Consider the following 72,089-nt stretch of genomic DNA (forward strand, 5'->3'; position numbering starts at 1 on the left):
GCACATACGTTCTCCCAGACATAATCAGTAACATATTAGTGAGGAGAATCATTATTTATATGTTTCGACATAAACAAAAGTATTTTTTATAAACTTTTTGAATAAAAAACTTGTTTATGATTGAAAATGTGCAATAAGTATGCGGAATGTATGTGATTGTGCAGAGTGCGTAGGTCCGAACGATGAACTTAGCTTGAAAGCTTCCTCTGCACAATGGATTTCCTCTGTAGTTACGCGCATATGCCTATTTACATAAGGATAACCATTAACAAAGCTTTCACTATGCAGGGAGCATAACCTTTAATAGATTGATCAACAAAGTATTTAGCGTAGAAGAAGTTGATTCTGATGGAGTGTGGAAACTGCACTTGGTCTACAAGTGGTGTTCGTTGACATTTATGCTTAGGAAAATTTTTTCCTATGGTTAGATTTCAACATGTAGAGAGGTTTCATTGGGGAAATAGAAAGCTTAATAAACATTAAATAATAAGTATTACTATTTTCTTTTAAATAACCAACAATAATTTATTGCAATAAGGACTTTAATTAACATTAAATAAGAAACATCACTATTTATTTAAAAAAAAAAGAGAAACTATTCATCATTAATAAGGTTCAATTTCGTAAAACTCACTTCTATTATGTGTTGATGGATCATTGATAAAATTGTTCATTTTTTCGATTATAATGTTATGTGCTAAGAATATGGGCATATGATATCACCATTAATAACAAGTGCATCATTTCTGGTGTGTTGGTAGTGCATCATTTTCCCATATTGCCAGCAAAAAACATTATGATCGAGTAGGGCCTCTTGGTAATTGTAGGGCTTATCTTCGGAGTGTCCTAGTGTAATTGGATCATAGAAAATCAGTAAACAATATAAGTTCTTCTTTGTTGTAGCTCTTCCTTTAACTTTTACCAGAATTAATAGCATGGATTTATCTATTCCTGTTGTGATTGTTGCGCTACTTTCCCTGTTGCAATTGCATACTTTACTATTCTATTGATTTCATGTAAGGAAACAGAAGCTTGGACAATACTCCAAGCTCTTAAATGCAATTTGCAAAGGGAAAATGCTACACGATTCATAGACAACACATTTCTTTTTTCCTTTCAGCATGTGATTCGGGAATAACATCTGATGTTTTCCTTCAATTCAATTGTGATTTTTATAACAATTTTGGTAATTTTTTCTTATTCCAATACATATTGCATCAAATTTCTTACTTTCACTTCCACTGGTTGTGCATAGTCAATATTGCATCGAAAGTGTTTCAAGAATTAAAACTCTAGGCTAGATAACAATGAGAACAATTAAAATATTATTCGGGAATAACGACAGTTGTTTTCTTTCAATTCAATTTTCATTATTATAACAATTATGATAATCCCTTCATATTCAGATACAGATTGCATCAAATTGTTTACTTTCACTTCCCCTAGTTGTGTGTTGTCAATATTGCATCAAAGGCATTGGGGCGATTAAAAATATAGATAATAGTGTATCCAGATAATGATCAAGATTATTAAAAATCTAAATAACGTTTATCTAGATAACAATCTATCTAAGGACGGACTATGATATAGCTATAATGATTTTTTCCCTTTTAGAATCACTTGGGTTTTTCCTCGTTGATCCATGGTTGCTCTATTTAGTGACATAGAAGCCTTACAACACCTATCTAGAAAATCAATTGCATAGAGCTTTGAATCAATGTAAAATAGAGGATTTTCATAGGACACTGAAGCATAGATGAACACACTTTCAGTTTTCAATTGTGCCTAAATTGCATCTCTAAATATCATATTAAAAGCTCCAAATGCTAAAAATAAAGCAAAAAAAGCTATTACATATTGGAGATGTCACTCAGTTTCAATTAAAAATTGAAGATGTATTTTGCAATATATCATAAATCTGGAAAATAGCCAATGGTCAAACAACCATTGTTTTTTCTCTTCACAAAGTAAAAGTTATTTGCATGAGATTTTACTAATAGTTTTATGGAGACGCGGCTCCTTTATGCACTAGGAAAACCATTTATTTGGTTAATTTTTAAAATCTTTCTCATTTACAACTTTTGCAGGTATATCTATATGGAAGATTGGTTGCACAGAACGAATTAATTGATGAAATTTTACACTGTGAGCCAATACAGAGCTAAGAAAAAGGTTTTCATTGTCCATAATGAAGAATGTACGAAAGGAGTATGTTTAGGAGAATGAAAGTGCAAAAGCAATTTGACACAATCTTTATCGGAATATGAAGAAATTGTCATAATTGTTATGATAATGAAAATTTAATTCAAACAAAACAATCAACATTATCCCAAATCACAATATAATCATCCTCATCATTATCTAGATATATTGTTATCTAGCCTAGATTTTTAATCGTTGTAACACCTTCGATGCTATATTAACGTCGCACAGCCAACAAAAATGGCAGTAAGAAATTTGATGCAATGTCTATCCAGCTACGAAAGGATTACCATAATTGCTATAATAATCACAAATTGAAAGAAAAGAGTCGGTGTTATTCCCAAATCATGTGACAACAACAACAAAAACAAAAGGTGTTGTCTACAAATCGTGTATCATTTTCTCTTTGCAAATTTCATTTAAGAGCTTGGAGTATTGTCCAATATTCTATTTCGTTACATAAAATCGAAAAAATAGAGCAGATTGTAATTGTAGAAAGGAAAAGTAGTGCAATAATCGCACCAGGAATAGATAAAGCTATGTTATTAATTCAGGGAAAATTTAAATAATAACTACAACAAAGAAGAACTTATATTTTTTACCGATTTGTTATGATCCCATGGCACCTAGAAACTCTAAAGAGAAACCCTACTATTACCAGGAGGCCCTACTTGATCATAATGTTTTGTCTTGGAAATATGGACAAATGATGCACTGTCAATACACCAGAAATGATGCACTTGTTATTATTGGTGATATCATATGCCCATATTCTCATCATATAATATTATAATCGACAAAATGAACAATTTTATCGATGATCCATCAGCACGTAATGGAAGTAAGTTTTACGAAATTGAACTTTATTATTGATGAATAATTTTTATGTTATTTAAAACGAAATAGTGATGTTTCTTATTGAATGTTTTTTAAAGCCCTTATTGCAATAAATTAATGTTTCTTATTTAGTAATACTTCTTATTTAATGTTTATTAGGCTTTTTGTATCCCCAACGAAACCCCTATGCATGCAGAAATCTATCTGCGGGAAACTTTCTGCCTAAGAACAAATGTCAGTGAATGGTAAGAGGAGAACATAGTTTACCTTCTTCCTACTCAGGAGGAAGCCACTTCATATTGTCAAATGATAAGTTGGGTTTAGCAGGTAGGTATAGAATATGGTTCTTAATGATAGTTCCTTTAGTAATGGTCATGCTACCAGCTTGACACCCAATGAACACATTAGCACTGGTGAGCCTTGGTATTCCCAATATGAGAGGGTGTCCTTCTAGCCTATATTCAGGATTAGGGACCAAAAAATCTACTGAATACTCCCAGGAATCCACAGAGATGGTAATATCATCCAAGGAACCTTCTGGCTTTATCATGGAGCTATCAGCTAACTCCAACATGGTTGGGTTTGGTTTTAATGTGTTTATTCCAAGGATGGCACATGTTTCAAGTGTTATGATGTTTATAGATATGGATCCCTTCAGTGACCAGAATTATCCAAGATATTTTACTTTTGTGATGTTAGCATAATTTCATATAAAAGAGCATAAAACGACCACATGTGCATGTTCTAAACAAGATGAAACATAAAGATAACCATCAAATAGGAGAACACACACACACTGATAACGGATTTCACCCAATGTGGGTTACGTATCTGGGCCCCAGTGTCAAGAGTTGGGAGGTTGCTTCATGAATGTTGCAAATGATGATTATGTACATGGCATATTCTTTGTCATAAAAGGATAAAAACCCTCAACCAGAGTGGCATGTCTCTCCATGAGACGTTCTCCCTATAGGAACTCTCACTCAAATGGGAATTCCTTCAACATGACAAGATAATAAAATTCACATGATGTGGCATACAAGTATCCCTCAACACAATAGTAATCAGGGATCTCAACAACAAGAACGTCACCTAAGCAAATTAGAAGAAAAAAACATGGCATAACTGCATCATATACCTCCACTTTCGTAGATGGCCAAAAAATGCAAAGCTCAACTGTTGAAACAGACACCACTACTGAATTCATGGTGTGAAATTGTGTCAAACGACTATAAATTTTTGCCCCTTTTTGACACTGTCAAATTATGGACCCTCGGGCATCTTGAAGATTCCCCCAAAGATTCCTTCCTAAATATGGCCAAAAAATATGTTGCTTGGATGAAGATTCTGAGCACACCCTTGTGCTCCCTATGAAATTTTGTGGAAAATGACTATAAAGTTGACATCATTTGGTCTCTGTCAAAATCTGCCTCCAAGGGAATCTTTTAGATTCCATAAGATTCTCCAAAGATTCCTTGTTGCTAGACACCTGCATTTCTACTACTCAAATGGGGAACAGACTACACAGTTGGACTCCTGGTGAGAAAACGTGCAAAAATGACTATCAACTTGTCAAAATTTGACATTGGCATATATGGCCCTCTAAGGGAATCTTTTAGGCATATCAGCATATTCCCCCAGGCTCATGGTTCTACTGCGTCTAGATGCTCAGGGTTTCACATCTGGTTCCACTGGTTGGAACTCTTCTCCTCTGCCTTCCTTGTCATTGAATGATTTGAGAGGTTCATATATAGTTTAATGGGTGGATAAGCCAACCCAGGGTCGTTGGCCCGTTGGTAGGTTGGGGGATTAATTAGAAAGTGAGTCAGGTTCAAAACCCACCCACTCCCATATTGGCTTGCGGTCACTATTTGCATTGATGTTTTATGTGAATTGGAATGTTCCACGGTTCATATGCATTGTCGGTCATATATACATTAGCCAACATTTAAGTTTTGTTTCACATAACATGTCGTTCAACGATGGCAGTTTTTGGATTAACGTTTAACAGTTACAACAAACATTGGCATATGTTTTAACACTCAACGGTCTAACGATTATGTTGCAACAATGCATTAACACTTATTGTGGTGTAAAATGGTTGTGGAACCACCTGGGTAGCGGGTCGGCCCAACCGAGTCAGGCGAGTTCAAGCCCCGCCGGTTCTGACGAATGTTTAATATAATGTGACGGTCATGGGCAGAGTCCCAAGTCTCCTGTAGGCCCCAACCCAAATGTGTTTTTTTTTGTTTTATATATAATAAAAATGTGATGGAGGTGGTGGGGGTTATGGCTTGCCCCCCAATTTAATATTTTTTTTGTTTTTTTAAAACAAAAAGGCTGACCTTTTAATCCACCTAGAAATAAGGGTGACAGGGTTAATTAACTAGGCGACAAATTCACCCGTTTTGGTGGTTGGATTCCATGCGCCAAGTCACTACTAACTTGTTGCCTCTTTAGGCTTTCCACTTGGCTAAGTTTGTCCAAAAATTTGAATGCAAATATATGGATCATGTGAACTTGGATTTGAGTGTCATTCACACCATTGGAATCAGGACGGCGAGCACTACAACTTGGTCCTGGTTTCACGTCAATCTAATGACTTTGATTATTGAGCTATTTTGAAGCCATTTTTGAATTTGGGCGTGTCTGGAGCCACCTAGATCATTCCTCCCCGGTGAGGAGTTTTTGGTCCTCCAAAATCATGAATATAATTTGCAACTTTTGTGTACATTGTCTACACCACAAGTTTCTTGACAGGTCACACTTCCTTCTCCTTCACTCTTGTCCTTCGGAGCCATAAGTGATGAACCGACACCTGCATTCTCTAGAAACCTATAGTACATATTTTCAAATTACATGCTTAATTACATGACCAATCATGACCCAAGAATCCTCATACTTGCCACGAGTTTATAACACACACTTTGTGGTCAAGTTTTCATCAAAATAGAAATCAATACCCCAGCTATCAACAAAAGGAAAAAAACATCATCATTGCTTTAATAAGTGATGGAAAACACATCATCACTTTTACATTTATATCACAAAACATGATTTAAAAAATGAGGCCATGACAAGCTACCACATCTATAAAAACCATCTCTCACTCATGAAAGTGAATGGGTCAACTCCTTGTGGCAAATTTGCTTTTCGAACAACTTTTCAACTGGTTTATGCACGGGAGCTTTGTCCTTGAGACACTACTCTAGATGGAGCCTCTAACATGTGGTTCTTTGATGTACACCTCTATTGCAATGACTACAAAAATTCTTCTTCCTCCATACTTGCTTAATGCTCTTTCCCTGGTGTGGAGAAGGCCTTTCATGCCTCATCCTCTTTCTTGCTGCCACTCTCTTCTAGCACTCAGCAAATGCATGGTTATGTAAACTACAAAAACTACATGTTTTTCTACACCATGATTTTTGTTCATCATTAACAATATTCTTGTAATCAAAATGAACTCTAGAATACTGAGACTGTTTAGACCTCTCTTAACTATCTCTGGTGCAACCCAAGCGATGAGAGATTGTCTTAGCTCCTCCTCTGCAATGTTCATTGTCATGGGAGAATTGTGATGAGTTCCCATCGTTCTCTTTTCTCGATGGTTTCAACAATGTCTTGGAAGATTTTTCTGCTTTCAAGCACTCTCCTTTAGTATATCCCAACCCTGCAAATCAAGGTATTTGTACCACTTCCAATGACTAACTCATGCCTTGGCCATTAACACCAAGTCCTCCTCCTTTATACCCCATCTTGGTAAGGAGCCTTGTGCCAATTCCTGATATGGGTACCTCAACATTTCCAACAGAAGTAGTGTCATTGAAAATGAAATTGAATAATGATCAACATTGTTTACCTCAACTGTTGATTCTGAAATAGGTGATGATGGCTTCTCTAAGCCTTCATGGTGCTTCAATTCTTCCAAGGCCTCTTTTATGGCTCGTAACTAAAGTTGCAGTCTCTACTTCTCCTCTTTTTATTCTCGTAGAAGTCTCCTCAATTCAACATTCCCTGCTTGAAGGCTTTGGTTGATCTCCTCATTTGAGTGATGAGAATATGATGAAGACGAAGAATGTTCACTCGAGACAGTAGATAGAGCATCATCCTCTGCTCTTTCTTTCTCCCATTCCTCTCTTGCCATTTTCTTCTCATAAGCTTCATACATTATATCCACCATTTTTTACATCCTAAGGAAGGCCTTGTACACATCTTTGTCATCCTCCATTTTCTTTATTATTGCACGTTCAATCCTTCACACTCACAATTCACATCAGCGAGAACATTGCTCTGATACCAAACTTGATTTTTATCTCTTCAGCTACCACAATTATCCAAGATCTTTTACTTCTGTTATGTTAGTATAATTGCATATAAAAGAGCATAAAACGACCACATGTGCATGTTGTAAAGAAGATGAAACATAACAATAACAAGTACAAGTACACACACACATTGATAATGGAGTTCACCCAATGTGGGTTACGTCTGTAAGCCTTGGTGTCAAGAGTCAGGAGGCCACGTCATTAATGTTGCAAATGACGATGATGTACATGGAATATTCTTTGTCATTACAAAGATATATACCCTCAACCAAAGTGGCATCTCTCTCCATGAGACATTCTCAGGAACTCTCACTCATATGGGAAAATTCCCTCAACAAGAGTGGTAGGTCTCTCCACAAAATGTTCTCCATATAAAAACTCTCACTCAAATGGGAATTCCTTCACCATGACAATCTAATAAAATCTCACATGATTTGGTATACAAGTACCCCTCAACATAATAGTAATCAGGGATCTCAACATCAAAGACATCATCTCAGCAAATCAGAAGAAAAAAACATGGTATAACTGCATCATATACCTCCACTTTCAGGGATGTCCACAAATTTCAAATCTCAGCTACTAAAATGGAAACCACCACTAAATTCGTGGTGTGAAATTGTGTCAAACGACTATAAACGTTGCCCCTTTCTAACACCATCAAATTTTGGACCCTCGGGCATCTTGAAGATTCCCCAAAAGATTCCTTAATGGAGATGGCCAAAAAATATGCTGCTCGGATGAAGATTCTGAGCACACCACTGTGCTCCATGTAAAATTTTGTGAAAAATGACTATAAAGTCGACATCATTCGGTCTCGGTCAAAATCTGCCTCCAATGGAATCTTTTAGATTCCACAAGATTCTCCAAAGATTTATTGTTGTTGGACAACTGCATTTCTATTGCTCAAATGGGGAAACAGGATGCATGGTTGGACTCCTGGTGAGAAAACGTGCAAAAATGACTATCAACTTATCAAAATATGACACTTGCATCTCTGGCCCTCTAAGGGAATCTTTTAGGCATCTCGTCATATTCCCCCGGGCTCATGGTTCCGCTGTGTCTAGATGCTTAGGGTTTCGCAATTGTTCCACTATTTGTAACTCTACTCCTCTGCCTTCCTTTCCTTAGAATGATTTGAGAGGTTCATATATAGTTTAGTGGGCGGATAAACCAACCCAAGGTCGTTGGCTCGTTGGTAGGTTGGTAGATTAATTGGAAAGTGGGTCGGGTTCAAAACCCGTCCACCACCATATTGGATTATAGTTATTGTTTACATTGGAGTTTTATGTGAATTGGAATGTTCCACGCTTCATATGCTCTGGCGGTCATATATAAATTATCCAACGGTTAAGTTTTGTTTCACATAACATGCAATTCAATGACAACAGTTTTTGGATTAAAGTTTGGAAGTTACAAAAAACGTTGGCATATGTTTTAACACTCGGAGGTATAACGATTATGTTGCAACAATGCATTAACACTTATTGCGGTGTAAAATAGTTTCGGAACTACTTGGGTGGAGGGCCGGCTCCACTGGGTTGAGCAGGTTCAAGCCCCACTAGTTCTGACAGATGTGTAATATAATGCGACGGTCATGGGCAGGGTCCCAGGTCTCCCACGGGCCTCGACCCAACTTTGTTTTTATATATATATAATAAAAATGCGATGGGTGTGGAAGGGGTTATGGCACGCCCCCCAATTTTATATTTACACACACACGCATATATATATAAACAAAGAGGTTATTTTTAATCCACCGAAAAATTAGGGTCACTAGGAAAATTAACTAGGCGAAAAATTTTCCCATTCCAATTGCCGGATTCTGTGCGCCTTATCTCTATTAGATTGTTGCCTCATTTGGCGTGCCACTTTTCCAAGTTTGACCAAAACCCTTACCGTGAATATCTGGAGCATAAAAACTCAGATTTGAGTTTCTTTTGCATCGTTAGAATCAGGACGGTGAGCACTACGACCTCGTACTGGTTTCATGTCAATCCAATGACTTTGATTTTTGAGCTATTTTGAAGCCACTTCTAAATCTAAGCATGTCTAGATCCTCCTAGATCAAGCAACTCCTAAGTCCACTAAAGTATTTGGAAAGTTAGAACCTTGAAACTAAATGATAACCACGAGGTTTCCAAGATCATTGTATTTGATGGGTATCTTCCTTTCTAAAATAAGGTCAGAAAGTTTTCCAATGACATGGACTATAGGAGACTGTAGGAGGGTATTTTTATTTTCTTCCAGGTTTCTTGACACATAGATCTTTGATAGTTTTAGCATAAATAGGTATGTCTCTAATAGCTTGGAGAAGAGGAATTTAAATACACAGTTTTATAACTCCCCTATGAGATAAAATTTAGGATATATGGATGGTCTTACTATGGAAAATGTCTCTAGAAACAGAGGAGCAACATCTATACTTTTATTGGGTTCTTGATTCTTTGTCAGTTTACTAGGTGATTTTGTTTTAGTGATAACCATGAAAGAAGGGGGGTTTTTTTTACTGATGTTGCTCTTTGGAAGAATTTCCATCTTCTAATTTCTCTAAGTTCCTTGGGGAGTCTTCTGGAAAAATGGTTTGCCCATATCCTAAGTGGATTTCATTACATTCTAAGGAGGGAGGATAGTAGTCGAAAGTGTCAAGGATTTCTAGACACTACACATTCCTATTGTTTAGACTTGGATTTGGCTACGCAAGCAACTGAGGACGTAACGGATGTGAAGCATTTGGGGGTAATTGAAATGGTGGTTGTAAAGGTTGTAGTGATAGTTGTGATTGAGGCATCTTACCTAATGATTGATTGATAGGTCCATAGGGGCACTGCAAGTTTTGGGACCACATTAGCCCCTGAGTAGGTTGCTTTGACTATTGTGAGGGATATGAATTAGTTTCTGAATTATGCCATGGGGGTGAAGAATATTGTTGGTTCGACCGAGAAGGTTCAGGAAATGGCTGACTTAACCAAGGTGATGGGGGATATGGTTGAGGCTGACAGGTGGTATTGGAATGTTGTTGACCCTACCAAGTTAGTCCAGGAAACTATTGTTGACTATATTTTCCAATAAAAAACATGGAAGGGTCCTTAACTGTACCTGTAGGATGGTTTTTCCACTATCATCATTGTGCCATGAAATATGCGGGTTCTGATTCTTCTTCAACTTCCTTAAATACAACATTCAATCTAGGAAGAGAGGGACAACGATTAGTCGATTGTTCTTTGGTACAAATAGCATAGATCTCAATTGTATCCAATAGGAATTATTTACATACATGCTTCCATCGGCAACGAGGGAAGAAAATTTCCAATTCTTGTTTTGATTTAGCCTACTTCCGCTTTACCTACGAGACGTCCAGTTGTGTAGTTAGTATGCTTAATATATCAGTTTTAAATTTTTGTAATAGATTACCACTTTTTGCACATGTGACTCCTCCACCTGTAGTTATACTAATTCTACTGAGTGGATCATGATTTCCAAGATTAGCCTATGTGCTCCCATACGAACACCTGATACATAGTTTCACAATATCATCATATTCTTCTTTGGAAATATTACCCTACCCCATTAGGTTAAGTGTTTCTATTCATTCGTCCTTCATTCCCCTAATTAAGGTAGTTTTCAATACTTCTTTAGGTAGAGTGGTGTATGGCGAGCTCTGCAGGTTATATTGGAACCTCTTTATATATTCTTCTAAGGTCTCATATTCCTTAAATGTTTGGGAACTTTCAAGGTGTCATTCTGGGAACTGTTCAAGTACCTTTGCAACAACAAGGACAGCTCCAGCAGCAGTAAGGGCAACCTTTGTTGCAGCAAGGGTAATCCATGCAACAACAAGGGAAACCTTTGTTGCAACAAGGGCCATCCATGTAGCAACAAGGCCAAATGATGACGCAGCAAGGACAACTGCAACAACCGCAGGGGCAACCCTCGCAACAGTTGTAGCAAACCATGCAGCTGCAAATGCAGTATGCATCGCAATCCTCCCAGCCTATTCCTTCACAAGGTCAACCTCTACACTCGTAGGGACAACCTTTACAGTCGCAAGGTCAGCCCTTGCAACAATAAGGTCAACCGAGGCAGCAACAACCCTTATACTCATATCAACAAGGTCAACCCTTGCAAGGGCAAGGGCAAGGTCAAGTCTTGCAGCAGCAGGCACAAAATCCTTATGTCCAAGGGCAGTGGGTTCAGCCTCCTTTTGTCCAAGTATAGCAAATCCAAAATCCTTATGTCCAAGGGAAACAAGTGCAGAATCCTTATGTCCAAGGGAAACAAGTGCTGAATCCTTATGTCCAAGGGAAGCAGGTCCAAAACCCTTATGCTTAGGGACATTAGGTGCAGAATGCATATGTCCAAGGCTATCAGGCTCAATAGCCTTTTAGTCCGTATGTTGCTTATCAACAACCTCTGGCTGGACAGTTTCAAGGATTTCAAGATTAGAATCCTCCCTACGGGCAAGGAAACCTACAGTAGGGGCAAAATCAAATGCCATATGGACAAAATCCTCCAATATGGGGACAAAATCCTTACCAGCAGGGATGGGCCCCCTTATTGACCTCAAATTCCTTTCAATACCCAATTTCTATTCTTGGCTACGCTAGAACTACCAGATGTGTCTAGACTCACGAATGACCCGATTCTTCATTCACCATACTAGCCTCTAGGTCTGTCCAAGATTCTGAGCAATTTTCAGAAGTTTGAAGGAAAAGCGAAAGAGGATCCTCAAGCCCACATGATGACATATCATCTCTGGTGTTCCTCTAATTCCTACGTTGAAGATTCCATTCATCTTTGACTTTTCCAATGAACTCTCACAAGTGCTGTAGTCAAATGGTCTATTGAGCTACCTCGAAATACCTATCATGACTTTAACACTCTCGCCATGGCCTTTCTCACACATTTCCAGCTATCGGTTCGCTATGAAACTGGCACCCATCTGCTAATTTCACTCAAACAAGACACTGTGACCGACATCTCCGATCACATCCATGAATGGAGACGTAGGCACTGTCTGATTAAGTTTGAAATCACTGATCAGTTGTTGACCGAGTGGTTCACCAAATCATTTGTCAACAAAATTGTTGAGGACATTACTATGGGTGTATGCATCACTAAGGAACAAGTTATAACAAGTTCCCAGTATCTAGACCTTGTCTATTCACAATAAGGCACATTATATGATGTGTTACTCGATGCGCCCATACCATCATTTGATCTACTGACATCTAAGTCTCTGGCTACACCTCCTGTTGATGGATTAATTGGTTCATTGACTTAGCCCCCTACAAAATATTCTTCCAAATAGAAGTCAGTCTCCAACACTGCTCCAATAATTCCTCTCGCAATTCATCTGGCCCTGGTAAAACCTCATAGGTTCACGTTGTCCAGTCTACCACAACAGATAAATCCTTTAAAGGTAAAAAAAAGGCAAAGGCAAGGGTAAAGTCGATGTCCCAAAACAGAGTCCTCCTAAGGCATCTGCTGGTGATGCTTCCCAATGGAAACCCAAGTATCCATGCCTCATATGTGAGGAGGATCACTATACTAAGGATTTTCCCAGACGGTTCAAAGTTAGTCGTTTTCTCAAAGGGACCCTAGTTGTCCTGAAAGAGCCCTTTCCATCCCAATAGATTCAAATGGTAGACCAGCCTCAGTCATCTGCTTCCTTAGGTTCACAAGTGTTCATGATGAGTACCCCGATCAATGTGGCTACCAGGTCAAAAGATTATCAAACTCCTATCCCATCAGTAGGGAAAGAGAAAGAAGGTACCCCTTCTTCTTCCACCTCATCCAATTCTAGTCCTCTCCATACATAGCGACCTAATCCTGATTCCGCCATTCGACCACCTTCTCAAGGTGTGCTTCGAAAGTCCTCGTACAATCCTAACACTCGAGCCACTCAACATTATAACATTGTTGAGGATTTGGCTCAAGTGCCATCAACTATGTCTATTCTCAAGGTCCTTCAAAGCTCTCCTTCTCAGTGGAAATCATTACTATCAGCTATGGGGGGTATTGATCTAGCTGACTCTAATCTCATATGTTTTGACCTCAAAAACCACGTTCTACATTTACCTCATCAAATTGCCTTTCTCATTCAGGTGATCATAAATGAGAAAACCATTCATAGGACTGTCATAGATGAAGGTGCTTCTACCTGCATCATTTCTATCACTTTTTGGAAGGCAATTGGTTCTCCTACTCTAAACCATTCCCCTAACACTTTGGAAGCTTTTGACGAGCGTGATTCACGACCCTTCAATGTCCTTCCAAACCTTGCCATTACTTTGGAGGGAAATACGGTACACGTTGAAGTAGAGATCATTGACGCTAATCTTAACTACAATATTCTACTCGGACGAAGTTGGACCCATGACATGCATGCTATATCCACCTCCCTTTTCTGTGTGATTTATTTTCCTCATCAAGGGAAGATAGTCACAGTCGACCAACTATCCTTCTTTGCCTCTTCCTCCTCGGATGGCAATGTTTTGTATGTCAAGCACACCAGTGCTCCTTATGAGAGTGTGGGGGCGGGATGTTTTAAAGATCCTGCCTTGATGGACATCTTTCCGTTCCCACCTCCTCATGCTACCTCTACCAACATGATTTCTGTCAAGTTTGATCCTTGGGTCATTCCTTCGCCGGATCTTGTTGATACATGGGGCGAGGTTATGATGTTAAGTCTCGCTGAAATTGATTACATGGAAATTGTTTTGGCTTCACCTTTGGTATCCTCTGATCATCTTGTTTCAAGAACATATCTCGATGCATATTCTCATCCCCCGTGTCTTGGTTCTGACTCGGCGATCATGTCTATGTGTCTTGAGAAGTTCTCTTCTCCACTGCCTATTGACATGTTAGTTTCTCTGGATATTGTCAAGATCTTTCAATTGAAGGCACCTTTATCTCTTCATAGATTTAGGTTTTTTCTCCCTCCCTGATTTTTTCTTGATTGTCCATTATTGCAATGGGGTTGCCATCTTATGACTCGTAACCCTCCCTCGCCTAAGGGCCATGGGGGCACAGCCTTATATGAGTTCTACTCTATTATTTGGCCAAGTCGATGCTTACTCGTCATGTCAACAATAAAACTCTAGTTTTCATCTATGTTGATTAATTACCCGAGTCTGAGCATGGACTCTCTCAAAAATTACTATGCTTAGGTCATCTTGCATGGCTACTTTTGTACAATATTGTGTTATTCATTTTTGTATAGTGTGGTTTGGTGTGTTGTTTTGCAAGCAGCTTTCCTGCTTATTATATTTCTGCCTACTTTGCATATGTCAGTGTCTCCTCACATCGATTTCGCTGATGGTGCTTGTCGTAATACCTGAAATCTATCATCTGCGGCATGGGCCATTTATGACCTCCATGGTGAGTTGATTGATCTTCATGATATTTGTCTAGGTCGAACAACTAATAACATCATTGAGTATAGCACAGTTGTCGAATTGTTGTCAAAATATATCGCTCTTGGCATCCGAGAATTGGTTTTAAACCTTGATTTACAACATGTCATCCTTCAACTCAACAGGAAATATTCCGTCAGAAACCCTCAGATACTGAGAATGTATCTACGTATTTGTCTACTAAAAATAAATTTTGATTACATTACATATCATCATGTTCCTAGACACATGAATACATTAACAAAAGCATTAGCTAATTATGTGTTGGGTAGACATTTGTGAAACATGTAAAAACTCATAATACAAAACATTTTTATCATAGTAAGCAAGGAAGTATAGCATATATATATATATATATATATATATTATATATATATATATATATATATATATATATATATATATATATATATATATGTCGATAATGTTTTTCATACATCAAAACCCCAAAAAAATAATATGTGTGTTCAAAATACATCGATGGCTCGCAGGCCTTATACATCTGTGGCTCACAGGCCTAAAAAATGTGGAATGCTAGACCTATGCACTAAACAGCATGATGCTCATGGTAGCATGTAACTACTCGAACTACGCGAGTCAGTAGTCGGTGAATCTGATTGAATACCCCCACTGTATGCCTCTGATACTGGCGTGGGACATCACCCATCTGGGCATACTCTGGGATCCCATGGGTCAATCCCTCAAGATTCCACGTGATCTCCTCCTCATTTTCGCTTCCCTCCTGATAAGGAGCGATCACGAACTGCCAAGCAACGCGCCTAGAAATCGGGGAGTTATGGTCCAACATCTGCATTCATAAAATAAAAATGTCATGAACGCATATATCTCAAAAACAATAAAAAACATCAAATTAAAATTGTTTGTTTTTACCTCCATCATCATAATCCTCCCCCTCTAGGAGCGGAATATCTGGATCACCGCGGAGCCAATCCTCCACTACGATCAGTTGTCGTTGTAGCCATGACAAAAAGGTTAGCTTATAAGACATCTACTAGCCCTTGGTAATCCTGGGCATCAACGTACTCCAACGTACCATCCGTGGGTCTCGTGGCAATGGATGTTCCACCTCAGCCAGTTGGTAGTGGAACAATGGAACCCGCTCCAGGAAAAAGGTCACTTGGACATACCCATAGCAAAACTGATTTAGGTTTCCCACCTTAGCTTTTGATAGATGGTGTTTCATGTTGACCTTCATAGCTTCCACCCAGTTAAATATAGTGGGAGCCTTGGAGTCGATAGCATACTAAAACTTTGACTTGTTGGTCTCATGCTGTGCTTGGGCCCCAGCCACTCTGTTTATGGTCAACAGTAACACTCTCAGCACAAGATCCCGAACAGTCATAATCTCGATCTTGCCACTTTTTTATTTGAGTGCTTCTGGGCAATGTTCTGCAAGTAGCATGGTCACACTTGCCCCAATCGGCCTTGATCCATATAGATTGACTGGTTCCCCTCTCCGGGACAGTCCTGTGATGAAATAAATGTTTGAAGTTTCTAACTCCAGCTCTTGGTCACCAATCATGAAAATTTAACGATTCACGTCCGAGAGAATGATTAGATACCGTAACAATTCGGGTTGACTTGGTGTGAGGAATAATTTTAGGAGCCCACAGTTCCTCAAACCATCCAAGCAATTTGGGTCAGCCATTTCTTGAGTGTCAATATCCTCATGCTCGTGTTCCTTCCTATCCACCATTTTTCACAAATTTTTCCCTCCAAAAACCATATACTCAAGTCAATAAACATATTTGGCCAAAGAAATTTGGATTCAAACAAACAAATTGGGCAAAAACATGAAAAAAAATTGTTCACGGCACCGGCGCGGCTATTTTAAAAATAGTTGCACCGATGGCGTGGTTGACAGTTTTTGCAACCCCTGATCAGCGTGAGGACGAAATTTTTTTGACAAAACCTTCTTATGAAATCCAAAAAATGGCTAAAAACAAGTGAAATAAGTATGAAAATGGAGCTTAAGGTCCTGACTCTTACCTGTAACTGACATCTCAGCGAATGGCCTCCCAGATATCCCACAATCTGCTCCAGAAAAATTAGGGCACAAGTGGGTAAAAAGCTCTTCACATAAAGGTAAAATGGTAAATGGTAAAAAATAATTACTTTTTCCTCCTTTGATTCATTTTTCCACGAATATTAGGGTTTTTAAGTATTTTTGACCTATTTCGCCTCAGAAGCTGGGTAATGCATTTACCTTTTTGTGTAGCGACAGGTGACGAATTATTGATTATGGTACTAGAGCCACATTTCAACTCTTTTATCGACTTGTAAAACTCAAATGAAAAGATCGCCAAGTGTTTTTCCCTTTTTGACTCATAAAAGAGAATAAAAATGGGGGGTCTGCTTTCAAGCTCTTTTCCGACTCTTTAAACACGAAAATATTGTCGATCTCTTATTGTTTTGAACTCGATAAAGGCTGCAAAACATCGTTCACCTAGTATACATTTACCCCTTTTTCGAGTTGGGATCAACTATTTGCGAAAAAGGTACTCCTTGACTGAAATGGTCAAGAGGTTCTCTCAAGTATTATTTTCTACCTTTTCGGGCTCGAGAGACACAAATGTATGAAAAGGGCCCATGTGGATTTTTCTTTTCGTGTCTTTTTCAAACTCTCTAAACATGAAAAAGATACCGAGTTACACCTTTGTCGGACTCGTTAAAACATTAAATGATATTGGATTCGTCGTCATGACGATCGTGAGCTTCTCCTTCCTAGGGTTCATTAAACTTACTAGGTCGGATTCGTCTGAAGGATGAACTTACAGTGCAAGCACATGCTATCCCCTTCAAGCTTGTAATAAAAAATAATTGGGGTACCTGGTAGAAATGGTGGGGGAAAATTGGAAATTCTGTCAGCCGTGTCGATAGCTCACTCTTGAACATGACACTTTCTACTTCATGTCGGGTTGGGATATCCTTCGTTTCATCGTTGTCTTTCCTAGGTTGGGTCGTTCATTTTTTCCTTCCACTTGATCTCAGCCATGTCATCATGACCACCGATCCTATGGATCCAAAAGCTTCTAAACTCTAGAGTCGTGTCATCGATATGTTCAAGAGTTAGTCCTTTTGCAGTTACACTTACTCCTAATTCTCTGTATCATCCGAAATCATTTGCATATCTTTGTCTCATGTCGATGATGTGGGATACATCATGGCCCTCCTTTGACACTGTCACTTCCTGTTGACTTCAGCTCATCATCTAGGAAGCTGGATGAGAGACTCCCTTTTAGTACCTTAGAGCTTGCATGCCTTAATGGCAAGTTCTTCGCACCCGATGACAAGCTCATATCATTAGCTTTCAATCGGGTGATTTCACAAGTGTTCGATGCCAGTTCCTTTATTCACATTATGTGAACTATGTTTCTGGTACCTTGAGAGCCATTGTCATTATTGGTGGTTTCTCTCGCGCTTGTTAACGGTTCACATGCTTGACTGATAATCGAGAAATTTTCTAGCATGTTCGACTTCAATACATTCATTCACATGTTAGGATTTGTACTTTGATCAGGTCATTTGGAGCGCAAGACCCTGGGCTCAAATTACACAAGTCTAGGTTGCGAGGCAATGTGACGTGATCATTTTGATATACATGTCACTTTCAGATGGGTGGTTATGACCATACCATGAGTTGTTATATGTGATCCTTATCATTATTGGATGGTTGCGACCATACCTTGGCTTCATTATGATCCTTTCTATTGGATGGTAGTAACCATGCCTTGGATCCATTTATATGATCATTCTCTGGATGGCTACGTCCATACCACGATTCATGTATCATTTGTCATATTTTTTAGTGATGTATATGTATCTATGCTTGCTTGCAGGTTTCCTGATGACGAACTCTGGTTCCCCACTTCCACTTATAAAGCATTTCACCCCTCACTCTAGTTCGGACTTCTCGCTTTAAGGGGCATCTATTACACAACATTTTGTCACTATCCCTGTACTCCCCATCCATGATCCTGGAGGACCTCTACAGTGAATCTGACATGCCTTCCCATCATGAAGAAACTCCCAGTATGTCCCTCTTCAATAGCAAAATAATTCCCCTTTGCATCATTTCCCAAGAATCTTCATTTTATCCCAGTTTACAAGACCGGCGCTACTGACAAGTTTCCTCCTCACGCTGATTTGCAGAGATCAAAACGATCCCTATTGTCGTATGGAGCGACTCAACCCTTTTCCAGTCATGTCGATCCTCTTTTGGCAAGTTTTTTAAATATGGTGTCGAAGCTTCCAGCTCTAGAAGCTTTGTAACGGAAGTCTGGTAGATGGTTGGGCTAGATGGAGCCAAGGAAGTCAGTTTGGGCTCCTTTCCCCTATTAGGATGGAACAAACTCAAGAGATAATACCTTCTCCCATGATGAGAGGAACCATCTCCCATCCATCCAAGCTATATAAACCTCTCTTTTCCCAAGCTAAACTAGTTTTGGAGTGAGTTTTAATGATCATCAAGTCATCTATAGCTTGTAGCTTTCTAGTGTATGTTTTAGGGAGAATAGTGTGTTTTTGGTTTGGTTTGAGACTAGAGGGAAAGAGGCCTTAAAAATTCCATTGTTGGGGCTATCCATGAAGTGCTAGCAAAAGTGTGGGAAGCTGAATATGTTGGAGGAGACCAGCAACGTCAAGGCACTGGTTGTAATCTCTTTTTGATTTACATAAATGCAACTATTAATTGATTTCCTACATGAAGTTTCATTTCACATCTTTATGGCGTAATGTTCCTTGACCTATTAAGTAGGTTGAATACAATATTGTATGCTATTATGTTTGTTGTCATTGTTGTTTGCTTCTTTCAAGTATTCGAAGGAAGGAAAGAGAATATAGCTGGAGTGAGGAAGCAGGATCATCACCAAGCGGAATAGCGTTCTAAGAGATAGGCCCTCTTAATTGATTCTAGCTTAAGGATATTTTCCATAGATTGTTTGATTGTGGCTAGACCCGCTCTCTCGGTATAGAGGAATTGTTTATGTCCACAACAAGAATTTACCTGTACCACAAGCCCCCTGTCATATGATGAGAAAGTACTGAAAGGGCTCATATCAAAACGGAACTAAAGGGATCATAACTCACTGTTTCAAAATGTTTTGCAATGTTAAGTGCCCATACTAGAGAATCCCCGATATCACACTGTGGTTATTTTATGAGGCGTTTTGCATTCTGATAACATGGTACATAGATTTTAAGGCATATGGTTTAGTAGCTACAATATTAAATGAAGGCATGGAGTGTTGGTAAATCAGTATCGAGCTCAGGGGAGACTTAATACCTCAGCATCGAGCTCCACTCAGTCATACAATGCAGGGCTTCCAGATCGATTTCTACTTCCACTCTGTGACAAGCCAACATAGTTGATCTCTACCAACTCCAAAGAGTGGTGAAGCCAGACAGTTCATGTGAAAGTGACAGTTGGACTGGTTGGATCATTAAGGTAGAGACGTGGCCTCAATAGGGGCCATAACATGGGCGTCTAGGAGATATTTTCCTTCCATCATCATTATGTTTTCCTTTTTCTTATTATTCTGAAATTTCTATATTTTCAAGAACGGAGTCAAATCCCAATCAAATAATTTTGGGTAGTAGCCTTCACACGCCAAGACATCTAGTCTATCAGAAAACTGGAGCTCAAGCTGTGATATTTTGTAATTGTTTTCCAAAGATTCCCTTCTCCTTATAAATAGAGGTAAGAAAGACTTAATACAGGTTCCGGAATTATGCACCCGTAGTGGTCCAAATTCTATGATTCTACTTTGGTTCTAATTGCCTGTTCATGAGGGACTTGAGCGATGTATGGCTAAATGTAATGGATTGGTATTTGGAATCATTTTGAGGGTTAATGAAACTCTTTGGTGATTCCGATCATGGTTGTAAGAGGTATTTTTTCCCCTCTGTAAATCTCATTTCATGTATGTTTCTCTTGTACTGAAATTGTGTAATGAAGTTGTCGGTCTCATTCTCTCATGGTTATATGTATGCTTCTAAGTAGTAAAAGTACATGTGTTATTTAAATATTTACTTATGTACCTTTAAGAGCACATATTTACATAGGTTAATTAGTGATAAGTGTATCCATGAGCTATAGAACATGAAACCTTAATTCGCACTCCACAATTCTTGTCATTCCATCTCTTATAACTTCCATCCTTCTATCAGAACATGGTTGCTTAGGATTCTATCTTGTATCCATCCCTATGCATCTATTTCATTACTCTCTCTCCTCCTCTTCACCTTTACTACAACTTCAATATTAAGCTGCTCATTGTTGTGGGTTGGCCATCAGAACAAGACATTCCTCTTTGAGATCATCACGATTCACCCCCTATATTTGGATCCATATATATTCTTGAGTTCACCTTGATGAAATAATATTGAACCAAGCCCCCCTTTATTATCTTTAAAAACTACGTGACAATTGGAGTGCAACATAATCCCTCAGATAATCCTAAATGCACTTCTCTCTTTAAGATGCCCTAGGCGCTGGTCTACAATCAACCTAGAGGCTACCTCTAGGAAGATTTCTATATCTCCTAAAGCACTTGTGTTATAGGTGCTATAAAAATAGACAACATATTTTTGGGCCGTTGTCGGGGAACGAATCAAAATATTTTTCCCTGGGTATGAAAAATATTTATATTCCCTATGTTAGGTGAGTAAGGGAAGTGTGGGTATAATATCCCTCACCTTGGTGACTCCACTGGTCGAATACCCATTGTGTGATAGTCCCAAAAACGACAACATCTTTATGGCATTGTTGTTGGGGAATGAAACTGAAATATTTTTCCCTTGGTATGACAAATATTTACATTCCCTCAATCAGGTGAGCAAGGGAAGTGTGGGTTGAAAATTTCTAACCTTGGCGACTCCACTGTCTGAATTTCATTACAAACACCCTCGTGACTCCACTACCTGAATCTTAGTTGTAAACACTCTAACGACTCCATTGTCAAGACATGGAGGAGGATATAGACGTGATGGAGAGGTTAATAAAGAAATCCTTTTATAGACCGGCAAAACTAGAATTAGAAAGTATAAACCGAAAGAACTTCTAGGCTTCTAATCCATGTGTAAATCTCCAATATAGAAGGCCTCCCATATAGATATTGCAAGGGGAGAAGAAAGAACAGCAAGATCACACTCATCCTCCACTATATATAGAAGAATATACGAAGAAATAGACACCATATGCAAATAAAGTTCAGGGGAACTTATGTTCATATTTCTCTGATAAAGAACAAGAACTTAGAGCATATGAAGAAGAGGAGGAGGATATTGATGAAATGTTGAATGGTGACGAGATTGATGATTACTGTAAACAGTTTGTTGATCTCATGCAGGCTTTAGCTACATAATAAATACTATCTGAGGTCATCCGGAAAGAGATCGAGAGGGAAAGATCAAAATGAAGGTACTCCTTCCCTAGAGCCTCCTAAGCTAACTGATAAGGGAAAGGGGTATTTAGATCCCAACTACCTTAATCCTGAAGCTGTAAAAGAAGAGAAGTCACCCTCCCACTCCAGGCCCATATGGGATAAAGAAAAAGAGCCAAGTAGTGTCAATGGCTGCCCCAACCAAAAATATATTGGCCAACAGGCTATTCAAGAAAATGAGGAAGCTACAATTTTCTCTCATTGGGTCCATGATCCAGTAGCTGACTACATGGCATATTTATATGGCCTGCAACAATATTCCTCAATTCTAATCCCAATTATAAGGTTCATGGAGGAGATTAAAAGAGCTCAGCATCAACAATCAAGTTGGGGGCACATATCAAAAATTTTGTCAGAAAAATTTTCAAGGTGCATACTTATTTTTCTTTTTGAAATCCAGTCGCATGGAGGCATTAGGTCTAGCACCCAAATTTTGACCTGGTACCATTGGAGGGTTTAACTCACTTAGGTGAATCGATGCCCAATACATAAGTAGGATTTGTATATAATAAGCTCATTAGTTGAGCATTTATTTTCCAATTGTTAGAATTAACTTTTATGAATTTTAGTTGGATGAGGAAAGGACTCCCAACAAATAAATTTCCATGGATATTTTTCTGGTTTTATAGATTCATTATATTTTTGACTCCATGCCCAATAGTGAGGTCTACTAGTCTGCAAGTTCTCAACACCTTCCCAGCAAGGCACTGTCCCCAGTTGGAGCAAATGTTGTCACTCATTACAAAATTTGTTTTAAGCTGACCAACATACAAAAGAATAGAAATGTTTGAAGCCTTAATTAAAGCCACAAAATCCTTCAAAGCTAAATCAGACCACCTCAAATGGATAGTGCTCGAAATTAACTTTCCAACGGTATCTAGAACTCCTCAAGTGGACTCCAGAATCAAAAGTTAGTGTTAGTGTCAATCTTTCCAGCCTTCCTCCAGTGATCAAATGTGCTCTTACAAAGTGATTTTGAAGTTTCAAGGTCAAATTTTATCATTTCAGTGAGTCTTCAAGCAAAAATTGGTCACTAGGCATTAGGTCTAGGGTTTGCTTTCACTCCTTTAAAAGTTGTCCAAATGTTGGTCTATGTCACTATTCAGTTGAGTGTACCATCATTCATAGGTTTTCATTATCATGTCAGGTTCCAATGGGTCATTTTACACCTTGTTCATGCTTCAGTTACGCCTAGTTAAGGTTCATTTCCCTCTCCTAGGGTTTTGAAGGCAATTTCTCTTGGACGGTCAAATCATCAGCAAAACTTGTATCCTGATGTTCATCCACCTTCCCCTATCCTTAATGTACCTTATTAAACACTTCCCATCACTGAGATTCCCCAAATTCCTCATTTTCGCACAAACCCTAGTTTCTTGCTACAAACCTTATTTTCTAGGTTGGGCCTGTGTTTTGCCATTTTGGACCCCTTCCCCTCACTCAATTTCTGAGATTCCACTTTCCCCTACTTCCTAACATCCCTCCCTACTTCCAAAAATTTCCTCAATAATTTAGAAGGTCCCTATCCCCTTCATTTCGCTTCATTTCGACAAATCTCTTGTTCCACACATCGGGGTAGGTTTTACTCAAATGATGTTTCTAAGCAAGGAAAGATGAATTTGGAAAAAAAGAGAGACGTTTTTGTCCACAACAGGCCAAGGAAGAAAAAAATCCTTCACTTTTTACACAGGTGTCATGGTTTTAGAGAAATTTCAAAATACAATTGCCTCAGGAGAATTGATGCACCTCTGAAGTGACCTTGGGAAAATCAAGTTTTCTCCTAGATTGGTTGGCCAAATGACTTGATTGATGAGTAAAATGATAACTAGACACAAATATATTTCCAATGAGCTATCATCAGCTCAATTTGGAGTTGAGGAAGGCATTCAAAAGTTGATTGTAACGGCACTCTGCCTTTAGGAAGCCTCATTTGGCACATTTTGACCAGTCTTGGGAGATTTGATTTTTGACAGGGTAAATGAACCCAAAATTGAAAAATTCCAGTTGGGTTGGAAAGTAGACTTAAATAAATTTCCAATGAGCTATCCTTCACCCAATTTTGACACTGGGAAGGCCTCCAAAAGTCTCCTGAAAAAAGCACTATGTACAGGCTCTATGCATCGCGCCTCAAGCCCAGTGCGTCGCGCCACGTGGCGCACGCTTATGATAGGAGGCTCCAAATGAAAAAAAAATATAGTTTTTGATTTTTCATGAAAAATCATGACTTTTGGTGCATTTCCAAGAAGTTTTGGCAAGTTTTGAGTCCTCAGGAGGTCAAAAACACCCTAAAAATGACCTCTCTGCCCCTAATTTCACACACAGAAAGCAGTCTTGGGAGATTGAGTTTTTGGAGGAGAAAATGGGCACCAAATTCAGAAATTCCACTTGGGTTGGAAAGCAGATAGGTAGGGATTTCCAACAAGAACACTTAGGCTCAATTTTGACTTCAAGAAGTCCCTCAAACTCAGCCTCAAAGTGGCGTGACGCACAGAGAAATTGGTGCGGTGCACAGAGAATTTTGGCTTGTTTTTCACTGTTCAGTTCAGCAATTCGCCCAGTTTTGACCAGTTTTGCTTCTTGAAGTTATTCTTGACTTTTCATGATGTAATTTACAACCATGATGTAAAATTGGCATATTTTTACTTGTTCTAGAAGATTCATTCGCCAAAAGGTGAAATGTGAGTGAATGAATTAGTTTCCTAGCATATAGGGGTAAGGTATTTGACTACCTAGTTTTCAGTTCCTTATTTAGAATTGGTTCAAAAAACTCCTATAATGATGAGCTCGACCCCTAGAGGCAAGGGAATGGGTTGGGCTAGTCTATATCATGTAATTTCTAATTCATTTTCAGGGTTGGACTCTTGGGAAAAGCTTGGCACTCTATTGTACATTCATCTTTGCATTTTTGGCAAAGGAAAGACCAGGGTTTTGCAGCATTGTTTGGGATCCATGTGGCTTTATGTTTTTATGGTGTGCTTCTCTGAGTAATTGTAAGTTTATCTAGTGTTATGTGTATCATTTTCATGCTTCTTCTTCTGAATTTGAAACAAATGAGTGATTAAGGTGGAATCCATAACTGTTATGCTCTGCCTTTGAATTTGTTTAAATTTCCATGTTTTCATTGTTAGAAAATTATATATTACGGAGCAATGGAACACATAAAATATTGCAGAAATATAAACAAAGAAAACGCACAAAACAAGAGAGACACAGATATACGTGGTTCACCCAGTTTGGGCTACGTCCACCCTGAACAGCCAGTCCTTCCTTTCTATTATCCAGCAAAATGAAGAGATACAACCTACAGCAAAACCGCTGTAATATCCTCTATTTTCTCTCACAGTCTCACCTCTATGTTTCTCGCTCACCGAATACACATCTGTATCACAGCCTCAAATACAATGCCCTCATATAAAGAGAGGGGTTGCCTTCTAGGGCAAAAAACCCTAAACTAAACATAAGTTCTACCATCAGATCATCCGCCTAATGAACGGCCCAGATTGACTAGAAATTACTATACTTTTACAAGGCAATTTTACAGCTGTTTTTAGCTTCGGGGGCGCTGCCCCCGAAACCCCCCGCCAGGGGGGGGCTCCCAAAAGTCGCTGTTGCCCCCCCTGGACCCCCCACGGCAGCGATTATTTTACGGGCAGCAACGCTGGGGTCCAATATGCCGGTACTATAGAAGATAATCAGGCTCCACACCCAACAATCTCCCACTTGGAGACTGATTGTAGCAACTCCACCGCTGCTCCATTTGCTGGACAATGACTCCTCTTTGGACCGGGCTGTTTCTCATCTTCCTCGTCATCCTTGAAGACCAACTGAAACTGGGCATATTCTCAGTTTCTCCCTGGTTACAACTTTTGTTAGCATATATGCAGGGTTCTGGCTAGTGTGTATCTTTTCCAGCTTCAACGCTCCATCTTCCAACACTGATCGTATGAAATGGTACTTGAGCTGTATGTGTTTTGTCCTGGAATGAAATGCTGAGTTCTTTGCAAGATGAATGACACTTTGACTATCACTGTATAACGTGCCCATATCATGCTCCTTACCCAATTCACCCATAAACCTTTGTAACCAAATCATTTCTTTACTAGCCTCTGTAGCAGCAACATACTCTGCTTCTGTTGTTGAAAGTGCAACAACACTTTGGATTTTTGAAACCCAACTGACAGTTGTTCCTCCGACAGTAAATACATATCCTGTAGTGCTCCTCCTATTATCTCTGTCACCTGCCATATCTACATCAACATATCCTTGTAGGGATATGTTTGAACCACCAAAGCATAATGCCTGATTTGTGGTACCTCTCAAATATCTGAGAATCCATTTCACTGCCATCCAATGTTCCTTTCCTGGATTGTTCATGTACCTGCTTACAACTCCCACTGCATGTGCAATATCAGGCCTTGTGCAGACCATTGCATACATTAAACTTCCAACTGCTGATGCATATGGAACTTTAGACATATAATCCATGTCTTCTTGAGTCTTTGGGCACATTTCTTTGCTAAGTTTGAAATGGCTAGCAAAAGGTGTACTAACTGGTTTTGCATTTTGCATGTTAAATCTTTTCAACACCTTTTGTATGTACTCATTCTGAGACAATGTTAATTTTCTATTTTTCCTGTCTCTAGTTATTCTCATACCAAGGATTTGTTTTGCAGCACCCAAATCCTTCATTGCAAATGAATTTGCCAATTTTCTTTTGAGCACATTTATTTCCTGCATGTTAGATCATGCAACAAGCATGTCATCTACATACAATAACAATATAATATAGCTGCCATCATTTTGCTTTTTCAGATAAACACAATGATCAGAGTGACATCTAGTATAACCTTGTTTAGACATAAACTTGTCAAATTTTAGATACCACTGCCTTGGAGCCTGTTTTAAACCATACAAGCTCTTCTTCAACCTGCACACAAGTTTCTCCTTCCTTTTCACCTCATATCCTTGTGGCTGCTGCATATATATCTCTTCCTCCAAATCCCCATGGAGAAAGGTTGTCTTTACATCTAACTGCTCAAGATGCAAATCTTCAGCTGCTACAAGACTTAAAATAGTTCTGATTGAAGTCATTTTAACAACAGGAGAAAATATTTCATCAAAATCAATACCTTTCTTCTGTGCAAATCCCTTCACCACAAGTCTAGCTTTGTACCTTTGCTTTCCTCCATCTTCTTCCTTCAGCCTGTAAACCCATTTATTCTTCAATGTAGTTTTTCCTGTAGGCAACCTGACTAAATCCCAAGTTTGGTTATGCATTAAGGAGTCCATCTCTTCTTCCATGGCTACCTCCCACTTCTTCTTGCTTTCAACCTGCATTGCTTCTTCATAACATTCAGGTTCACCGGAATCAGTCAACAATAAATAATATAATGAAGGAGAGTATCGTTCAGGAGGTCTACTTGTTCTGGTAGATCTTCTAATACCACTTTCAGGTGTTTCGGGTGCCTGTTGTTGTTGTGGTGGTTGCTGTTGTTGTGGTTGTTGATTATTATTATTTTCAGGCACCTTTACTTTTTCAGTAATTTCATCAAGAACTACGTATTCCTTGTTTTCTTTTTCTTGTTTCTTTTCCTGCAACTGATTCTTATACAAGACCTTTTCATTGAATATTACATCTCTGCTCCTAATGATTTTGTGATTTTCATAATCATATAAGCGATAACCAAAATCATTAACACCATATCCAATAAAGGTACATTTCTTTGACTTTGCCTCAAGCTTTGTTCTATTTTCTTTATCAATATGGACAAAGGCCTCACAACCAAAAGGTTTTAAAATAGAGTAGTTTACCTTTTTCCCTGTCCATGCTTCCTCTGGAACACCACCATCCAAGGAACTTGAAGGTCCTCTGTTTATTAAATAAACAGCAGTATCTACAGCATCTGCCCAAAACTTTAAAGGCAATCCTGCATGCAATCTCATGCACCTTGCACGCTCCATGATTGTTCTGTTCATCCTTTCTGACACACCATTTTCTTGTGGTGTTCTTGGAACTGTCTTCTCTCTGCGAATTCCATGCTCTGAACAGTACCTATCAAACTCTTTGCTGCAATATTCACCTCCATTGTCTGATCTAAGACACTTCAATTTCTTTCCTGTCTCAATCTCAACCAAAGCTTTTCATTTCTTGAAAGTATCAAATACATCAGATTTATTCTTAATACAATAAATCCAAGTTTTTCTAGTTGCATCATCAATAAAGGTAACATAATAACGAGAGCCACCGAGAGATGATACCTGAGCAGGTCCCCATACGTCTGTATGCACAAGCTCTAATTTTTCGTTCTTCTTTTCTTTCCCAACTCTGAGAAATCTGACTCTCTTCTGTTTTCCATAAATGCAGTTCTCACAGAAATCCAAATCAACATTCTTCAAACCTGGCAACAAATTCCTTGAGTGAAGAATCTTCATCCCTTTTTCACTCATGTGTCCGAGCCTATGATGCCATAATGCTGCATCTACTCCTTTGGAAGTCAAAGCATTAACAGAGTTAGAAATACCATTGCATAAATACAATGTACCAACCTTTTCACCTTTTGCTATTACCAGGGCTCCTTTTGTGACCTTCCAAGCTTTATCTGTGAAAGTTGTCACACAACCTTCACTGCCTAACTGCCCTGTTGAAATCAGATTTTTCTTTAGATCTGGAACATGCCTTACCTCCTTTAGTAGCCATTGGTTTCCATTCTGTTGTTTTACAAGAACCTTACCCATTCCAACAATTTTACAGGGTTTGTCATCACCCAGACGAACTTGTCCAAAATCTCCTTGAACATAGTCATAAAAGTATTTCTTTTCAGGTGTGGCATGGAATGAGGCCCCTGAATCTACCTCCCAGGAATCAGTAATATTTTCGAAAGAAAGAATCAAAGCATCTTGTAACACCTCACCTGTCACATTTGCTTCATGATTGTTTTCTTGCTGTGCATCTCCTTCTTTTCCCTTCCGAGATCTACAGTCTTTCTTTAGGTGTCCTTTCTTTCCACATTTCCAGCACACTATCCCCGATCTGGACTTGGATCTGCCTTTCCTTGATTTACTGCGATATCCTGAGCTCTTTCCTCTTTCCATTTTTCTTCCTCTAGACTCTACACTCAAAGCATTTCCCGATGTCTCACCGGAGCTTTTCCGTCGCATTTCCTCGCTAAGGATAGCACCGACAACATCATCAAACTTTAAAGTACTAGATCCAGAAACGGAGTTACTAATGGCCATTACCAAACCATTCCAACTTTCTGGTAATGATCACAAGAATAATAGAGCTCTAACTTCATCATCAAAGTTTACCCCTACAGAACTTAACTGACTTGTAACTGTATTAAAATCATTTAAATGGTTTGCAATAGATCCACCTTATGACATATTCATATTAAATAACCGTTTCATAAGAAATACCTTGTTTGAGGCCGAGGGTTTTTCATATAGTTTCGACAACGTCTGCATCAAACCCTCTGTCGTGGTTTCCTTCGAAATGTTGAAGGCGACTGATGCAGCGAGGCACAACCGTATTGTTCCGAGTGCCTTTCTATCGAGAAGGTTCCATTCTTCGTCTTTCATACCCGTCGGCATCTTTGTTTTTCCGCCCAATGGTAGGTATAGATCTTTCTGATACAGATAATCTTCCATCTGCATCTTCCACAGCGAGAAGTTTTGGCCGTTAAATTTCTCGACCCTAAACTTACCATCTTCCGCCATTGCTCCCACTTGAACCAGGAACCCTTCTTTCCTGCGAGTTTATCAGCCAAATAGACCTTCGGCTCTGATACCAGTTGTTAGAAAATTATATATTACAGAGCAATGGAACACATAAAATATTGCAGAAATATAAACACAGAAAATGCACAAAACAAGAGAGACACAGATATACGTGGTTCACCCAGTTTGGGCTACGTCCACCCCGAACAGCCAGCCCTTCCTTTCTATTATCCAGCAAAATGAAGAGATACAACCTACAGCAAAACCGCTGTAATATCCTCTGTTTTCTCTCACAGTCTCACCTCTATGTTTCTCGCTCACCGAATACACATCTATATCACAACCTCAAATACAATGCCCTCATATAAAGAGAGGGGTTGCCTTCTAGGGCAAAAAACCCTAAACTAAACATAAGTTCTACCGTCAGATCATCCGCCTAATGAACGGCCCAGATTGACTAGAAATTACTATACTTTTACAAGGCAATTTTACAGCTGTTTTTAGCTTCGGGGGCGCTGCCCCCGAAACCCCCCGCCAGGGGGGGGCTCCCAAAAGTGACCCCCCACGGCAGCGATTATTTTACGGGCGGCGTTGCCGCCCCATTTTGAACTGGGGTCCAATATGCCGGTACTATAGAAGATAATCAGGCTCCACACCCAACATTCATCTGTTTAAGGAGAATTCTTGAGACTCTCTTGCTCTCCTTAGCTCCTCACTAGTCTGATCTATCCATCTCACTTGCTTTAAAGCATCAAACGATCGCTTTTCTTGCCCCAATCAGACCTCTGCAGAAACTGTGCCTCATCCCCAAGCCCAAAATTGCCTTTCCCATTTTTCAACAAAACCCTCAAAAACTCAAAACAAATCCCTGCACTTAATACCTAGCCTAATATCAGTTGCAAACTTAGTCATCTCGAGCCTCATTGATTACCTTTTGCTGAGATTGACCCGGAGAGAGCCCTCTCATGTCCTTGTAGGGCTAGCTACGAGGCTGAGCGTGATTTGATGTGGACCTAGAACCTTTCCTTTTCAGCCTGAGACAAATCTAGGCTCTAACAGTTAGAGTAGATTGAAGTTGCCCTTTTGAAAACCAGAAACAAGGAGAAAATGCCTAAGGGTAAATTCTTGGGTCTCAACATATCGGTGATCCTGCACATCGGTGATCCTACATATCGATGATCCCGCACATCGTCGATCCTTCATATCGAAGGTCCAAGGCATCGGAGCATCAATAGATTAGTGCATCGCAATCGACGATCAAACAAGTGACAACCTTTTAAAGTTGTGATATCGCATGAAATTCCAATTGCGATTAAATTCACTGAGATTGAGCCTCTAGTGTTAAAGCACTGGGAAAGTCCAAATAAGAATTTACAAAGGAATTCAGTCACAAAACCAGAAGAGGGCAAGCCTTTTCTCTCTCCTTTGGGGGTCCACATGGTTGAATATGATTGGTTCTCATAAGGGACACATGGCATACTGATCTAGCATTTTCAAGTCCTATGGGGACATATCTAGGTGACACGTGTCACCACTCAGGAAGTGCCACGTGGCAGTAATGACGTCACGCATCGGAGATCAGAGATTAGTAGTTGCAACATGTTGTGCCTCAAAAGGAAATCATCGATTGAAAACCTCTGAATGGCTGGCTCTAATATGGGGGCTGGCCTACATTGACGAGGAGTGCCAAAGGACCAAGGGTTAAGCAAAAAAGGTGATCAGAGTGCAGCTATCAATGAAGTGAAGTGTTGTACGCCAAAGTTATATCATTGATTGGAAATCGCCAATTGAAAACCTATGATATAGGGGCTGGCCTATAGTCGCAGGAAGAGCCAAAGAACCAAGAGCTAAGAAGAAAAGGTGATCGATGTTTGTTGTTTCATGAAGCCTGTTCAATGTGAAGTCTCGATTTTCCGAGCTCCGATGTTTGGCTAAGCACCTAGTCATAGCCCCTAGTCATATGATGAGAAAGTAATGAAAGGGCTTAAAGAAAAAGGGGCGTAAAGGGATTGGAACTCACTATTTCGCAATGTTTTGCAGTGTTAAGTGCCCATACTCGAGAATCCTTGATATCACACCATAGTTATTTTATGATGCGTGTTGTGTTTCGAGAACATGGTACAAAGCTTTTAAGGAGTATGGGTCAGAAGTTGTAGTAGTAAATGAAGGCATGGAGTGGTGGTAAATCAGTATGGGGCTTAGGGAAGACTTAATGCCTAAGCATGGAGCTCCACTTAGTCATACAATGCAGGACTACTAGATCGATCTCCGCTTCCACTCCGTGACAAGCCAACACAGTTAATCACTACCAACTCCTAAGAGTGGTGAAGCCAGACAGTTAAGGTGAAAGCGACAGGCGGACTGGATAGATCCTTGAGGCAGAGACGTGACCTGAGAAGAGGCCATATCAGGGGCATTTGGGATATATTTTCCTCCCATCATCATTTTTTTTCCTTTTTCTTATTATTTTGTAATTTCTATATTTTCAATAACGGAATCAAATTTGAATCATATCATTTTGGGTAGCATCTTTCGCATGCCAAGATAGCTAGTCTATCAGATAGTTGGAGCTCACATTGTGATATTTTGTAATTGTTTTCCAAATCTTCCCCTCTCCTTATAAATAGAGGGAATAAATACTTAATACAGGTTCCAGAATTCTGCACCTGCAGTGGTCCAAATTATGTGATTCCACTTTGGTTCTAATTGTCTGTCTGTGAGGGACTCGAGTGATGTATGGCTAAATGTAATGGACTAGTATATTGGACTCATTTTGAGGATTAATGAAACTATTTAATGATTCCAATCATGGTTGTAAGCAATATGTTTTCCCCTCTTTAAATCTCATTTCATGTATGTTTCTCTTCTACTGAAATTGTGTAATGAAGTTGTCGGTCTCATTCTCTCATGGTTATATGTATGCTGCTAAGTAGTAACAGTACCTGTGTTATTTAAATATTTACTTATGTACCTTTAAGAGCACAGATTTACATATGTTGATTATTGATAAGTGTATCCATGAGCTATAGAACATGAAACCTTAATTTGCGCTATGCAATTCCTGTCATTCCATCTCTTCTGCGTTCCATCCTTCTACCAAAACATTGCTACTTAGGATTATGTCTCTTTTACAACCCTATGCATATCTTTCATTCCTTTCTCTCCTCGTCTTCACCTTTACTAAAACTTCAATATTAATTTGCTCATTTTTGTGTGTCGACCATCAGAACAAGACATTCCTCTTTGAGATCAGCTTGATTCACCCTCTATATTTGGATCCATGTATCTGCTTGAGTTCACCTTGATGAAAGACTATTGAACGAAGCCCCCCTTTATTACCTTTCAAAACTACGTGAAAATTGGAGTGCAAAATAATCCCTTAGATAATCCTAAATGCACTTATCTCTTTAAGACGTCCTAGGCACTGGTCTACAATCAACCCAGAGGTTATCTCTAGGAAGCTTTCTATATCTCCTGAAGCACTTGTGGTACAGGTGCTAAAAAAGGCGACAACAAGTTGATCTTGGCTTTGGAATGTATGTCTTGATATAATCCATCAATCCATTTTAATCAAGCATTGCCTCCATGTGATCCTTCCAGGCAATGAAATCTGAGCTGCCTTCCAAGGCATACTCTAATCTAAGTCCATTGAAGGCCATTCTCCCAACTCTGAGAAAATCCTACTACATTGAAGCTACAAATTCAAACCTCCTAAGGAAAAACTCTGAGATTCTTGATCTAATGTGAATCTTGCTCTGATACCATGTAGAAATCAAATAGAATTGCAACTGCTCAAGAAATTTAATTTAAAATCAAGAGACACAATTCTACTCTACTGATCTGTGGAATGAAATTCACAATTTAAAACAACATGCATAGACATGCAATAAGAAAAACCACAAATACACAGTGATTTCTAGGGGAACCCAACTAGGATAAACTCCTCAAGCTTGTTTGCATTAATAAATGAATTGTGAAACTATTGCAATTGTTAGTTCCAACTCTGACCTCAACCTACAAAAGTATAATTGTTCTCCTTCTCAATGAACAAGTTTTGGCCAACACTTAGCCAAATATTTTCTAACCAATGCCCCTATTTCCTTGTGAATATTCTGAGGAAATTAGCCCCTATTCTTTAGGAATTTCCTCCAAAATGATTGTAATTTCCAAGGATCGATCATTGATTTCATGCAACATCTGTACACTCAACACTAGTTTACAACTGATATGACATTGCCTTGGAATCTTCAACACAAATGAGAAATTCAAATTCCTTGCATGCATGAGATATTTTTTTTTGATTGATTAGTTAACAAGATTATCTTTGAGTTAGACTATTGTCCCACTACACAATTGACCTCCAACTAGTTCTATTAATTGTTAGAACTAGTTTAATTGAGTACAACTAGAAATAACTAAACTGAATTGCTATTTATTAGCAATCACACATGCATAACTAAACTCCAAGCCCTCTAACTCAAATTTACTGAGCTAACTAAGTGGAAAGATCCATGTCACCTAAGTTAACTACCTCCAAGTTGTCTCCTGATATAGAAATTTAAAATTTTCTCAATTTGACCAAGGTTGAGCCAAATTGAGCCTTTCTTGCTACACTTCTCAACACTAGAGATCTATAACCTCTGATGAAGAGAAATTATTTTGTTCAACATGCTCCTTGTAATTATTCAACACTTATTTCCATGCTCTGGCTCTTTTGATTCTTGAGAATTTTTCCTCTTCATATTTTTCTTTTCTGGCTTGGGTAAAACAATGATGTTTATCTTCTTTTCCTTAACAGTTCCAGTTAGTTTTGGCAACTTTTCATTTTCTTCTTTGACACTCTACTTCTTTTTTGGCCTCCCTCTTGTCAGTTTCACTAGAGTATCTAGGATATTTGAATTCTTCTCTAGTTCAATTGTATCTATACTTTTTGGTGTGGAAAATTGCTTTGTTTATTCAATATGAATGTCCCATGTCTCTACTACATCATTGTTCTTTGTCTCTTTTACTGGAATTTCTTCCTTTCTTGCATTTTCGTCCTAAGGGTTAGGGTTTGGAGGAACACTACTTCTCCTTTGTTCTTATTTTTTCAACAGTTTCTTCATATGAGATTTTGACAAAGTGATTTATTACTAAAAAGTATTTCCAATTATTATTTCGGGGTTTCAACTTTGCTTTCACAATGATTTTGATCAATCCATGATCGTAAAGAGCCCTATCAACATTTCTTGAGTTTCTTTGAATATTGAAGGCCATTTTCCTCAAACTTCTCCACAAATAGTATTTCAAATTTAACTCTTTTCCCTTTATAAAATGCATCAACAATCGAGCATGATAAAATAGGATGACTCTATATCTACCTTCACATGTAAGAAATTTTTGCAAAATTAATAACAAATTACGCCATTTACTTTTGAATGCAGATATTGGAATACCTTTTCTAAATGTTGAGATGTCCATGTTTGGATTTTGCAAGAAGCACTTCCATGTATCATCTTTAATTTTCTAGCATTTGAACCAGTTTTTGTCGATCCTTGAGAGCCATGTAGCCTCTGCTAGGAATGATTTTTTCATCCTTAATCTAATGTCCCCAATTTCATCCTCCACTCATCGAACACCCTTGCAAACTCCCTTGTGACCTTTATATTGTGACCTTCAAACTTCTCAAATAAATTCAATTATTCATCTTTCTACAATTTATTTCTGACCTTTGGATAAGTAGCTAGGAAATTCACCCCTTCGGGTTCATGGCGGATTATGACACCCATGGCTGTAAAGGAAGCTTTACCTTAGAATTGCATTTAAACAATTGTTATAGGGAATGGTAAGAGATGGATGGAATGGTTTGTTGAAACGAGGAGGGTGGTGGGTAATAATGGAGAAAGGGTTATCATAACATTATGTGTTAGTAGTGAAATAGGACTCTCCCATAATAACTACCCATAATCAATTTATTAAAAAATCCTTTGAGTTGTGATATAGGTTTTGATCTTGTAATTTTCAAATGGGAAAAGGAGTCTTTAGGATTTATGAAATAAGGTAGTGAAATATGGATTTATTTAAGCCATCATTAGGATTTGAGGCTTATCATAAGTCTTTTCTTTAAGTTTTATTGAAAAATAATGTGAATTAGTCCATGTATACATCTCAAATCCTAGAGCTAGACTTTAATAAATACTAATTATACATGTTGTTACCATTTTAAGTTACCTCAAACTTGTTCTTTTGAAATTGATTGCTTGTAAGTCCAAATGTAACACTTGTCTACTCCTTAGAATGGATCGGCTATGGAATGTCTCACTGGCTATAGAATGTTATCAGTCTTAAATATTTTCTTCAAATTATTCAAGGACACTTGTTGCTATCAATTCCAATGATGTTGATTATATTGACGAGATATTATTAAAAGAGAAACAAAGTCTTCAAATTGATTAGTTTGAACTAAAAATTTATTTGCAAAAGGAAAAGGGGAAATCCAAGTTGCCAAGAGTCTTGGTTTTCAACTAGGATTTCTTGCATAGTTTATGCTAACAATGTTGGTTTTCATAACTATGCATTTTTGTTTTCATTTTTTTTAATATTTATATAACATATTTTGGTGGTAGAGGAGAATAATCCCCTTTTTCCACCAATTTCAAATCGAGACTTTTCTGCAAACTTTGAACAAATTCTTCTCTTGTCAAGGGTTTATGATAGAGTTTTAATCTATGCCCATTAACGAGAAAAGTAATTCCTTCTTCATCAATAGTCTTAATCCTTACTGCTTCATTGTCAAAAACAATTTCTATCTCATAAGGGCCTAACAAATGTGTTTGGAATTTCCCTTGAAAATCTTTAAATTTGGAATCAAAGAGAAGGGCCCAATCACCTGGTTTGAACTTTTTTACTTTGATAAAATTGTCATGCCATCTTGTCCTTTGTTGTTGGATTATGCTTTTCCTTTGAATGGCATCTTTTCTATTCTGATCTAGTTCATTTAGTTGTACCAATATTTTATTTTAAGTCTTATAGAGATTTAACCCCAATTTTGTTGTTGTCTTATATGTCTCCACTTGGAATTCAATAGGAAGTAACACTTGCTTGCCATAAACAAGTTATTAAGGAGTATGTCTAGTGGTATTTTTCCATGTGGTTTTGTATGCCCAAAGTGCTTATGGAATTCTGTCTGGCCAATCTCTTCTATGTAGATCCATGGTCTTGGTCAGTATGGCTTCAAAAACTTTATTTGTGGATTCAACTTAGCCATTAACTTGTAGATGATATGGAGTGGATTTGTGATGCACGATATTATATTTCTCCATGATCTTCTACAGGAGCTTTGATGTAAATTGTGTGCCCTGATCTGTCACAATTTCTATTGGTACACCAAAACTAATTAAAATGTCCTCAAAAATAAATGTAACAAAAACTTTCTCAGTAGAAAAATTTAGTCGTTTAGCCTCCACCCATTTAGTAACAATATCAATACAAACAAGTATGTACCTCTGCTTGGATGGAGGATTAATGGGTCCAACAAAATATAAAACCCGTTTCTCAAAAGGTTCTATTAGTAGTCGTGGTTGTAGAGGAATTTCATTAGATTGGAAAGGTTTCGCCATCCTTTGACAGTTATCACATCTCTCAACATATTTTTTGGCATCCTTCAAAATAGAGGGCCAAAAATATTCCAAAAGAAGTACTTTGTATGCAGATTATCTATCAGCAAAATGTCCTCCACAAGGTTTATCATGATATCCTTTAAGTATTTTAGGTACTTCATCCTCTTGAGCAAGCCTTCTAATGATCAGATCAACTCTTATTCAGTATAGTTCACCTTCTATCCAATAATAAGGTGCACTAGATTTGATAACTCTTTGTCTTTCTTTTGTTGATAGTTGAAAAGGAAACTTTCCTATAGCCAAATAATTAGCGATTTCTACAAACCGAGTTTTAGTAGATATTGAAAAAATATATTCATTAGGAAAATTATCTACTATAAAAATATTAGTATTATCATTTTTCATCCTGGAAAGGAAATGAGCAATTGTGTTTTCCTTTCCTAGCCTATCTAAAATGGTAATATTAAATTCCTGCAATAGTAAAATCCATCGAGTAATCCTGCCATTAGTTATTGATTTATTCATAAGATATATAATAGAAGAATTATCAGTGTGAATGAAAGTCTCATATCCAGTAATGTAGTGTTTAAACTTGTTGATAGCATGAGAAACTACCAAGAACTCCTTTTTTATGACTGTATAATTCAACTTTGCACGAGATATATATATATATATATATATATATATATATATATATATATATATATATATATAAAATCTTGTATAATATATAGCATAAGGAGTTAAGTTTTTTTTGTCCTAACACAGCCCTTAAAGTTGTATATGAGGCACCAGTATAAATATGAAATGGAAGGAACCAATTTGGCCCTCTTAGAATGGGTTCCTGAGAAATATTTTGTTTCAAAAATTCAAAACCTTATTGACAATCAAAATCCTAATGAAATTCACAGTCTTCAGTGATTAATTTGAAAAGTGGTGAAACAAGCTTTGCGAAGTTTTCTATAAACCTTCTATAGTAACCTGTGAATCCAAAAAAACTTCGAACATCCTTTTGGAATTTAGGCACTAAAGTTTTGGAGATGATTTTGACCTTTGATGAGTCCACTTTAATTCCAGAACCTACAATATGATGGCCCAAAAAAATTCCTTCATTAAACATCATAAAGCACTTTTCATTACTTAGTGAAAGATTAGCTTCATCTAATAATGACTTTTTACAATTTTTCCAAATATTCTTCAAAAGTATTTCCATAAATAGTAAAATCATCCATATAAACTTCTACACAATCATGGATAAAGTCAGAAAATATACTTAATACTGCTCTTTGAAATGTAGTAGATGCATTTCAAATCCAAAGGGAAGTACTCTATAAGCATATGTACCACATGGACATGTTAAATTTTCCTTATATTGATCTTCAAGTGCAATTTGAATCTAATTGTATCTGCTAAAACCATTAAGAAAAGAGAAATATTTCTTTCCCGCTAGTGTATCTAAAACTTAACCAATGAAAGATAATGGAAAATGATATTTTAGAGTTGCTTTATTCAATTCTTTATAATCTATGCAAACTCTCCACTTTCCATTTTTCTTTGGCACAATAACCAAGGGTGAAACCCATTGGCTATCTGAAATTGGGTAAATAAAGTTCACATTGAGCAATTTATGTAACTCTTCTTTAACAATATCCCTCGGATTAGGATTCATCCTTCTTTGGGGTTGTCTTATAGGTTTGAAATTCTCTTATATATAGATATGATGCATGCATGTATTTTGATTGATTCCTTTCATGTTTGTATATTCCCATGCAAATGCATAGGAATTCTTTTGCAACGTCTTAATTAGTTTTTCTTTTTTTAAATTCCTCCAAGTTATTATTGACATTTAATGGTTTTCCTAAGTTAATATCTACAAGAGTATTGCCATTTTTTTCCATTGAGTTTAATGATATTTTGGATTATCAATATGAAAAGTCTTCAATACTACAATTTTCTTGAAAACTTTGATCTAACATATGCACACAATAATTTTGTTGAAAATATTGAGAAAAATCATGATTATTCATAAGATTCATTAATTGATTTTCCTCATCATTTTGTGAGATAGTTAAAACTAGTTGAATATTTTCATAATCTTCATCATCATCTTCAATCCATTCTTCATTATCTATTTCATTTATTGCTATTGCTAGTGGATATAATGTGAAATTTTTAGGTCAATTGCCATAACAAATAAACATGTCACTAGACCTACAGCTAATAAATGCTTGAATTGTGGCTAACCATGGCCTATGAAGTATCAATTGATCACTTCCTAGATTAATCCATGGAGTTAATATCATGAAATCAACTGGATACTCCCATGAATTTCAGGATACTAATACATCTTCTAGTATACCCTTTGGTTTGATAATAGACTATTTTGCTAATTGCAATATAGTAGGAGTATATTGAAGATTAGTTAATTTTAATTCATCCATAGTACTCTTTGTCATGACATTTATAGTTGCACCTAAGTCAATCAATGTATTTTGGATTTCGACATTATTGATGTGAATCTTTACAATGGGACTTCCTGAATCTAAATATTTTTCAATTGTAGCCTTTCCCATCATAATTTTGCAATTTTCCAAAGTTGCACTATTTGTTTTTCCTTCTTTTTCTTCCAGGTTTTCTAATGCACAACTCGTTTATTATTTTTCTAAAAATAGGAATTTCCTTTATTGCTTGAAGAAAAGGGATTTTAATGCAAACATTTTTCAACTCATCTAACATATTATAATCTGGTAAAATAATTTGCTTCTCTACACCTTTATCAATTTGTAATCTCTCTGGAAAAGGAGGGTTTTGTAAGGATATAGAGGGTTTCTTAGCTAGAGGAGTTGTAGGAGTTGGTATTATTTCATTTTCATCTATTTGTTTAGGAATTTATTCCTATATATAAGATGAATATCATTTAAATCTAGAGGAGTTTTCATGTAAGTTTGAAAATTTTGGACTTCAACATTATAAGTGGGTTGCTGAGGTGATTTATTAGTGGAATTGGGGAGAGGTTGTGCAGGTAATTGGTTTGATATTTGAGGAAACGAAGTAGATGGTGATGGAATGGGTTGATTTGTCATCAATTCACGACAGAATTGAGACTGGGGAGGTTGTGTAGGTTGAGGTGGAGAATAATATTGAGGTTGATATTGAGGATATTATGGGAAAGATTGAGGGTATTGTGGATTTCTACCATAGGAACCTTGCCATCCTTGTGACCAAGATGAATTTTGAGGTTGGGGTGGCTAAGTTTTCTAAGGTAGGGGTGTGTTCCAATTATTTTGAGGTTGTGCATAAGATTTAAATTGTGCATTAAGATCTTGTGTCATACTTGGTTGATGAGGTTGCCAAGGCCTTCTAGGAGCAACATAGAAAACTTGTTCTTGTGCTTGACTTGCTCCAACATATTGTTGGTAAACAAACTTTAATCATGTTATTGAAGCACAATCTTTTGTAGCATGATTATCTGCACAAATTTCAATATTGTCAAGTGAACATTCTCATAATGCATGTTTCTTTCTACATCTAGGATAGAATATAGACAAAGCAAGATTTTTAGCTTTTTGCTTATTTTTCATTCTCAACATATCAATTTGTTCACTAAGATTACCAAGAATATTAGTTTTAAATTTATCAAGAAAATTACTGAGTTCGAGTGGATATACCATTCCCAACGCAAATTTTCTTACTCATGACATAATTGGATCTCTATGATTCCTACCATATTTTGTCTTCCCTCTTGAGATATGTTTACACAATTCATAAATCTCTTCAAATGATATTTGAGACACATCTCCTTTACCCATGAGGTTAATAAGATCAATCCATTCATCCCTTATAGCTCTAAGTAAGAGAGTTTTTAATGTATCAAGTCCTAAATTATGCAATTTGGCTCTTGTAACATTACATGCAAATCTCTCTTGAGGTAAAGAGGAAAGAACTAAAAAAAAATTTCTCGATATGGAATTGGTGACCGTGAGGATGGCGAATTCCGTTAGTCTGCAGGAAGTTGGCGGGATGGTGCAGGTCGAGGACCAGAACTTTCATGATTCCCTGAAACTTGACGATGGCTTTGATGAGGTTCTTAAACTTCTTGCAGGAACCATTGACGAAGATTTATCGCAGGCCAGTCAGGAATGCCCTTCAATGGAAGAGTATTGGACGCGAGGGTTTGGATCTGCCATGGCTTTTCTCGCCAGGGTATACACTGCATTTGCAGAGACTGGATCATCCCAAACCTCGCCAGGAGCAGCGGATCTGAGTTTTCCAAATGCACACGCGTGGCCTCTACGCGGATTTCCCCACCAGGACGGCACAAGAAAGGGTAAACTCAGTGCAAAACTCGCCTCTGTTCCTGCGTTTAACCCACTGGACTGGACGGCAACCGGAACACAGATCCACCTGTGCAATTTAAGGGGAACAAATGCCGGAGACCTTGGCAAAACAGAAGTGGGTTTTGTCATCTGCATGCACCGGGCGTTTGCCGTCAAGGAGATCAGTCTGCCCCCTTTCGGTCTGCTAAGGGAAGTCCGAATCGCCGCTCTATGGCATTCTTTTATAGGTATGGTTGACGCTCAAGCATGGGGCGGGAGATTGGGACCGGGTTCCGTGCGGACTGAGGCTCCCCTATTCACATCCGGGCAGATGTGGGTGGCTGACATCTCGGCAGAGAAGACATTTATGCCCTGGACAACCCTCTCGGATACGGAGTTGGATGGCTCAGATTTGACAAGAATCGAGCCACCCCAGATTGCCAGGTCCAGTTTCCAAATCTTTGTAAAGACGCCAAAAGGAAACACAATCGTGATCTGGACTAATGACAGCGACAGGGTTTCAGATCTGAAGAACAATATCGCCGATCAGACTAGCTACCCGGCTGAGGAACAACACTTATTAAATGAGGGCAGATCGCTATAGGAATGTAGAACCATGCAAGAATACAACATCAAGCAAGGTTCTACAACCATTCTCAATATGAGATTACGAGGAGGAGCCGAAAACGCTGGAACTAGCTCACAAAGCAAAGGGTCTTTTAAGGAAGCAGTGAAGGGAAAAGGAAAAACCCCACAGTTGTCACTGAACCTCCAGGGCAGTACATTGTAGATCAAATGCTGGAGAGCCCATCCATCTCCATCAAAATACCAAAGGTAAATGATATATATTCAGATCTACAAAAAAATGCAGTTATTTGTAGATTTAATGGCTTTTGGCCTAGAACTGATGCATTGTATCAATGGATCCACTCGGTTTGGACAAAAAATTGCCAAATCTAACTATACCCTAAGGGGTTTTTTGTAGTATGTTTTGAAACAAAAGAAGAAAAGGAAACAGTTCTCAACCAAGGGCCATGGTTCTGGGGCAGTGCTGGCCTTTTTATTACCCCTTGGTTTCCTGATTTTGATGCCAAGACCATGGTGGTATCAAGGATGCCAGTATGGGTTAGGATGCATAATCTCCCTTTACATTTTTGGCATTCAAAGGTTCTAATAGCAATTGGAAATACCCTGGGGAGAATGTTAAAGATAGATGGAGAGAGACATATAAAAGGAATATTTACTTTTGCCAGAATATGTGTCGAGGTAGATCTCAGCCGAGGACTACCTAAGAGCATCACCCTGAATTTTAATAATACACAGTGGAAACAACCTTTGGACTATGAGAATACAGCTTTCAGATGCCGGGGATGTCAACAAACAGGTCATCTGTACAATGCATGTCCAAGCCTCAACAAGAGCAAGCAACAACAAAGGAAGCCGAAAGGATGGCAGAACATAGACGCTGCATATAAGAAGGCAACTATAGCAAAGAAAGAAGAACAAAATACAGCAAAGGATAAATATCAAGACAATAAGGATAAGGAGATTAATGAGGAAAAGGAACAAGAGCTCCAGCTGGAAATAAGTGGTAATAAATGAAGTCACAGTCCTGAAGGATCGGATTCAGATAAGGAGCAACCAATGAGTACAATGGAAAACCAGCTAGCCGTTATTGACTCCACTCCCAACATGGATGGTTGGCGAAAGGTGGAGAAGAAGAAGGGCAGGAAGACTTAGGCCAGCTGAGTTTCTTTTTTGGGCTACACTCTGGAAAATAGGAGCAGCTCTTTCATTTTCTGCTTTTAGGCAGGGCTGTATATTGCGAGTTGTATGATCTTCTTTCACACAACCAAATTGAATGCTTAATGCATATACTATGTAACTTTTTATTTTAATAAAAAGTTCGATTTTTTTCTTTGGAAAAAAATTACATGCAAATCTCTCTACTAAATCCTCAAGGATCTCATCTTCTTTTTAATCCATTTTAAAATTTTCCTTCTCTAAGTTCATGATGTATACAATAATCCTTATATTTTTCTAAGAATAATATTTTCATGTCATCCCATGTCCTTACAGAATTAGTTCCTAAACCCATAAACCATTTGAGAGCCCCATATTTCAATGTGGCTGGAAACAATTTCAACTTTTGAGCATCAAGAAAATAATCATAAGATCTACATAATACTTCAAATTCAAAGAGAAATGTTTTCATATCCTCTATATGCATACCATGGAAGTTAGGAAGAATGGATGGGGAGATATTTTTCATAGTAATAGTAGTATCAATATCTTGAATAGGAAATCCAAAGGGATATTCTTCTTCATTGTTATCTCCATCATTTCCTCTTCCACCTCTAGGAGGAGGCCTTCTTCCACCTCAGCCACCACCGAATGGTGGTCTTTCCTCTCCTCCTCTTATCAATGCGTGTCCATCATTTATTTTTCCTCCTCTTTATGCCATTGTTGTTTCTTCAAATCTTATGTAAGGTTCCTCAATTGGATTATCTTCCTCTGGTTCCTCTACCAATGGTTCTTTAGGAAAATTTTATTCTCCCTCCTCTTCATTAGGCACTTTTAATTATTGACCAATAATTTGTTCTCCTGTTGAAGAAAGGAATATGACTCCCTTGTTGAAAATGAAGCAAGAAAATATAGTTTTGACTTTGCCTTGGTCAAACTAGATTAAAATTCAAATTTCTATTTTAGCCTAATACTTGGAGGTAGTTAACTGAGGTGACCTGGCTCCTGTCACTCAGTTAACTCAGTAAAATCAAGTTGGGGAAGCTTAAGTTCAGTTCTACATGATTGATTGTTAATTTGTAGCAATATAATTCAGTTAATTTGGGTTATTGTTAGTTTAACTAGTTCTATTTGTCAGAAGAAATAGTGGAGGTCAAGTTGTGGAAGTGGAACTTAAACCACACTCAGTGATCAACCAGTTAACTAATCAATCATCCCAAAATAATTGTTGCATGCAGAGAATTCAAGTTACCCAGTTGAGATGGAGATTCAAAGGTAGTGTACTATCAGTTTTAGCATATTCCCATGTGTATAGGTGGTGTATGCGGTCAGAGATTGACTTAAGGCTATTGCATAATTCCTTGGTGTGAAATTCCTAAAAAATAGAGGTAATTTCCCAAGGGAAGAGCACAAGGAAATATGAGCTTTGGAATGCTTTAAATTGGCTAAGTGTTGGCCAAGTTTAGTTATTCAAGCAAAGGGATAGACTATACACTTGTAGGGTGTGCTCATGCTTGAGCAAGCATTGTATTTCTTCTCTATTCTCGGATTAATGCAATATAGATAGTAAGGGATTTTGAGTAGCTATTTTCCCCTAGATAAATATTTGTGCATGTGTGATGTTTCCTTTTGCATGGCTATGATTCTTGTTTTAGATGGTGAATTAACTTCCGCAAATTAGTAGAGTAGATTCAAATCTTGTGATTTAGAAAATTTCATGAGAATTATTGAATGTAAACATTAATTTCTACATGGTATCAGAGCTAGAATAACTATAGAATAGAAATTTGAAAGTTGCCATTTCAGGAGGTTCGAGGATGCAAATCAGGTTACAGGTTTTCTTCAAGATTGAGAAGATGGATTTCAATGAACTAAGGCTCAAGTATGCCCCTGAGGGAAGCTTGAATTATGTTGCATGGAAGGACCACATGGAGGTAGTACTGGAGGATAATGGGTTGAAGGAATTCATTGATAATGATATTTTGAAACCAACAGCATTTGATGCAAAGGATCTCGCAGAATGGAAGAAGTGTGTTGCTAAGGCAAGGAGGATCATATTGGAGGGAGTAAAAGACCATATTGTCTCTAATATCCACAGGAAATATAATTTGTATGTAATGTGGCAAATGTTGATAGATTTGTTCCAAAATAGTAGTGACCACGAGAAATTGTCACTCAAGGACAAGCTTCGAAATATCAAGATGCAAAGGAACGAGGCCATTCCACGGTACCTAAGCAGGTTCACACAGTGTCATGATGAACTTGGTCAACTTGGTGTTATTGTAGTAGAGGATGATTTGGTGAGTCTAGCCCTCCTAATCCTTCCCAAGAGCTGGCACAGCTACCAAGATTCAATGAACGAGAGGGAGAAACTACCAAATTGGGAACGCTTGTGATCTGATTTGGTACATGAGGAGATAAAGCAGAATACCAGAGTTGAGACTTCATACAAGGGCGAGGATGAGAAGAACTATTCCGTGGATGGAAAGACAAAGAAAGGGAAAGGTAAGAAATACCAATCCAAAGAAGAAACGAGATAAGGGGGAAAGAAGAAAGACTTGTCCAGAATCAAGTGCTTTCACTATCATGAATTTGGGCACTATGCAACGAAGTGTCCACATAAGAAGGTAAGAAAGAATACCACAAGAGGAGCAGCAGGTGAAGCCTTGGCTTCACAGTTCGAGCTTGATTTTACTCTCATTGCATGCATGGCCAACATAGTGATGGGAAGTGTGTGGTATCTTGACAATGGTACCTCATTCCATATGAGGGGGAACAAATATTTTTTCAGTGATTTGGAGGATAAGGATGTCCAGATGCACATCAAGATGGGATATGATGGAAGGTACAATGCAACCAGAATTGGTACCATCACCTTTCAAAGGGAGTCGAGCTCCCCTCTCATGCTCAAGGATAGGATGTTTGTACCGGCTCTAAAGAAGAACCTTGTCTCTGTTGCATTTTGGGAATATTGTGGCTACACTGTGATCTTCAGCAAAGGAAAGGAATTCTTGAGACACATAGCCATGGGACATGTGAATCATATTGGGGTTCGAGTGAAGAACCTCTACAAGCTAGATGTGGAGGATTGTGATGCATTGAACACAAAGGCGGAGAATGTGCATATCCATGATGTCCGTGAACTTTGGCATAGAAGACTTGGCCATTTTCATCATGGCGCCTTAAATATCATGCAGCAGATTACCACAGGCCTTCCCAAACGAGCACTAGAGAAGCAGGACACATGCAAAGGGTGTACCTTGGGGAAGTACACAAAAGCCACTTTCCATGATTGGGACAGCAAATCACATGCAATCCTTGAAAGCATCCCCTCTTATGTTTGTGGACCTTTATAGACAGCGTCCATTGTTAGGAACAAATTATTTTGTTATCTTTATTGATGACTATTCATGGAATTGTTGAATCTTATTCATGTTGAAGAAGGATGAGAATTTCTCCAATTTCTTAGATTTCAAGGCATTGGTGGAGAAAGAAACAGGCAAGAAAGTGAAGGCTCTCAAGAGCGATAATTGAGGTGAGAACGTGTTGAATGAATTTAATTTTTTTGTGCAAAAGAAGGCATTCGATGAGAGTTGACAACACCCCACAACCCACAGAAGAACGGGGTGGCTAAGAGGAAGAACTAAAGCATTATGGAAGAAACACGGGCGATGTTGTGTTGGACACCTAATCCTCTATGGGTTGGTGTGGAATTTGAACAACCACCAGAGTCCAACAGACCAATTGGAATATGAATCCAAGGGTCACACCATGTACTATAAATGTATATCATGTCAATAATATATGCATATGAATGCTTATCTTTCTATTTCGTTGTTTACATTCCATGTGAGTTTAACATGGTATTAGATCTTGACTGGCCTTTAGATTTTCCATTCTAAAACCTTTGTCAGCTATAATTGAACTGCTTTCTCTCCTTTTCCTTTCTGACCTTGTCAGAATTTTGTAACTCCTTTCACTTATGGTTGTTTCTCTACCATATGCTTGACCCCTGAAATTTGAAATTCACAGATCTCCAATTTTTCTCGGACAGAGTAGTGCAGACATGATTATCTCTGCAAGATTTTTTGTATTCAAATCCCTTGGAGATGTGTTGAATGTCCACTGACCATAAGTTTATCCATGCTTAATTTATGTTCTGGAAAATCGTGGCTCCTAGCACTGTTGTTAAATAAAATCTCTGCATTCAAAGACTGAATGTGGCATATGTGTGTAACAATTCATTAGTTGGCATGACAATTTATATGTGAGTATGGTTCATGGGTGCATTGAATTGAATATTGTGCAAACTGACTTGGTGAAAAATTAACTTGGTATGCACATTGTTTACCTGATGCTATGTGTTGAATAGTTTGTTTGGATGACCGATGTATGTTGAACTGAGTCTAGTATGACACATTTATCAATTGTGCTATCTATGATGTGCGTTAGTGAATGTTGAGTGTATGCACCTCATATGGAATCCTTATAAAAATATATGCTTTTATATATCATGTGCGCTACACTATTCTTGGCATTCATTCAGGTTTCCATGTCAATTTCTACAAAATAAATGCCTCACTTTGTCCAATTTCAGTGGTGATTTGTTTGAGTTAGACTGCCTTGTGGTTTGAATGCCGCGACAGAATTTTTTTAGTGAGGATGGTAAATCACTTCCCCAGATTGGCCTGTCTTGTCATATTTTGAAACCAGAATTTGTAAAATTGTTGGTGATACCGAATATCCCAAACTAAGAAGCTCCCATTGGATATGCTCTGGTCCCTCTCCCACTCTGGTTTCCTCCAATCGCTCGCAGTGGTTTCCTCCTCCCTAAATAGCTATACCATACCACCACCTCACCTATGTTGAATGATCCATATCTCCGTTGTTACATTATTTGGCTCCATAATACATTCCACTACTCTTGTTCATATGCCCATACCACTGCGTTTAATGAACGATGTCCCTGTTATAATAACTTTGTCACTACGTTTTAAATACCTCTGTCACTGCATTTTAATAACCCTGCCCTTTGCATGACATACATGTAACGATGGCCTAGTTTTAATATGTAACATTGTTGATTACTGCCTCCATATATAACATTTCTTCCATATATAACACTCCTCACCTCTCATGGTATCCCAACTCTGAGGCATAACGTTATCCATTATATAATTAACGTTGTCCACACTTTCCCACCTACCTCCTCCTCTCGTGGTATCACACCACTGGTTACGTTGAACACCAGTCATAATATATCACAGTTACCATAGTTACGCTGTCAGCTTCACCTCCACGTTTTTCATTCCACTTCCTGCAAGGCGTCCACCAAGTTTGATTCATTGAGATGGAGTTGTAGCGGCGGAAAAGGGGTTAGAATTTGTTGTTTCCAAAGGCATATATGTCGATCATCATCATTCTCGATGAATTCTCCATATTTTATTGTGTTTAAGGAGATATGAAAGATAATCTTGTACATCTTGATTGAAAATAATCATGAAAAGATTTTATTTTTGACGCCAGAATTAGGAAACTCTGCAGAATTTGGTGTTTTCCATGTGGAGCATAGGTCTACTCACGATATAGGGAAGACAGACTTGACAGATGGTAGGAATAAGTGTATGAAGTTGTGTTGAAGTTGCATTGGATATTGTGTACATGATTAAAAGATTACATTCAATGTGAGATCCTGGCACCTGAGTATGAAGATTGTGACTTAACGTTGGTGGAAATGTTGTGTTCTGAACATTGGTGGAAACAAATCATGACTGTGCACTGGAATTATAACGCCAGGATGGAGATTGCCTACTTACAGTGTGGTGTTGTGTGTTGAATTCCATATAAAGTGGTACAGTGGTACATTTGAATGTGTTGAATAGTTTTGAAAGTCATGATGTTGAAATGACCGAGCAATGGTGTAGTGAGTGTAAATTGTCTCCTGGTCAATGATTGTTGGTTGTCTTTGCTGGAAGACCATTGTGGAAGGTCATGGTATGCTACATCAACTCAAAGACCTTTGTGCACTGGTTATACCTATTGATTAAAGCCAAATTGAGGTATGCATTTAAAACATGCAATATTTTTAAATATGTTGAATGTTTATGGTGAATGTGGCATTGGATCTCTGTTGAAAATTCTGTGAATATCGTGAGCATGGTCGTTGTTTATTATATGTTGGTTGTATACATTGAATTCCATAAAGGGTGTATATATAATAGTGTAAATTTTTGAATCCATTGGTTTAAAGAAGAGATCGTTGAGAGGATTTTATTTTTGCTAACACAATGGCCAAATTTGACATTCAAACCTACCTGCATAATACAGTCTCTGTGACATTCAAACCCACCTACATAATGCACAGGAAAAGATTGATTTTTTGCAACTAGAATCTCAGTTCCAACGAGATGAGCTTCAGCAGATTTGTCATTCTATATTGTTTTCTGCTCAAAACAATCCTTTGTGCAAGGTTAAAATAGAAACCCATCAATAGCCAGCAAGTAATGAAATTAGTAAGATTGAGGTTGATTCAGATCTAGTACCCACTGAAGTAGCAGAATTACATGTAGATGTAGCAATTTAGCCTGCACTTTCCAAGTCAATCATCAGACCTTGGGAAGAGCTTGTCCATTCAAGCACAGAACTGGTCTTGGATATGACAAGGTTGTGTCCTTTCATATTCTAGATTACTCAAAGCCCATCCAATATCTCAGTGTTTGATTCCTTCATGACAGTTCATCTTCACCTATTCCAGATTTTGCTCCTCCACATTTGCAACCAAAAGTTGTTAAATGCCAACACTGTGACCGAATTGGCCATATGAAAGATCACTGTTTTGATCTTCATCCATGTGAGAATTGTCATAAAACCACTCATTCTTCAAATAGATGCTTCAAAATCAAGCCTCATGCAAGAACAAAGATTCATATTGGATGGATCGCTTCTTGGAAATGGGCTTCAACAACCAAGAAGATATTTCAATCATATGTCAAAACTTGTTCTAGAGTATTGAACAATATTGCAATTGAGTTGTATCCATCATCTCACCTTGTACCTGATGGGGGTGAAGTGATGGTCATCTACAAGCTTCAAAGCCACATCAAGCAAGCCTGAGCCACAACCTGCAATACCAGATTCAAAGTTGTATCTAGAGACCAAGATGCCCCTAAGCACGCCTTCGATCGATGATCAGCCTCAAACCATCTATGCGGGGTTGAGACATATCTTCAAAGAAATTGGGACACTTCCTCTAGTAGAAGACTTCAGATTCTTACCAGTTTTGGAAGATTTCCAGTAATTGCATTAAGAATTCCAAAGTTGGTGGTTATCCTTAAACCATCACAAGTTGAGACCTCCCTTTTCAGGTTGAGGTTCTCCCTTTTTATGCGAGGTGAGAACTCCCTTTCAAGGTTGAAGATTTCCCTCTCAAAAACATGAGGAGCACTTCCTCTAGCAGAAGACCTCAGCTTCATGCCAGATTTGGAAGGGTTTCAGGAACTACACTAAGCGTTCTGGTGTTGGTGGTCATCCTTTAACCACCCCCTTATACCAACATTTCAAAGAGCACATTTAGCCTAGTGCTGCCACGCATTTTTTCATATTTTGTATTATAGATCTCTTCTTGGACTCATACATACCCCTTCGGATTGGGATGTTGGACACCTAATCCTCTATGGGCTGGTGTGGAATGTGAATAGCCACCGGAGTCCAAGAGACCACTTGGAATATGAATCCAAGGGTCACACCATGTACTATAAATGTATATCATGTCAATAATATATGCAATCAAATGCTTATCTTTCTATTTCATTTTTTACATTCCATGTGAGTTTAACATGTTGCATGACCAAAGCATACCTCTGCACTTGTGGGTTGAAGCATGTAACACAATAGTCTAGTTGTAGAACATGAGTCCTCATCAGATTATTGGCATGTTCACAATAGAGGAGGCTTTCTTGGGGAGGAAGCCAGATGTGTCACACTTCAGGATCTTTGGAGCCTATGTCTATTACCATGTCTCCAAAGAGTCAAGGAAGAAGTTGGATTTGACACCAATGTTGGGGGTATTTGTGGGATAAACAGAAAATCCCCACAACTACAGTGTGTATTTTCCATCCCTAAAAATGACAGTTGTGTGATGGGATACCAAATTTGATGAAGACAAATCCATGCAATGCTCTCTTGAGAGAAATTTTTAGATCCCACCAAACGAGGATCATTTAGCTCTAAAGGAGGAGCCTCGAGATGTTGTGGATTATCCATAAGTTGAGGAGAAGAGAGTGGAGACGTCCACTCAAGTATAATCATCTAGAAAAGGTAGAAAGAGAACCAGAGAAGCTGAGAGACTTGTGCAGGATGCGAGTGAGAATGTGGGTGCTTTCAAATCAACGTAGGAAGAGAAGGTCACTAGATTGGTACACTAGCTACATGGCTCTTATGATTGATCTAGTAGAGACTAAGCCATACTCTACCGAGGAAGCAATAGAGAAACCGATATGGGTTGATGCAATGGTGGAGTACAAATCCATTGTTAAGAACAGTGTTTGGGAAGTGGCCCCAAGACTAGCAAACAAATCATTTGTGGATTCGAGATGGATCTTCAAGGTGAAGCAGACAGTAGACGGAAGCATAGAAAAGTACAAGGCCAGATTTATGGCCAAGGGGTACTCTTAAGTGGAGGGGATTGACTATAAGGAGACCTTTTCTCTTGTATCAAGGTACTCATCCATCAGATCAATCCTTGCTTTAGCTACACAGATGGGGTGGAAGATCCACTAGATGGATGTGAAAATAACAATCGTCAATGGAGTTATTGAGGAAGAGGTGTATATCGAGTAACCAGAAGTCTTCCAGACTTATGACCGAGAGTCTCATGTTTGCAGACTCAAGTGAGTGTTATATGGTCTCAAAAAATCACCCCATACTTGATACACCAAGATCAATAGCTATCTCATTGGTTTTGGATTCACCAAAAGTGAAGGGGATGAAAACCTATATCACATTTGGTAGAAGATAAATTATTGATTATTATTTTATATTCTGATGACCTGATACTTATTGGTGATGAGCAGTTGATCAAATATTGGAAGGAGGATCTTGCAAGAGAGTTTGAGATGAAGGACATGGGCCTCATGCAGTACTTCCTTGGATTGGAAGCATCGCAAGGTGATGGGGAACTATTTGTCTCTCAGGGAAAGTATGCCAATGAGATACTTCAGAGGTTCTGCATGGACAGGTGCAAACCATGGAGATTCCTTTAAAAACCAACTAGAGGAAAGAGGACGCCACTTGATCCAGGTGGATGTTGGAGGCCACCCACCTATCCCACTTGGACCCCCACAACTGTCTCCTTCAGTTTTTCAGTTTCCTTAACTGTAGAACAATTTACTATTTTTGGCAGTTTTTTCGGGTACTAAACTTCTGGAGCCGTTGTGAGGCCCTAAACGATGTTTTTGGGAAAACCAAGAGCAACATGGGTTGTGGATTGATGTTGTTCACTCAAAAGTTGTAGTCCTCAGATAGATATTGCTAACGAGGTAGTGTGCACATAAAACGGAGATCGTATGCCAAATTTACGACCCCAGGAAGTTGATGTACCAATTTACCCAAACTATGGGCCCCGTTTGGGTAAATTGGTACATCAACTTCCCGAGGTCGTAACTTTGGCATAAAATCTCCGTTTGATGCCCACCATACCTCGTTAGCAAGATCTATCCAAGGACTACAACTTTTTACTGAGCAGCATCACACTATGACCCATGTTGCTCATGCTTTTCCCAAAAAACATCGTTTAGGGCCTCAAAGTGGCTCCAGAAGTTCAAAACCCAAAAAAAAACTACCAAAATTAGTAAATTGTGCTACAATTAAGGAAACTGAAAAACTAAAGGAGACAGTTGTGGGGGTCCAAGTGGGATAGGTGGGTGGCCACCAACATCCACCTGGATCACCACTTTAGGTGAGGAAGTGGATGCGACTGTTTACCGGCAGTTGGTGGGTTCACTCATGTATCCTGTGAACACACAACTAGATGCGTTATGCAGTCAACCAACTTAGTCAAGCCATGGTTAGGTCAACCAAAATATTTTGGAGGGAAGCTAAACATGTTCTGTGGTACCTCATAGGCGCTACCCAGTAGGGAATTTGGTACAGATGGACAATGGGAGTGAAGTTGTGTCGCTTCACCAATGCATATTGGGTGATAAGTCCATTAGACCGAAAGAGTACATCAGGTGGAATTTTCAGTGTTGAGTCTGTTAAGCTCCTATACCAATAGATGTCATATTTCATGATTGACTCAATGGGCTATGTAATATGTTCATGCCTTTACTTGTTACAAAGGTTTTCCATATTGTTAAAAAATCAAAAAAAAATGTAAAGAGGGTATACCCTAAAAGAAAAATCAAAGAGTGAAAAGAAATAAAATGGTCAAAAAAAGTGAAAGAAAATGAACCCCACCAAAAGAAATACCAAGGAAAGTGTGCAAGTCTAAATGCCACTACTTTTTACTCTTATGTAATAAACAAATTGTGTGCAACTTGTAACTTATGCCACAATTGGTGAACAGTCAAATAGTTTAAACTTGACTAGTTCATACTTTCAATTTTATGTTTTAGAGATAGAGAATAAAATCTGACCAAACTGTTTAATCTTGGTAGATAAGTAGATAGGTAGAGTGAATAAAAGGAGCTCAACAGTTTAATATGAGCCCTTGGATGTAATAATGTTAGACTTAGATAGAGTTATATATGTAAAAGAAAAAGTGTGATAAGGGTTTGCCAGTCCAAGTGCACCCTAATAAAGAAGAAAAATGTCAGGCTAAAGTAGGTAGGGTAGGTAGATGGTGTTGCAGAATTACTTGTGATGGATAATGTCTCTAAATGTGTTAATTTTCACTTTTATCACAAGTGTAAGGCAGACATTTCACTTGATGCAGTTCAAGCAAAACAAGGTTAAATAATTAACTTCCCTTCATATTTTTCCCTAAAGACTTCACTAATTCCCCCTAAAGTATTAAGGTCTTTGAAAATTAAAGGGGCTCAGAGCATTTCTCTGACTTCTGGAGGGACCAGACCCTCGGCCCAATAATTTAAATGGCCTAAGTACTTAAAACCATCCATAAATCATTAATTCACTCTCATAAGTCTTTTCTTAAGTAAAATCTTATTTTACTTAGGAAAAATGCACAATATCACATAAAAACTCCTTTTCCACTTTAAGCCTAAGTTTAAATGTATACTCTAATGTTTTTACTTAACGCTCTTTATCACATTGCTTCATATTAATTTCTGACTTATATTATATAAATCTTTTGGAAAACTAACCCACTCCCATATTATTTAACTATATAAAACCCCGAAATATTATATATCCCGCCCCGGTTAAATATAACCATAGATACTTGTCAAACAGGATTAATTGGAGTTAATTAACCCTTACGATTAATTAAGAACCACCCCCAATACAATTAAATATTTTTTATGGTGTTGGGCCCGCCACAATTAAACTCCGCTGCAATATGCCTCCTGTCCACTGTTCAATCTTGTCCCCATCATCCGACAATCTATATCGATATCATGCCCCCCTGGTGACCACGCGTTAACGCGCGATCACCAAGTGGTTTTCCTCCCGTACCTCCACCACGCGTCATGCAGTTAATGTGATCGCTGTCCCGTGGCCAAAAACCGCCTGCCTCCAAAAGCGGTGTGATCCCATCCCGCTTACCGCCCTCCATAAACGACAAAACATCATTTCCCTGCATACGTCACTTGCCCGATAATCCAAAAAACCCCCACCAACCTAGATTTTGCGAATAAAACCAATGAAATGTCATTTTCAATGTTTTATACGGCAAACTATGTTCCCATGCAAAGCGACGTCCCAGTCAACCGCTAAAGCTTTTCAACTGCCACCTGGTCAGAAAATTTGTAGCGACGTCGTCCAGAACCTGTTATCCATCCCGCCATTACACTGTTCACTTCCCCAATACAGGTATTTACCCATTTCCACCAAAACCCTGCAAGTTTTGGTTTTATACTGAATATTCCACAGAAAGGACCAATTTCGCTATACATTCAGTCGTTGTTCACTATATAGGTTCCCAAACCTGTTGTTTTCACTATTTTTCACAGAAAACCCAAGTTCCATTCCTGAATCCACAAGAACCAGTGATGGAAACTCCTATAGCTCTTAATGTTGTACCTATGAACGCCCCTCACAAAAATTTAGATTATCTGCCCCTGGCCGATAAATATTTTTAGATAAAATACTTATCCGGTAATGAAAACCACCTTAAGATATTTTGCCAAGCCAGAGACAACTATATTAATGGCTCCGACATCTTAGGACTGTGGGAATCCAACCTTCCCATGTAATTCCTCCCTTCAGTCCATGTTTTCCTAGATATCATTCATCACTGTTATGCCAATTATGACACTAACCAAAGAGCAGTCATGTCCCCAAGCCAAGCAGTCCTTTTTCCCATCACTGCCCAATCTATCAATGAAATGCTGCAATTCCACTCTAGTCATGCTCTCAGTCCCCTTTCTATGGGATACTTACTTGAAAGAGCTCCCCAATTGTCTCAAGCAGAACTGACTTGCATCTGTCAAATGTTCATGGACCCTAAACATCAGCCTAAAGGCCCACCTCCTTATCTGTAGGTTTTCTTTACAGATACAGGAAGAATTATTATTGATATGATAGCCTCAATCATGGGATTCAACTCCGGAGAGTATGTTGATGAGATAACCTTGGTATTATTGTCAATTTTTACTCCTGGACAGCCCCCTGCTGTTAAATATGATTATGCCTCTTATATTGCCAACAAAATTCATGACCAATTCCTAAGACTGGACAATGAAGGAGTCTTCAAATACACTACTTTCATCTATCATCTTCTATTGTATTATCAGTCAGATAACTTCCCTTTCCCTATCAAGAAACTTGATACTAGAGGCAATCCAAGGTCTGTCATTTTTTGGAGTCCCATTTTCCATAATTCCATTGAGACCCCTTACACCTACAATGATTTCATTGACCTATTTGTCCATTCAACAACCTTCACACGAAACAATTATTCCAGCGACAGGGTCATCAAAGGGCAAGGAATTAGAGACCAGCTTTCAACACACTGAATAGCCTACAATGTCTAACCAGCCTGAAACTTCTAGAGAATAGGCTCAAATACAGACTCCTCCCACTCAGGTCAATATAGGAAAGCCTACAATTCTGCAAACTCCTTTAAATGAGGAAAGAAACAAAAAGAGAGACAGGGAAAAAACTACCCCTTCTAGTGAACCATCAGGACAACCAAGAACAAAGAGACAAAGATTAAATCCCCTTTCAGAGGAGGAATTTGCAGAAGAAAATACAGATAGTCAGAGGGAAGAAAGAGTGGAAAGCTAGCAAACTTTCCCAATAGGAGGAACATCCACTAGCTCTCAGAGGTAGGAGCTAGAAAGGCAGAAAAGCGTAGAGATATCTTCTTCCAAGCCACCAGGGACTGATGCCTCAAACATCAAGAAAACATTCACAGAAATAAAAGCTAGGAATGATCCATTGAGGCTGCAGGTTTATAACCGATATTTGAAGATGGCTCCTACAAATCAACAGAGATTGATGTCAGCCTATGACATCAAAGAAGGCAAGATGATAATGAGCTATTTCAAGCCCAAGGTGCAACAGCCTAGATCAACAGCAGATTATCTCAGAACAAATTTTGAAGTCATGGCAAAGGATATTCATCCTTTGGATCAAATTGAGTTGCATAAGAAAACAGGAGAAATGATTTACTCAACCTTGACTGGCAAGGCAATGATGGCCCACAGGTTACAAAATTCTTTGGACAACACTACTGCTCAACTACACTTGGAAAAGGCCTCCTCTCAAGCCAAAGATAATAGAATAAAAACCTTAGAAGATATAATTATTATATTGGGCCATGATCCCAAAGATGCAAAGGCTACAGAAGCCTTGATCAAAAAGAAAGATGAAGATATTGTTGCCCTAAGGAAGCAACTAAAACTGCCACCTTCAAGACATCCACAGACTGATGAGGTTATAAAGCAAAAATCTGAAGAAGAGCTGATGGATTTACTCTTAAAACTCAATGAACGACTGAATGATACTGAACAAGCACTTGAAAAGGCATTGAAGGACAAGCAGGGAGAGTCGACCTCCCAGCCTCCCAATGTGATACTAGTAGTATCAACAGCAGTCCCATCAACTCTTGGAGCAACATTGGCACCAAATATTCCAGCAGTCACAGCAGAGGCAGTTATAGGTACAGCAACAACAGGAATAGCAGGAGTAGCACAGGGCAGTACTGCTAATTTGAGCACAGAAGAGCTAATAAAATCAATGGAGGACCTGAAACTACAAGTTTCAGAACTAAATAAGCTAAAGGAGAAATATGCCAAAATGGAACAAAGCTATGATCTCTCAAAGATAAATGTTGCAGAAAAGACAAGAGAGATTAAAGTGTTAGAAAACAAAGTAAAATCATTGGAGAGAGATCTTACATTTGACAAGCCTCTAACAAAAATCAAGAGAATTATTTGGGCCAACATCACTCAATCCATAAATGATGTTTGGCCTTATATCCAAGTAATTTTTTATTAGATTAATCTTGTGAAGGCAGTCCAAGAAGAAATCCAAAGAACAAGAGTAGAATTAGGAAAAATGCCTGAGGAAGCCAACAGGCTTATACATTTTTTGAATACTAGAAATAAAGAACAGCTGGAAGAGTTAGGCATTAATGACAAGACAGAAACCATTTTGGAAATCAAAAGGGTATTAACCAAGAAAACTTTAATGCAGAATTTAGAAAGAAGATGTCATGACATGCAGGCAGAAATTAATGCTTTTATGGAGAAGTTTGATATTTTGCAAAATAAAGGGCTACCCAGTCCTTTAGTGATCAATGACAAGTTAATGAGGCATAAAGATTATGTGGAGAAATTGAATGAGTATGCAGGCAACTAAGCAGGTTCATCTACAAGTGCATCAGGAATAAAAGCATTGCCTACAGGTAGGGTGCTCTACGACAACCTAGAGAACTTATTCTATGTCGAGCATGAACTAAAACACTTGTTCCCAATTCAGCCTACATTTTTCAGGTATACAGAAATAGATGAAACCCTCATAAAGCTTCAGAAAACCAGAATACCACAGCCAAAATGGTGGGAAGAAATGCTTGAAATTTTGTAATTTATTCTAGGTAAAAGGTAAATTTTGATTTTTACTACAGTCAATGAAGATAAAGAGGATGAAAAGAGATCAACAAATAAAGAGTATCAGATGCAGGTAAAGTGTATCAGTAGGAAGGTCAAAACAGAGCAGCCAGCACATAATTACACCAAGGACAACAAGAGGCCAAATCATAGGGCCTAACTCCAACACATTCTCGAAAATAGGGACAGCAAACCATTCGGTTGCCTTATCTGTCATCTACGAGGTCTTCTAGCCCTATTTTCTTGAAGGATATGATTAGTCACCCCAGTTTATATCTCACTTTGTTATGAGATATTTCATTGTAAAATTTTTTGTATAAATACTCCCTCAGTTGGAGTATGGAGAGTGGATTCTTAGACATTGCTATAATATTGACTATTTTGGAATAAAGTGTTGTTGGACCAACTTTTGTATGGCTTGTTGGATAAAGAATTGAAGCAAAGGACTTTTCACAGATTTCTTGAATCAAACACCGGATCAATAAGTCCTATATACCTTATGTTTTAAAGTTTTCCTTGTTTATTATATCATCTATGTTCCACATCTGAATGATAAACGAAAAAGAGTAATTCAGAATATGCTTAATTGCACTCTATTTTCAATCGTTATTATTCTCCATGTTTTCTTCTGAATTAGGATAAATAGTGAAATCTTAATTGCTCCTATTTTCTAGTTCGTTCATTTTGATTATGTATTAAAGAATACTTAACTGCTCTTTAGTAGTAATCATTCAAGTTCCCTCTTTAAATATTTTGAAGGATTCTTAACTGCCCTTCGCCCATTTTAAACCCATTCCATTTATCCCAGGTCTTTATTTGTTCCCTGTTTGACCATCTTGCCCTGTGAAACCATCTTTTATTAAGAAACCATGTCCAGTTAAGCCATCTTCTTTGACTCCATTAGCCCAATGGCCTGAACTACTCAGTTTTACCTCTCCGTTATTGAATCTCACCACCCAAACCCAAACAAAACTCCTAAACTTCACAACTAGCCTAATATCTTTCAAAACCAAGCTAAATCATAAAGAGAGAGCCCTCTCTCAGTACAGATTGACTAGATTTTGTACTTAAAAGTTGGTTTGTGGTTACCTCGGACCCCTTTCCTCTTTCCAACAACTTCAAGGAAAATCTGAGTGATAATAGGGTCTGTAACCGTTTCTTGGTACAACAAGAAGAATATATTAGTGGCACTCATCTCAACATAAGGAGAATACATGGTTGTAAGTCAAGCACCATGTGAGGCGATCTGGATGAGAAAGATACTTGTTAGCTTGTTTGGTCAGATGATGGATCCTACTATGATTTATTGTGATAAGAAGTGTTGTATCAAACTCTCTAAGAATCTTGTTTTTAATGATCGATCCAAGCATATTGATATATGGTATCACCATCTATAGGATTGTGTGTAGATGCAGTTTATGTTGTTGCAGTACATTCCAACATAGAAACAAGATGCAGATATTTGGATAAAGGCTTTTTCAAGAGGAAAATTCGAGTTCCATAGGTGCAGGATAGCGGTGGTTTATAATCCCTTTCTTGCTAAGAGGGAGTGTTGAAAATGCAACAAGAAAATCTAGTTTTGTTTTTACCTTGGTCAAACTCAATTAAAATTTGAATTTCTACTTTAGCGGAATACTTGGAGGTAGTTAACTGAGGTGACATGGCTCTTTTCACTCAATTAACTTAGTAAATTCAAGTTGGGGAAGCTTGAGTTCAGTTCTACATGATTGATTGCTAATTTGTAGCAATATATTCCAGTTAATTTAAGTTATTGTTAGCTTAACTAGTTCTAACTGTCAAAAGAACTAGTGGAGGTCAATTTGTGGAAGTAGAACTTCAACCAAACTCAGTAATAAACCAGTTAACTGATTAATCAACCCAAAATAATGGTTGCATGAAGAGAATTCGATTTACCCAGTTGAGATGGCAATTCGAAGGAAGTGTACTATCAGTTTTAGCATGTTCCCATATGTACAGGTGGTGCATGCAGTCAGAGATTGACCTAAGACTATTGTGCAATTCCTTGGTGTGAAATTCCTATGAAATAGGGGCAATTTCCCAAGGGAATGAAGGGAGCTTGGGAACGCTTGAAATTGGCTAACTATTGGCTAGGTTGATTCATTCAGGCAGAGGGATAGACTATACACTTATAGGGTGTGTGGAGGCTTGATCAAGCATTGTATTTCTTCTCTATTCTCTTATTAATGAAATATAGATAGTAAGGGGTTTTGAGCAGTTTCTTTCCCTTAGATAAATCTTTGTGCATGTGTGATGTTTCATTTTTCATGTCTATGATTCTTGTTTTATATTGTGAATTAGCTTCCACAGATCAGTAGAGTAGCTTCAAGTCTTGTGATTTAGCAAATTTCATGAGCAGTATTGAATCTACACATTAATTTCTACATCCCTCAACTGAAGATGTAGGTTTTTCTACCACTTCTTTTATAGACAAAGTTGGTTCTTCTCTAGGTAGAATTTATGACCCTTGCACCTCAGGAATTCTTATTCTAACTACAAAATATGGAATGTGTAATACGGATGGTGATGTGGCTCTTACTACACCACGTGGTATAGTGTGGGTGTTTGGTCATGATGGAATTGAACTACGCCCTCTAACAAATCTACCCCTAGAATCTATTTCCCTATACATGCATCTGAAAATTATTTGTTTTCATATAAATTTTAATTATGCATCTAAAATGAATGCAACTAAGATGAGATGCAAATACAACAACTCTGGTTAAGAAGAACCCCACAGTCCTGATGCATAGGTTCTTACCTCTCATCTGAATACTCCTCCTATTCAGAGTTGTGTGAAAAAAAGACATTCTAAATTGAAAGTAAATGCCTATGTATACTTCCCTGGTAACGACACCAAAAATGTTGGGTAATTTAATTGAGTTAAATTACTTATCATTAAATTATCAATCCAAGTTTGTACACTTGCAAAGCACACTTGCACAATATATGCTAGGAAATTAACTTTCAATTTTAAAAGTGAATCTAATCTATTGAAAGAAATTGCAAGAATGAAATAAAATCTTATTCATGAAATGATATCTAAAATGAGCACACACACTTTCTTATGAAAATATGAAAGAAAAACACAAATTATTCTAGAAAGGAAATAAGGTTTAATCTTAAAAAAACAATAAACTCCAAGCTAATGAAATTTTAATATGAATGAAATGAAAGTGAAATTTCTATCTATGAAGAATAAATGTGATTCTATTCTACGAAACCAATTATATGCTATGAAAGACAAATAAATTCTTATACTATGAAAGCAATCAAACTTTACTCTATGAAAAACTTCCAATTTCTATTTCTATGAAAGCATTAAAAGTTCCTATTTTATGAAAGCATTGAAACTATATTATTAAGTCTATTATATATAAACTTCTTAAATTCTATTTGAAAGATAGATTTATTCTATGAAAGCAACAAAATCTATTTTATAAGAACTCAATTGGAAACTTTGTGTTGGAAATAATACTGAGAGGGGGGGTGAATCAGTATTATTATGTCAAATATTCCTTTTTCAAAATCAACTGCTATACGCTACTTCAGTTAATTAAACCCGCGTATATACGCAATAATGCAGAAGAAAACCCGCGTATACAATGCAAACTTTTAATTTACTTGATCTTTCTGATGTTGATTGTTTTTTTTTTTCTAAGCAACATTACCTACTTTGTATTAATATTTACAGCGGAAAATTACATGCAGTATGTCTTGCTGCCCCATGGCAGCTGTAGCATAGTCCCCCAACCCATTACATTTCTGAGAAACCCACCTGAAGATACCTAGATTGCTCCCTAAAACCTCCAACAAAAAGACAAAAACCATCTCTGTAAAGCCCTCGCAGGGGCAGAGATTGTCACATAGAACCAGGGCTTGTGGAGATAGCCCAAGCCAAACAAAACTCCATTCCATAACGGAAGAGTGACCCAGAAACAGCAGATGATTCATATGACCGAGAACGACCAACATATAACAGAAAAAAACAAACTAGAACGACTAAAGACAGCAGGAGAGAGAACCGACCACGATCCCACACGCGTCCAGTCTTCATGCATGAGAGCCATCTGGGCTTAGCCCTCTCTCTCGTCATCCCCGGGCTCGCCCTCCCCTGGTTTAGCTTCCCGAATCCACGCCCAGCCATGTCCTTCTGGTAGGCCGTCCATGAAAGCCGGCAGCACAGGTTCGCTCTCCCGCAATTCCGCCTCCCTTGAGCTTGAGGCCTCCCCCTCAGGCCTTTTGCCTTTATCCACGAGCCTACACTCTGCCTCCATAGCCTGAGGCAGATTTTCCTCTCGCTCCGGGTGGAGTCTCTCTTCAGTGACCGCGGGGTGCTCCATTGCAGGTGGCCGAGGCATGCCTTCTTCAAATTCGTCCGGTATTCTGGTAAACAACACTGAAATATGAGCATTGATGCCCAGATTTTCTCTGGGATTGCGCAGCGAGAAGATGACAGAGCCGAATGCTGGTAGAGTTTGCTCGCCATTGTTGGACCCTCCAGCTTCCACAACTTGACTCGCCTGCACCTGGGGTGCTCCTCCTCGTCGGTGGCAGTAAATACAACAACAATGGTGGTGTTGGTCAGCTGCAGGCCCGCGAGCGGATCTGGCTCTCCCTGAGCCTCTGCCCCGACGGCATGGCATTCTTTCACGCACCATGTTCCCAAATTCCACTTCCTCAGACGAAGCTTTCTCCCAATTCGGCTCACTATGACAGACAAAAGACTGTAGGCATGAACCAGGGAGGACCAGCAGTCGACCAGTCTCCCCCAATTCCACAAAGACTCCAGAACTCTCAGGACACAGAGCAAGAACACCATCGCTGTGGGCTTCGTCCGCTTCCAAATCAACATATTTAACGACCTCTGCATTCCGTCGGAATGTCCCCGCATTGAATGCGGCCATCCGCCTTCGCTGTGAAACCTGCGCCTTCATTAAGGCTCGAATGCTGCATTGCAGGTCGATGGGAGGTGGCGGCGAGGAGCCTTAATGCTCTCCGTCCGTCGCGTGTCCTGTCGACCGTGGCAAGTGGCCTTACCAGGTCATGCACGGTGGCACCCGCATCCGGGATTCTGATGTTGATTGTTAATATGTGATTTAGAAGCAAATAACCAGTAACCAGAAATAGTAATGCAGAGCAGAAAGACAATCGCACACAAGAACAGAAGATGTAAGGTGGAAACCCAATGTGGGTGAAAACCACCTGCTGCAATTCGTCTCTATCTTTTCTTTAATTAGAAACTTCTTTTTACAAATGTACTGGTGCAGTCCTTTTACCAGTACGCAGGATGCAACCTGCAGAGAGCAACAACTCTCTCTCGTTTCCCAGCTTCTCCTGGAAGGGAGCTACAACCCCCTTTAGCTCTTGCACTAGCCAAGATACTAGTACGTAGGTGCTGGCCTACAGAAGGCTAAAACCTTCTCTTTCTTTCAAGGACCACATTTCATAAATTTTCAGACTGGATCCACAAATAACATCAATCAACCATCAAGAATTTCTGCATCAACCAATCACCTTTTCACCAAAACTAAATCAACATAAACACCTCTCTGACGACTGTACCCAGATCACAGTAAGAGTACCACACACCAAAACTGAACCCAGAACACTGCAACAATAACTCAAAATGTATACGCTACTTTAATGGCCTGAAACCCGCGTGCATACGCTTCTGCGTATGGAACAACCTGTGTATACGTTGTTTTCCTTTACTGAACCTGCATATATACGCGCCTTAGCTTAACTGAACCTGCGTACAGATCTACAAACATAATTCACTCTTTCAAGTATTCAGGCACTGATTAACCCAGATTATCAGATTTATAGATCACGCATGTGCCAAATATAACAGATCAAAATCATGCAAAGATATTATCATTCAAGCCAAGAGATTATGACCCATCAATAGAACTTATCCTTCTTTTCGCTAAGGTTCCTCCTTCATTCAGATCCAGATCTGCTCCACAATGCTAATCTCGTACATTATCAGATATTCAATGATAATTCAGATGATTCCTTGCCACATGATCTCCTTCCTCTTATATAGTTTTAGGCCTTCCACAATACCACGGTCCAAAACCATAATAACCAATACCAAGGGCCCAAAACCTGGGGTCAACTCTTCTAACGAGATACCATGGTCCACAACCATAGGTTCAAGTTCCAAGGACTAACAACCACGGACCAAAAATAAGTTTTCCACCATGTACGCGCTTTTATGTGCATAAAAGTGTGTGTATACGCATACGCGACTTCCAAACGAATAACCCGCGTGTATACGCATCTTCGGCAAGGTGTACCTGCGTATACAAGATTTTCTTCATTCTGAGCACCTGAACTGAGATCTGTCACCAAAGTGAGTTGCCATCAAGGACAACACCTGTACCATAGCCTGACACCTGTGCCAAAATGCCAACACTTTGTCCTAAGAAAGCATTTAAATTCTATTTCTCAAGAAGCAATTGAATTCTATGTTAAGGAAAATAAAGGCAACTTATTCTATAAAAATGAGTAAATGTTATTATAAAATATTGAATTTAAATACCTTCTACCAAAGTAAACTTGTGTCTGGTGTGCATGTTCAAAGTTCAAAGTTCATTCATTTTGCACAATATTTATAAATCTAAGACTAAGCTAAATGCAAAGGTAAAAGACTAATAACAAGAAACAATTGATAAATGTTTTTCTTGTATTCATAGGTTTATTCAAGTGCTTGTATCTATAAAATAACAAGAATTGAATAAGTAAAAGACAATGCGTAATGAAATAGGGGAAATAGAGCATTCAAACTAAATAATTGGAGGAAACCTTGCGAAAAATAAGCATAAAGAAAAATAATATGTCTTGTGAAATGAAACATAAGGAAAAATATGATATACTCATACTCAATAGGGGGCCCTCTTGAGGCACACGAGAGATGAAAAAACTCAAATAATCTACTGATCAAACGCCAATTCCTATTATGCATGTGCAATCATAAAAGAGGATTATATTAACTAAGCAATGGGTGAACTTCAATAATATTCAAAAATAATAAAATTTGAGCATAATGAACTTATCCATCATATGGTTTGCTTCTCAATGAAGCATTTTATAGTCCTTTTAAAATAACTACCATGAGAAATTGGTTGCTAAAAACTAAATCTATGAATTGACATTTCAAAGTTTGGTTTCCATTAAAATTCTAATTCACATGATTCATTATCAAGGAAACAAATCATGTGAAGAACACATCATCGTCCTTCAAATCCTTCATGATCTCACTCACTTGATATGGATCGGGCTTGCTTGATATTCTGTTATGATTCCTGGTGTATTTCAAATGCACTATGTCACTGTTTGACCGAAAGTTTGACTTTGATATTGTGGTCAACTAGGATTCCTTTTGCTTGCGCCTAATACGAGGAAATCTATGTAGGTGCCATTTGGCATTTTCCCATGTGCTTTGGTTGATATGTATTCCATGGGATCTATTCAAACCTTAGATTCAACTGCAGAATGACAGTGAGGTTGCAAAATGTGTAAAATTATGTAACTCATGCAAATTAAGCAAAGTTTACAAAGTGTTACACAGCATTTTGTCAATGTCCCTGTACTCCTAGTCCCTTGATCCTGGAGGACCTCCACTATCCCTAGTGCTGACTGAAGCGACTGAGATTTTTTTCAGTCACGCTGGTCTTCTTATGGAAAGTTTTTTAAATAAAGAGTCAAAGCTTCCAACTCTAGAAGCTTCGTAATAGAAGTATAGTAAATGGTTTGGTTGGATGGGGTCGAGGATGTCAGTTTGGGCTCCTTTCCCCTATAAGGATGGAACTACCTCAAGAGATAAAACCCTCTCCCATGAGAAGAGGATCCATCTCCCATCCATTCATCCTATATAAGCCTCCCTTTTTCCCAAGCACAATCTAGTGTTAATGTTGGTGTGCTAGTGCTAATTAAGTTTGGAGTAAACAGAAAGCTATTCATAGTTGTAGCTCTCTAGTTGTGTGAGGGAGAAGTGTGGATTTGGTTTAGTGTGAAGCCTAAAGGGAAGAGCCTTAAAACTAGTGTTGTTGAGGCCACCATGGAATGCTAGCAGAAGTGTGTGGGAACCTGGTTTTGTTAGAGGAGAACAGCAACGTCAAGACAATGGTTGTAATCTCTTCTTCATTAAATATATATGCAACTATCGATTGATTTCCTACATAATTTGTCATCTTACATGTTCATGGCTTAATGTTTCTTGACTTGTTAAGTAGGTTGAATTACAATTTTTCTATTATCATGGTTGTTGTTTTTTTTTGTTTACTTGTTTCAGGTGTTTGAAGAGGGAAGCGAGAGATAGTTGGAGCGAGCAAGCAAGGACATCATCAAATGAGATAAGCATACTAAGAGGTAGGCCCTCTTAATTGGTTCTAACCTAAGGAAATCTTCCATAGAATGTATTAGTTGTGGCTAGACCCATTATCGAGCTAGAGGAATTGTTTGTGTCTGCACTCATAATTATAATTCACCACAAATTTGTGACCATACTGGAAGGAGAGCATCTTCTTCACCTTTGTCCTCTTATGGATAAAGCTTCCAAAGTTTTGGAAAACCGTGCTGCTCCTCAACCCCAACTTCCTGTTGGTTATCGGAGGCTTTCTCCTGACCCTCTCCTGGTTGGTCAAGAGATTGACTTAGGTTCATCTCTTGCCGGTCCTGCTCTTCTTGAGTGAAACTCTCTTATGTCTATTCTTGCCCCACCATTGGTTGGAAAGAGTGTCGACTTGGATCTGCCACCAATTGCTCACTCTGTTCCAGGAGAGAGTGGTGATCATACTACTCATTTTCTTCTTGTCTCCTCGGATTTTCATGAATTAAAGAGTAACCCTCCCATCCTGGTTGTTTAGGAGAGTCCTCTTATTCATGTATAGCATGGGGGCAATCATATGATACCCCCACCAAGTAGTTTTGTTGTCTCTTTCAATTAGGGTCCATTGACTGCTTTTTGCCTCCCATCTTGTGCCTTTCCAGATCACAATACAATCCTATAATATGGTAGTACATGGCACTATATTAGATGAAGTTGAATCTGCTAGCATCATGTCTTCTGCTACTTGACAAGCTTTGGGCTCCCCACAGCTTGTGCCTGTCACTCAGAATCTGTTGGCTTTCAACATAGGAACTAGTCAACCCTTGGGGGTCCTTCCGAAGTTCCCTATTACTTTGGGAGGAAAGACCATCTATATAGACGTGATGGTAGTCCAAGGTCCCTTAGATTTCAATCTTCTCCTTGGACACGACTATGTTTATGTCATGGGAGCTCTTGTTTCTTCACTTTTCTGTGTGGTTTGTTTTCCGCACGAAGGCAAAATTGTGACCATTAATCAACTGTCATTCAATGGTCACCAGGCACCTCCTTTGCAACCATTGTCCCCTATCGACTCTTGTTTACAAGTAGTACCTTCCCTGCCACGGGTCAATTATGTGGCTACTCGCTCCGTCTCCGCATTTATTGATGTTCACACAAATGGTATTGTACATTATGTACTGGGGGCTTTGGAACCCGATCTATCTTTGGTACCAAATGACATGTATTCCTCCTAGAGTGTGGTTCTTCCGTCAAGTGAAGACCTCTTGGGAGCCATGTTCTTGTATGGTTCGTGAGCAGATGGGTGTGAGGATAGTTCATGGTCTTATGTCAACCTCATTAAAAAATGAAACAAGGTGTCATGAGGATAGTTCTTGGTCTTGTGTCCACCTCGTTAAAAAATGAAACAAAGTGTGTAAGCATAGTTCTTTGTCTTGTGTCAAGCTCGTTAAAAAATGAAACAAGGGTCCTAAGGATAGTTCTTTTATTGTGTCAACTACGTTAAAAAATGAAACAACTCCCTTTTCCAAATTGAGTCTTTGATTAAGATCTCGTAAAATCCCAGTCGAGTCATTCCAAGATCTCGAAAGTGAACCTTCATTCCATCCACCTAGTTGAGTAAAATGCAGCTTGGGTGGCATGTACCATTAAGTCATTATGTTGGGGGCATGCAAAATTATACCAAGCATAGTTTTTCATTTCAAGCTTGTGTAAAAATGAAATCGAATCCAAGCAGAGTTATCCATGGTTCAAGCCTATGTAAAAATGAACCCATGCCCGATTTACATCTCGTGATTGTCATTTTAATCAACTGATTTCTACTAAATGAGCCTTGGTTGTTTTATTCCATCGCCACCATCTCTTTGTCCGATCATATGCTTTCACTTGGTTGTTTTTCCTTTCCTGAGGGACCGTAGCAATGGGTGGTTTTATTAGCCAGCCTCTTGACCATTACATGTTTTGAGCAGTTCCACCATTGCCGAAACCAGTTGCTACCCTTTATACCACTCATTCCTCTAGGACGAGTCACCTTTAAGCTCTTTTCTCGACTCATAAAACTCATATGAAAAGATTGCTGAGTATTTTTCCCTTTTGACTCGTAAAAGAGAATAAAATGGGGGGTCCGCTTTCAAGCTCTTTTCCGACCCTTTAAAAATGAAAAGATAGTCGAGCCCTTGTCGTTTCGAACTCATTAACGGATGTGAAACATCATGTGGCAAGTATAATTTTACCCCTTTTTCGGGCTAAGATTCACTATTTACGAAAAAGGTACTCCTTGACTGAAATGGTCAAATGGTTCTCTCAAGTATTGTTTTCTACCTTTTCGGGCTCAAGAGAAACAAATGTACAAAAAGGGGCCATGTGGAGTTTTCTTTTATGTGTCTTTTTCAAACTCTCTAAACATGAAAAATATGTCAAGTTACACCTTTGTCGAACTCATTAAAATATTAAATGACATCAGATTCGTCGTCATGACGAACATGAGCTTCTCCTTCCTAGGGATCATTAAACTTACTAGGTCGGATTCATCCAAACGATGAAATTACAATGCAAGCATATGCTATCCCCTTCAAGCTTGCGATTAAAAAATAATTGGGGTACCTGCCAGAAATGGTGGGGGGGAGTTTGGAAATCTAATCAGTTGTGTCGGCAGCTTACTCTTAAGCATGACACTTTCTACTTTGTGTCGAGTTGGGATATCCTCCTTTGTATCGTTGACCTCCCTGGGTTGGGCCGTTCATTTTTTCCTTCCATTTGATCTCTGCCACGTCATCATGACCACCAATCCTATGGATCCAAAAGCTTCCAAACTTCCAGTCATGTCGCCGATATGTTCAAGAGTTGTCCTTTTGCAGTTACATTTACCTTTGATTCTTTGTATCATCCAAAATCATTTTGCATCCTTTTGTCTCGCGTCGATGATGTGGGATACATTATGGCCCCCCTTCGACATAGTCACTTCCTGTCGACTTCAAATAATTATTCGGGAAGTTGACCGAGAGACCCCCTTCTAGTACCTTAGAGCTTGCATGCCCTAATGGCAAGTTCTTCGCACTCGACAACAAGTTCACATCATTGGCTTTCAATCGAGTAATTTCACGGGTGTTCAACTTCAGTTCCTCTATTCACATTCCATGGATTATGTTGATAGTACCTTGAGGAACATTTTCATTATTGGTGGTTTCTCTCACGCTTGTTAACAGTTTATATCATTGATTGGTAATCAAGCGACTTTCTAGCATGTTCGACGTCAACACATCTATTCACATGTTGGAATTTGTACTTTGATCAAGTCATGTTGGAGCGCAAGACCCTGGGATCAAATTACAAAAATCCAGGTTTCAAAGCGGCGTGACATGATTATGTTGATATACATGCCTCTTTCAGATGGATGGCTTTGAACATACCATGAGTTGTCATATGTGATCCTTCTCATTATTGGATGGTTGTGACCATACCTTGGTTTCGATATGATCCCCTTTATAGGATGGTTGCGCCCATGCCTGGATCCATTTACATGATCATTCTCTGGATGGCTACGTCCATGCCACGATTCATGTATCATTTGACAAAGTTTTCAGTTATGTATATGTATTTGTACATGCTTGCAGGTTTTCCGACGACAGATCCTAGTTCCCTGCACTGATTCATAAAGCATTTCGTCCCTCATGCTAGTTCGGTCTTCATGCTTTAGGGGGCATCTGTTACACAGCATTTTGTCACTGTCCCTATACTCCCCATCCCTTGATACTGGAGGACCTCTACAGTGAACCCTGCATGCTTTCCCTTCATGAAGAAACTCCCATTGTGTCCCTCTTCATGAGTAGAGCAATTCCCTTTTGCACCATTTCCCAAAAATCTTATGTTTTTCCCAGTTTACAAGACTGGAACTAATGTCCCATGTCCTCCTCGAGTCGATATGCAAGGATTAGCACTAACCCTAGCATCGACCGGAGCGACTTAGCTTTGTTCTAGTCACATCGGTCCTCTTATGGAAAGATTTTTAAATAAATAGTCAAAGCTTCCAACTCTAGAAGCTTTGTAACGGAAGTCTAGTAAATGGTTTGGCTGGATGGGGTTGAGGATGTCAGTTTGGGCTCCTTTCCCCTATAAGGATGGAATTACCTCAAGAGATAATACCTTCTCCCGTGAGAAGAGGATGCATCTCCCATCTTGTTAGGCCCCTATACTACTAGTGTAACCCCTTATTGTTATTAGTACAACCCCCTTATTATATTGTTGTACCCATGTAGTCCCCATATTGTTACTATTGTGCCCCATAGAAGCCCACTATTGTTATTATTGTGCCCTTACATTATTATTGTTATGTCGGCTCTAATTATATTATGACCCCTTAGACTCTTATATATAGAAAGGAGGTCTTTTCATTTGTATCATCCAAGAATTGTTCATTTGTGTAATGTAAAGGAGGTTTCCCCCTCGAAGAGGCTGAATTCTAAGGCTTTGATCTATATTTTATATCTTTTTTTGAGTTGGTTTCATAACATTTGGTATCAGAGCTTTGGATTCTAGGGTTTCACTGCTCCAAATAGGTCATCGTGGAATTTTCGCTATAACTTTTTTTCTATGACGTTTCAGACACTAAAAAAAAACCCACTTGGGTTGAAATCGTTTTGAACCTCGATACCGAATTTCAGAGCTTTTCGTGCTATATTTGCGGAGATATGATCTGAGGAAGTTGGCCTTTTTGCAAATTCCCGAACTACATTCCAAACAGGTGACCTGGGGAAAATAGTCATAACTTTTGTTTTGAGAATCAAATTGAAATTTCGTAAGAAGTTATAGAAATAGGATGGTCTGTAGTTTCCTATATATAGTTTTCAGATCCTAAGGTCAAAACAATGACACGTGGCACTTCATAAAAGATCGC

This window comes from Pinus tabuliformis, chromosome 4_2, assembly GCF_031772625.1.
Source record: "Pinus tabuliformis cultivar Carrire ecotype Pingquan chromosome 4_2, CPIR1, whole genome shotgun sequence".
Classification (NCBI taxonomy): domain Eukaryota; kingdom Viridiplantae; phylum Streptophyta; class Pinopsida; order Pinales; family Pinaceae; genus Pinus; species Pinus tabuliformis.